The following is a 72,089-nucleotide window of genomic DNA, read 5'->3' as shown; positions in this document are numbered from 1 at the left end:
CAGGCCCTTTCAAAATCTATGGAAACAATTATAGCTTTCTAGAAATGAGTCATATTAGCATTATATCTTTCCTTTCTTCTTCCTTCTCTCTTTTGTGTTTGTTTTTGAGACTGGGTCTCACTATATAGCCCAGGCTGGCTTTGAACTTGAGACATTACTACGTTAGCCTCCTGAGTGCTAGGATTACAGGTGAGCACTGCATGTTTGACTCCTATAGTCAGTCCCCTTCTACACTGCTTTTAAAATGTAAAGAGCCATACATGTGTGTCTCTGACCTCATGGTACCATAGATTGCCTTGTGCCCTTAATAATTTGTACCTTCCTTATCAGTCTTTATACTTGAACTTATCATCCTTTGTAGTACAAAATTCTTTTCGGCTAAACTGCCAAGGGCATGTGGGAACCTTGGCTGTTGCCTACATCTTCAGGAAAAACTATCACCCCATTACTTGAAGACCCCTTAATATATTCTTTTTCCCCTAATATATTCTTAACTGTTGCATAAAAAGGTTGAATAATAAAGAAAATATTTTTGTTCACTTGTTCTTCACCAATTTACAGAATCCTGTCTCATTTCAGGGGACTCTCATGTCTCATACCTCATACATACTCAGCTGAAGGGCTGGAAATGTAGTTCAGTGGTACAGCGCTCGCCGAGTTTGTGCAAAGCCCTTGATTCAAGCTTCAAAATTCAATTGCATCACAAATGAACATAATCATATATCTCCAGTCTGTCAGATGTACTGAACCAGAAGGCTGAAGATGATGCTCCAATGTTAAAGAGAGTTTTGGGTGACTGTTCAGGCAGCAAACTGTCTCTATCATTTTCTCATTTGGGAAGCTGCTACCCTGCACTTCCTGTATACTCAGATAATTAATTTTATTCCTTCTCAAGTCTCTGATGGGGTTAAAGAGCAGATAGTTTAGTTTTACTAGTAAGCTTACTTGTTTAGGGGTTAAGATGTTTTTAGGTCTAGATAGATGTTTTAAGTTGATAATGACAAGATATGATAGATATTGATTTACACTCAGAATTTTAGATGCACCAAGATAGGAAAAGATGTTCTCTTCAAGGCTGCCAAATACAAATAGCCAACATACTATGAATATAACATTTATATAATTCTTAATTGTTTCATGGTACTTCTTGCTGTAGGTAGCTTATTGTATTTACATATAATGAGATAAATGTATATGTAAAAAAGAAAAGAAATAATAAAAAAAATCTTAACAGCAGGGGTATGGTGGCTCATACCTCTAATCCTAGCACTTGGGAGGCTGATACAGGTGAAGCATTGAGTTTAAGGCCATCCTGAACAACACAGTGAGGTATCACAAATAACAATGAACAAACAAAAACAACAGCACAATTATTTCCTCATGGCTACAATCAGATTTCCCCATTAATGTTTAGGTAGTGGTCTATCTCACTGACTGAGGCAATTTAAACAAATTCTCAGTCTCATTTCATGATGGTACATTTCTATTGTTCAAAATGCTAATATTATCATCAAGTATTTAATTAATTCATACATATTACATCTCAATTGTTATCCCATCCCTTGTATCCTCCCATTCCTCTCTCCCTCCCATTTTCCCCTTACTCCCCTCCCCTATGACTGTGCCTGAGGGGGTCCTCCTCCCCCTGTATATGCTCATAGGGTATCAAGTCTCTTCTTGGTAGCCTGCTATCCTTCCCCTGAGTGCCACTGGGCCTCCCCATGAAGAGGACGTGGTCAAATATGGGGCACCAGGGTTCATGTGAAAGTCAGTCCCCACTCTCTACTCAACTGTGGAGAATAAATTTTTAAACGTAATTTTTTTTCCTATTTTAAAATCCTTAAGATTTTTTTAAAAAGAAAATAATTGGGGTTTAAAAAATACAAAACCTACAGGGTGTGGTGGTGCATGCCTTAAACCCCAGTACTCAGGAGGCAGAAGCAGGCAGATCTCTGGGAGATCAAGGCCTGCCTGCTCTACAAAACGAGTCCAGGACATCCAAGGCTACACAGAGAAACCCTGTCAAGAAGCCCTGTCTCAAAAAAACCAACCAACCAAACAAACAAACAAACAAAAACAAAAACAGCTAGGGCAGGAGGTATGGCTCCTCGGTTAAAAAATACAAAATCCTTAGTGAACACATGTAAATATTAATTTTCTAATATAGTAAACCTCTTTTTAATCAAGTCAGGCAATAGTCATGAAGAGGAGCAAAAGAAAATTAATAATAATGTAATTTGTTATTTGTTGACATTTTCTTTTTCCTTACACTTAATTAGAATATAAAGTTGATCAGGGCTAATCAATTGAACATGAATTCAGGAAGGCCTCAATTACTTATTTTCTTTCTATTCAATTAGTTTTATTCTTCTTGCTGTTTCTTTATTTACACCTTCCCAACAAATTAAACACGCAAGGATTTCTGTGCAAAATAAACAATCCTTGAATCTGTGGTAAAACTAATTGCATTGATTTTCAAAATTGCTTTGATAGATGACATTTCCTTCCTAAGTGGAAACTAGCAATTACTGAAAGTGTTATTTAAAACTGGTATGGCCATTAAGAACCTCTTTTTTTCTTTTCTTTCTTTTTTTCTTTTTTACAGTACTGGAGATCAAACACAGGTCCACAGGCATGCTAGGCAAGTGCTTTACCACTGAGCTCACTTCCAGATCACTTTCTTGGTGGCTAACTAAATAATTAAACTTCATTAAAATCTATAATTTTGGGGGGGGTTCGAGACAGAGTTTCTCTGTGTAACAGCCCTGGCTCTCCTGGACTCACTGTGTAGACTAGGCTGGCCTCGAACTCAGTGATCCACCTGCCTCTGCCTCCTGAGTGCTGGGATTAAAGGCATGTGCCACCACCGCCCAGCCTAAAATCTATATTTTTATATGTTGAATAGTTTTATTTGTTTGTTCCTATAAGTGAATCCAGATCTCAGTTCTTAAGCAAAATGAAGGAACTAGGAAAGTCACTCATTAGCAAAGTTAGTGCCTAGCATGTGCAAAAACATTGAATCTGTTTTCACGCACACAAAATCAAATAAAGCAAGCAAAATCACAGGGTAGCATGAATGTGTTGGAATGTACTTGTAATCACAGCAACTGAGAGGTGGAGGCAGGAGGATCATGAAGGCCAGCCTGGGCTACATGATACCTTGCCTCAAACAAACAAAAAATTAAAGGGAAACATTTTCTAGGTATTAGCACCTTAGAGCTGTATGGCTGGATCTTCAATATGGTTTATATTAGGAAAAACATAAAGTATTACGGGAATGAATTTAAGGGCACAAATAGGAATCAAACACATGAATTCTATAGATAAACAGAATTTTAAGAAATTGAGAGAAACAGGGTAAATAGGAAATAGCTTGAATTCTACTAAACAATCCATCATTGATCTAACTTGCTCTATCCCTCCCCTACCATGTGTGAGAAAATCTTGGATTATATGAATCACTTAGTAGCAATCTACTAGAATAAAGTAGACAGCCAGTACCAGAAAGTGACAACATTGGTGAGTGCTTCTTTTAACAGGTGAATTAGAAGACCCAGCCCTACAGCTCTTTCCATCAAGTGTGTCTGGAGATAGATGAGGGGGAGTAAATACTCCTTATCCATTACAGCATTCAAGAGATACTCTATTGTCGACACAGGAACACAAAATCCATGACACAAACACTCAGCATTTAGTCCCAAGAATACTTTCAAAGAGCAGCACAGGAAAGCAACACATCCTTCTTCTACTCCTCTTTACCCAAGTAAAGCATGCTCTGTGAGGCATGTTCTTGAGTCATACTCTCTATCAACTTTAGTTTTTGTTTTAGTTCTTTGGAGTCAGAGTTTCATGTATTCCAGGCTGGCCTTGAACTTGCTGTGTATTTGGGGGTTATCTTGAAGTGCTGGGATCACAGGTGTGCCCCCACACAGCTGTTTTATGTGGTGCTGGGGATTGACCACAGGGGCTTATGAATGCTAGGCAAGAACTGTTCCAGCTGAGCTACATTCCCAACCTAACTTTTTTTTTTCTGTTGTGGTACCAGGCATTGAACCTGAGGCCTCAAGTAAACTCACCATGCTGCCAGCCACTGAATTGAGCTAGATATGTATGCCTACATACCCTGGGACTTGAATCTACTCAGCCATAGTCTCATATCCAAGTATTCATTCTCATGTGTTTCTCTATGGAATACTACTCAGCTATTAAAAACAAGGAAATCCTGAAATTTGCAGGCAAATGGATGGAACTAGAAATGATCATCCTGAGTGAGTTAACCCAGACCCAGAAAGATACACATGGTATATACTCACTTATAATTAGACACTAACCCAAAAGGGATGTCATGAAAGTCTTTACTTAGCAGGAGATTGAGACAGATTCAGCGACTTCCTATTGGCACTTTGGGTAGGAGACGTATGGGAGAATGGGGAAATAGAAGGATCCAGAGGGTCCTAGAAATCTACAAGAAGAACATCGTGGTGGGTGGATCTGGGCCCAGGGGAGTCTGCTCAAACTATTGAACAAACCAAGGACAATACATGCAGTAAACATTGAATCCCTACTCAGATCTAGCCAATGGACAAGACATTCTCCACAGTTGTGTGGAGAGCGGGGACTGACTCAGACATGAACTCTGTTTCCCCATATTAGACCACTTCCCCTTGGTAGGGAGGCCTGGTGGCACTCAGAGAAAGGATAAGCAGGCTACCAGAATGAGACTTGATAGGCTGTGACCATATGGTGGGGGAGGAGGTCCCCTTCTGTCACAGACCTAGGAGAGGGGAAAAGGGTGAAAGAGGGAGGGAGGGGGAGTGGCAAGATATAAGTGAGGGGATAACAATTGAGATGTAATCTGAATAAATTAATTAAATAATAAAAAAGGAAAAACTTCTTAACCAAATGCCGAAGTATGACTTCTAAAAGCATATCCAATGAACACTAATAACACACATGCTAAAGTAGTGAGTGAACATTGATAGCACACATTTGGAATGTACTTTGTAACTTTCAAATATAATAATGTACCATACTTATGAATATATAGTGGTCATAGTATACTTTAAAACAAAGTGAAAAGTGAGCAAAAGTGAAAAGTGAACAAAGGTGAAAAGTGAACAAAAAATAGTTTGTCACAACTCCCATTGTTAATACTCACCAAGCATTTTGTTGACACTTGAGAAGAATAACAAAGTTGTAAGATGATACTTGCAAATTTGAGCTGGCTGATTCAAGCTTCAATTTACCTATGACAAAACAGCAGGTCAGGGTAGACATGTGTTATTTAATAGAAGTTTAATTGTTAGAGTAATGCTTGCTTATTGCTATCGATTTTTAAAACAAAAGCATGTTAATAGAAAGGGAAATGTGAGGCCAGGTATGGTGGCTCACACAAGAGGCCGCAGCAGGAGCACTGCTGTGAGTTTCAGGTCACAACGGGCTTCAGAATGAGATATTTAATGTACTTTTTAAAATGACTACAATTTTAATAAAGAATGAAAAGGTAGTACATGTGTGTGCTGTGTACTATTCAGCTGTAAGCAAAAGTGTAAGCCTGGCATCAGCATGGTGACCCATGCCCTTGGAAAGCCTAGTAAGGGACGTGAGCCAAACTGCAACAGGAACAGATAAAACAACCTTATGTGTGACCCCGTGCTTGTAATGTAGCGATGCATAAAGTTACACAGGTGTAAGTGTGGGTGTAATATACAGTTTAGAAAGAAGACCAAGAGAGGATAGATAGTATTGGTGGCAAAGAAGGGTGTAGAACATGCAAAATCTGTGTGCATGAACTATGAAAGCAGGTATAAAGCTAGCTTTGTGCTGGTTTTGTTTTGTTTTTGTTTCTTAAGACAGGGTTTCTCTGTGTAGCCCTGGCTGTCCTGGACTCGCTTTGTACAACAGGCTGGCCTCAAACTCAAAGAGATCCACCTGCCTCTGCCTCCCGAGTGCTGGGACTAAAGGCATGTGCCACCACCACCTAGCTAATTTTTTTTTCTGGTAGATACTGAATAAAAATTTACTTGATAGTGAAAATGTAAATCCTAAAGCACAACTCCATTGTTTCAAAATAGCCATTTTAACTGTATGTGTAGAGTTTGGGACTGGGCAAGTGTTTGAGCGGCTGCCTTAAACTAGCCATATGGTTTCTATTTGTGAGTTAATTAGAATAAAATGATTTATTTTTAAGAAACTAACATTTTTAGTATTAACCAAGTTCTATAGCATGGAATTTTATTTATTTACCTATCTGTCTGTCTGTCTGTTTGTTTTGAGGCTGGGTCTCACTCTGTAGCCCAGTCTAGCCTGAACTCACTCTATAAACCAGGCAGTTTTCTGGCCTCACCCTCTTGAGTGATGGAATTATAAAAATGTGTCACTATACTTAGCTTTATTTTTCTATACATATATTATAACTAAATAGATATATTCTCTTATGCAAACAATGAACTGTGTTGATACATTTTTAAATACTAGACAGAAAGATTTGTGAAAAAACAGCTAGGCTTGGGGTCTAACTCTGTGGCAGAACTCTTGCCTAGTATAGCTGAGGCCTTGGGTTTAATCCTAGGGGTGTGTGTGTGTGTGTGTGTGTGTGTGTGTGCGTGTGTGCATGTATGTAAATGCACACAATATAGATATGTAAATGCAGAATTGCTGCAGTCATTACCTTGATCTAAGTGTTAAAGTTTTCAGTTTACATTCTTTTTTTAAAGATTTATTTATTTATTATTATGTATACAACCCTCTGCCTGTAGGCACACCTACAGGCCAGAAGATCCCATTATAGATGGTTGTGAGCCACCATGTGGTTGCTGGGAATTGAACTCAGAACCTTTGGAAGAACAGCCAGTGCTCTTAACCTCTGAGCCACCTCTCCAGCCCTCAGTTTACATCCTTGTAATAGTATCTGTCCATGAGAAAAACAATCTAAAGTAGAACATATGTGAATGGATAATCGTTAAGTCTACCATTTAAAAATGACCCAAGAATGGCTGGAGGTGTAGTTTTGTGATATAAAAATATGTGCCTAGCATGTGAAAGGCCCTGGGTTCAATTCTCAGCAACACAACAACAAAAGTGCCCAAGAGATAGTGATTCAACAGCCCTTCTCAGGGTAAGGGCCAGCTCCTCCCGTGCATCCTATTCCTTGCCAGATCAGGCTTAGACCGCTATAGGAAAACAACTCATTGTCCCCTTTTCACTTAAATTTGAAACATGGAAAACAAAACTGCATTCCACATAAAAGAAAAACTGAAATATCCTAGTATTAAATTAAAGGCAGTCTTACAGCTGTCTAATGTCTTCAAATTTCTTGGACTTGCCAATTGAAGCCCTATCAGCTCTTGATTACCCTAAGGGATGAAGTGCTGCTTCTCACACACACTTGAGAGACTAATCTTTCTCTCAGATTCCTGTACTTCCCACAGTCCTCAATCTTTTTAACAGTTTCCCCAGCGAGAGCCTTCTTTTTTACTTTTCTACCATTGCTCCCCACATTTGTGCTAATAGGCTCCAAAAAGGAGAGAGGTTGTTTCCCAGGTGAATGCTAATACTCCAAAATACTTAAAGGAGATCAGATTTCAACTTTCCTGCTATTGAATTTGATCACTAATGACCAAATGTATTTTTTTTTATTGAATTTGTATAGAATATGCCCAGGAGGGTCTGACAACATACAGGTTATGTGGCATGAAAAAGACACGTTTGGGAATTGCCTTAGGGATACACAAACAAATAAGGCAGTTAGTTGTCTTCTAGAGCAGCTGAAACCCAAATACAAGGTGTGTGTGTGTGTGTGTGTGTGTGTGTGTGTGTGTGTGTGTGTGATGACACATTACTAGGAAAAGACCAAGTTCTTTGGGCCAAAACTGAATAATAAAAACTTTTATGCAGAGCCAAGGATTGAACCCAGGGCCTCATGCATACTGAGCCAGGGTTCTACAACTTACCCAGACCACTAAACCCAAAGAAAAAAAATTGAATTAATAAATTTTAAGAAAATATCACCATATAGTAAAAGATATTTTTGTATAACTGTAGCAAAAGTAAAACAACTCCAATGTGCTAAATCATTTCTAATTTAGGCATACTACTGCTTTATTGGTTTCTTTAGGTACTGGTGATGGAAACCAGAGCTTCATGCAGTAGCCAAAGCAGGAGGCATCAAAATTGCTATTTGGCTGAGGATTCCCTTGAAATCCTGATCCTCCTCCTTCTACCTCCCTATGGCTGGTATTATAGGTGTGCTGAACCATGCACAGCCAGACTGCACCTTGTTCTTAGAATATAAAAAGCACAGCTGAGTAAGGTACATTGTCAGGAAGAATTTCATTAAGTAATCTAAAACACACAAGTCATTGAGATATATACCAATATTTTTCTATACTTTTCTTCTTCTTTCCTACCCTAATTTTGTTTTCACAAACACAATTTTAATTTTCTTCCTATTTACCCTTTCTCCCCTTAACAGTACTTGAACTTTGTACTAAATGCATAGTGCAGTAGTTGTATTTACAAAGGAAGAAGAACACAGCTTAGTGATGTAATACTTGAAAGTGTGATGTGTGCTCAAATAAATACTAAAATTCCAAATTCATAATTATATAGAATTCTCTAGTTGTCAAAATGTCTTTAAATATAGTTCTATTGGGATAGAATGAAAGACCTCTTATATATATATATATTCTAGACAGGGTTTCTCTGTGTAGCCTTGGCTGTCCTGGACTCTTTGTAGACCAGGCTGGCCTTGAACTCAACAGTGATCTGCATGCCTGCCTTTGCCTCCTGAGTGTTGGGATTAAAGGCATGTGCCACCACTGCCGGGCATCAAATATATTTTTAAAATAAATGCTTTTAAAACAATTTTTGGAAGGCTAGAGAGATGCTTGTCCTTTGAGAACATACCCTGCTTTGTAAAGTACCAGAGTTCAGTTCCAGCACCCATACCAGGCAGCTCACAACTACCTGTAACTCAAGCTCCAAGAGATCTGACATTGTCTTCTTGCCTCTGAGGTCAGCTGCAGTCACGTGCATATACCCACAAACAGATACAAGCACATAATGACAGGGAAGTATGGAAAGTATGCAAATATAGAATTCATGTATGAATGTCCAAAATTAAACACTTAAAAGTTTAAAAATGAAGCTGGGCATGGTGGCGCACACCTTTAATCCCAGCACTGCGGAGGCAGAAGCAGGCAGATCGCTGCGAGTTCGAGGCCAGCCTGGTCTACAAAGAGAGTCCAGGACAGCCAGAGCTACACAGAGAGACCCTGTCTCGAAAAACCAAAAAAAAAAAAAAAAATTTTTAATTAAAGAAAAAACAGTTTTTAGACAGGAGTGGTGACAAATACTTTTAATCCAGCATTTGGGAGTGAAAGGCAAGTGTATCTGCATCTGAAGCCAGCCTAGCCTACATAGCAAGTTCCAGGCAAGCCAGATTCTCAAAGAACAAACACAATAACCAAATCAAAACAAAAAATCTGAATAACATCTAATATTACCTAATTTTACAACATAATTTAAAGTTATATTTATTTCTGCTGTAATGTAAAAGTACCTTTTTTTTTTTTTTCTGTTTCCTGGATACTTGTCTACAAGGTCTAATGGTTCTGTGAATTATAAAATAAAACCATCATGGTTATTACAAGCGAACTTTTAAACAAAATCGACCAATTCATTATAAACAAGTAAGTCTACGCACTAATGAGTACTATGTAGACCATATATTATCACACCGTTGTGTTGTCTTTCTCACATTAATATGCAAAAAGAATAAAAAACAAAGATGAGCCAGGCGTGGCGCATGCCTTTAATCCCAGCACTCAGGGAGGAAGAGGCAGGCAGATCGCTGTGAGTTCGAGGCCAGCCTGGTCTACAAAGCAAGTCCAAGACAGCTAAGAGGAAACCCTGTCTCAAAAACATAAATAAATAAATAAATAAATCCCCACAATGAAAAAGTTCTTACAGTGCTGGGGGATTGAACCCATGACCTCATGCATGCTAGGATTAGCACTGCAGAGTGCTACCACTAAGCTAAAGATCCCCAGAGATTAGAAAGCTGGGGGTGTAGGTCAGTTGGTAGAGTGTTTAACCTGTCTCTTAGATGCTCTGGGTTTGACCCCTAGCACTGTATACACTAGATATGGTGGAGCATGCCTGTAATTCCAGTATTTAGGAGGTAAAAGCTGGAGGATCCGAAATTAAAGGTTAGCCCTTGCTACATATTATATTTGAGCATAGCCTGGATTGCATGAGATCCTGTCTTAAAAGTAAATAAACAAAGTGCTATCGGTAGGTAATGCTTATGAACAAATTTAAACTTGGTCAGAGAAAGATTATGGTCAAGCCAGGGTTAATGCGTTGCGGAATCCACCACATGTTGTTGGCCAGCCGCTTGATGTTTCTTTCCAATATACAAAGATGATAAGTTGAAGCAAATGGTATTTTAATTTCACTAAAAGAAAATGCTTCTTTATTTTTACAGAATGTTGTGCTCTGCTTTGTTTAAAGCTACTGAAATACTTAGGGGCCAGAGATGAGTTCAGGGATGCACGAGAGCCTGAGTTTTAGCTCCAGCATTGCAAAAAGAAACTTATTTTACAAGCTATTTAGTATTTTCAGACAACATAAACTTAAATTGAATTTTTTCAGTTAGCCTAATAGGCCTACACTCCTAGCTATTCAGGCAGGAGGCAAGGCAAGAGGGTGACAAATTGAAGGCCAGTTTGACATGCGCATTGAGTTCAAAGCCACCCTGAGCAACTTATCAACACGCTGTCTCATGATAAAAAGTAAAACGAGGGCCAAGGATGTAGCTTAGTAGTAGATTGCTAGACTACTATTCACAAGGCCCAGAGTTCTATCTCTAGGAAAGAAAGGAAGAAAAGAAAAAAGAAAAACATTTCAAAAGAGAAAGAAAATGGTCACATATGAGTCAGCCATGATGGTTTACACCTGAAATCCCACCGCTTGGAAGGCCAAGGCAGGAGGATCACAAGTTCAAATTCTGCCTGAGCTAAAGAGAAAGACCTTGTGTCAACAAACAAAACAAACAACTCACACTCTCTACCCATCCTCCTGACATCCTATCACTCTCTCTGTTTTTTCCCTATGTTCACTCCCTGTCAACCGGTTGCTTGCTCCACCTCTTGACCTAGGGTTAACCTTATTAAATCCAGCGTACAGAAAGCTCTTGGATTAAAGGTGTGTGCTAGGGCTGAGCCCCACCACAACTAGAAACAGGTTTTGCCAGTACATAATCTCCGGGTTCACAGTGTGATCAAATATCCTGCAACAGTTAAACTATTTCACCAGTCATTTTATGTTCCTATAACATAACTATATAACCCAAGCTGGCCTCACACTTGAGATCCTCCTGCTTCAGCTTTCCGAGTTTACAGGCAGGTTTCTGAGATCCTTGGCAGTTGTCACCACAAAAACAACCACACAGAATCAGATATATAATAGTCAAATATATTCTCCTAGAGACCTGAGTGGGTAACTATTAATATCCATCAATATCTCAAGAGACATAGACTTTTAGGCACTACCTTCTTACCTTCCCAGGTTTCTCGGTGACAGAAGCCATTTGGGAGACTGGAAGTAGTTTGATGTTTTTCACAGTGAATGGCTCCGTGGTGTTGTTGTCATTCTGTGTAATGAGAAAGAACTGTACAGTTGCAGCACCAGCTGCAAACTAATCAAACACAGGAGAAATGGCAGTTGATGAGCAGGGCAGTACTTAGTACAGGATCACAGTACTCCAATGAGAATGTCGTGCCATGAAGCAGAGGGAAACCCAGGACTCATGTTTTCCTTATGGTTGGACCTATTGCTACACGATTGAAAACTGTGGTGGCACACACCTTTAAACCCAGCACTGGGGAGGCAGAGGCAGGTGGATCTCTGCAAGTTCGAGGTCATCCTGGTCTACAAAGTGAGTCCAGGGCTACACAGAGAAACCTTGTCTCAAAAAAAAAAAGAAAAGAAAAAGAAAACTATATGCTAACAGACATATTTGTGCCTGATTTTTCCATTTGTATCTTAGTTCTAGCTAAATTGTCTTTGATCCTTTTCTGCATAGTATTCCTCCCGTAACTCAGGATTTTAAGATGCATTCTTTTCCAAAACTAGAGTCCAGCTATACTTGTATCATAGGTGCTGTTTTTCACACCCCACGCCCAACATTCAGGTTCTTTTATTCCATCATGCCAACACCTAAAGTAATTCGAACTTGCTCAGTTAAGGAACTCCAACAGAATCTACAGATTGAATAACTGTGAAGTCCGAAAAAAGCCAAGATTCCAGGGCGGGAGTTGTTTTGTTTTGATATTTTGGTTTTCTGGGTTTTTTTGTTGTTGTTGTTTGGTTGGTTGGTTTGGGTTTTTTTGGGGGGGTGCTTTTGTTTTGGGTTTTTTGTTGTTGTTGTTGTTTTGGTTTTGGGTTTTTTGTTGTTGTTGTTGTTTTGTTTGATTTTTTTTTTTTTTTACTTTCGATTCCCACGAGAGTTCAGTTAGATAAAGTCAAGGTACAGAAGAACAGGCTGTCTTCTCCATTTAGATGTACCCTGAGATGGCGCTGATGGCCAAGATTCACAGTCATCCATGTTATTACGTCTTGTCCTTGGCTTAGCCAACCCAGTTACACATCGGTCTTATTTTCAGCTTAATGAAAACGTTGTTTTCTATTTTCATTATCATTTCTCTCTTAGAGTAGCTACTTTTTCCCCTAAAACGTCTAGCTAAACTATATTACCTCGCTCTAAACAGCACACAACTCACTGTCTTCAAAAGCTACTCACAAATAAGGGCCAAGTGCCTATATGAGGCATCTTTGAAAGGAAAGGAAGATGTCATCTGCCAACAGCACATTTCCACAGCTACTCACTCCTAAGTCTGGAAGTTGACATTAGCCAGAATCTCTCCTATTCAAATCTCAGCTTAACTCTTGCTTTTGGGGGGGGGGGGTTGGTTGGTTTTTTGTTTGTTTGTTTGTTTTGTTTTGTTTTGTTGGTTTTTCAAGACAGGGTTTCTCTGTGTAATAGCCCTGGCTGTCCTGGACTCACTTTGTAGACCAGGCTGGCCTCGAACTCACAGCGATCCACCCGCCTCTGCCTCCCGAGTGCTGGGATTAAAAGCGTGCACCACCATGCCTGGCCCAACTCTTGTTTTGTTATAGATGTTCACAGAAAAGAATAGAAGTCATGGTCATGTAATGATCACAACTAAATAATTATAATATTTACAGACATTTAACAACATAAAGTAGGGATATACCTATAGCTTAAATATTTCCATATGTAAAAATATTAGTGGAAATATTCTAAATCATTAAAATAATGTGTGCATACACATGCACATGGAGACAGAGGTCAAGTAAGATGTTTTCCTCAATTACTCTCTACTTTATTTTTTTGAGACCCAGGCTCTCATAAATCCGGAGTTCTCAAATTCTTTTAGACTGGCTGGCTATCAATCTCTAAGGGATCGCCTGTCTCCTTTCCCAACCCTGCCAGTGCTGAGATTGTAGGTACACACCACATACCTGAGTTTTTTGTTTGTTTTAACATGGGCACTGGAGATCAAACTCTGGCCCTTATGCTTGTGTGACAAGCACTTATCAATTAAGCCATCTCCTTAGTCCTCAACCCTTTGTTCTTTAACAAAACAGGGTCTCATGTAGCCAGTCTGGCTTCAAACATATAATCAAGAATGACCTTGAACTCCGGATCCTCCTGTGTCTACCTACCCAGTGCTAGCAAGAAATAAACTTGTCTTAGGTTAACCATGGCAGATAGCAAGTCGGTCCACTGATCCACAACAGAATCAACCTTAATCAATATCCTTCTGTCTCTCTGTGTGTCTTTCTGTTTCTCAATGTTTCTCTTCTGTGTGTCTCTGGGTCTGTGTCTCTGTCTCTACTCCTCTTCCTCCTCCTCCTTCCTCTCTCCCTCTCCATCCCCCCTCTCTCTACTCCTCTTACTCCTCTTCCTCATCCTCCTTCCCCTCTCTCCCTCTCTCTCTCTCTCTCTCACTCTCTCTCTCTCCTCCTCTTCCTCCTCCTCTTCCTCCTACTCCTTCCTCTCCCCTTCTCTCTCCCTCCCTCCATCTCTCTCTCTCTCTCTGTCTCCTCCTCTCCCCCTCCTTCTCCTCCTCTCCTGCTCATCCCCCTCCCTCTCCCTCTCTCTCCCCTACTATATTGCCCAGGCTGTCCTGGTATTTCTAAGCTCAAAGAATCCTCCTGTCCCTGCTTTTGCAGTATTGCATCTGTAGAGGCACTTTACAACTCCCAGCTACATCTATAGTTTAGGGTCAGAAAACTATGTTATTTCAACCCTTCTTTCAAAGAATGACATTTAGTTTTATGGGTAAAACCATAAACTGTTTCTTTTTAAAGATCTTTTAAAAATTGCTATGTATATGTGTGGGCCTGAGTGAGTTTCTTTGCATCACATGTATACAGGAACCCACAGAGGTCAGCAGATGGTGGCAGAGCCACTGAAAGTGGACTTATAGGAGGTTGTGTGCTGCCATGTGGGGGCTGTTACAACACTGTATTAGTGAAAACGGACATCTCTACAAAAGGAAAATGTGACTACTGTACCAGATTGAAATTTTCTTCCCAGTTCTGACTTATCTGCATTATAGTATGCATTTCCCTGAAAAAGAAATGAATACTGTACTCAGCTCATCTGAAGGGAAACATGCTGACCATACAAATGATCAAAATAGTGACTCAAGTACAGCACTCACCGTTCGTGCATTGCTTCCCTGCTCGCTATATCCGTTCCTTCTTCCTAGAAGGTGGGGAAATAAGGGTAAACCGAGTGCCCGATTCCTACCGTCCTACTAAATTTCATTTGGGTTGGGAGTTTCAAATTTTCCTGAAGATGAACTTTGTTATTCACCAGGCTATGGACGAGCTACATTGTTTCATTATAAACAAATCTTTCACAAGTGTCTGGTGCTCTACTCTTTGTTACCCTACAAACTACCACAGCAATAGTCTATTACTTATGCACTACAGCATATCAAATACACAGGAACTGGCTGGATGAGAAATGCTGTACCTTTCAGCAGTCAAGGGAGAGAACAAGAAGATTCACAATTTCATGGGTTTTTTTTTTTTTTTACTAGCAGTACTATGATAATCTTAGTCTGTAGCCTACTAAATGCCTAGCAGTATGGGTTTGTTTAAGGAAATGATGGGATTTAAAGATGATTTAAATCAAACTATTGAAGTTCAAAATACATATTAGAGGACTGGTGATATGGCTCAGTGGACAAAGCCACTTGCCATCAAGCCTAGTGACCTGGTTTTATCCCTAGGACCCACATGGTGAAAGGGAAGAACCAGCTCCCCAAAGTTGTCCTCTGACCTCCACACTCACACTCTGGAATGCTCCATCATATAACTACACAACAAACAAACAAACAAACAAATAAAATGCCAAAACATGCATCATCTAAGTGAGAAAATGTGTTTATATAAAACTGTAAGAGAGGCACTTAGACTATTTAACAAAGAAGTAACAAGTATTAATGAAAATCTGGAGAAACTATAACATTTGGATACTGCTGGTGGTAATGAAAATGGTACAGATTCTGTAGAAAAATCCCAAAAGGGATGGAAATAAGGGCTAAATAAATATCTTTATTTATTGTATCCTTTAGTATTTCTCTTTTTTCAGGGAGGGGGGCAGACATATTGAGACAAAGTCTCCTGTAGATCAATATGTATCTTAAGATGGCCTTGAACTCCTGATTTTCTAGCTTCCAGCTTCTGAGCATTGGGATTTAAAGGCATGCCTGACCATGGCCATTGTAGTTTGTATTTCTATTTTGCATAGAGTCAATGATTCATACAATGTACTACCACAGTGGTTTGTATTCAAAATATATAAATAGACATGGTTTATATCTACTTTATAAGCCTGTAAACTTAGTTTTTATTGATGTTGTGTGTGATTAAAAGAATTAAAAGGCTCAGACATATAGCTCTGTGGTGTGCTTAGCAGTCACAAAACCTGGGGTTCAAACCCAAACAGAAAATAAATAAACAAATTTAAATCTTATGGTGTATAATATGGACACTAAATGTCTCAAGGGGGCTCAGAACTCATGATGTAACTGACAATGACCTTGAACTCCTAATCTTCCTTCTTTCATCTTACAAGCACTGGATTCTTGGCAGGTGTTACTACACCTGGCAGTTTATCTGTTTTGTTTTAGAAAACCACTCCTTAAATTAGAAATGTAATTGCCTGTGACCTTTTTTTTTAGAATTGTAGAAACATAAGTAATAATAATATAATAGAGACTGGTGAGGTGGTGCAGTGAGAGAAGATGCTTGCCTCCAAGCCTCCTGATGATGACCTGCTCCACTGTCAGGAAGCACACAGGGGAAGGGGAGAATCAGGTTCTACACATTGTCCTCTGACAGCCACATATATGTCATCACACACACACACACACACACACACACACACACACACACACACACACACACGATAAATCCAAGAAATAATTTAACTTAAAATGAACAGGCATTAATTCTGAAAAATTTCTAACCTGTTTGATTTGAAAAATCCGGTTGCCTGATGTACGAGTACGGAAAGGTAAAAACAGCTGAAAATTAAAATATTAGCGTCAAACTTGCTTTAAGTTTTTGACTATTCATTGAAAATATGAAGTTTATGTTATATTGTCTAAAGTACTAATTGAATTTATAGCACCAATGGCATCTGTTAACTTCAAAGCTTATAAAAGAGCGGGGCGTGGTGGCGTATGCCTCCAAGCCCAGCACTCAGGGAGGCAGAAGTAGGTGAATCTCTGTGAGTTCAAGGCCAGCCTGGTTGATACAGATAAACCCTGTCTTGAAAACCAAAACAAAAAATAAATACATGAATAAATAAGTAAAATTGGATCTTGACTAAAGCATTGTGTTATTCAGAAGTCTATATATGTCAAAAATTACAATTGCTAACAGAGAGAAACCCTGTCTCAAAAAGACCATAAACAAAAAACAAAAGGAAAGTTGGGGCTCAGCGGTTAAGAACATTGGTTCTTCTTCCAGAAGACCTGAGTTCAACTCCCAGTGCCTACATGGCAGCTCACAACTGTTTGTAACTCCAGTTCCATGGGATCCAATCTCTCACAAATGCAAGCAAAATGCAATGTACATAAAAGAAAATTAAATACACAAATTGAAAAAAAAAAGAAGGAAATTTGACTATGGGGCTGGATGTGTTAGTGTACCTGAAATCCTAGCACTCAGAAGTGTAGGGGCTCAGCTTTATAAGGAATTTGAGGTCAACCTGGACTACATGAGACTCTGTCTCAAAAACAGATTAATTTCAGAGGTAAAGAAAAAAATTTCGCCAGGCGTGGTGGCGCACGTCTTTAATCCCAGCACTTGGGAGGCAGAGGCAGGCGGATCCAGGATGGCCAAGGCTACACAGAGAAACCCTGTCTTGAAAAAACAAAAAAAAGAAAGAAAAAATTTCATGTTTAGTCCGATGTTTGTTCTGTTAGCAATTGCAATTTTCTTTATTTCTTACTTACTTGTTTTACTTACTTACTTTTTTGCTTTTGTTCTTGTTTTTTGAGGCAGGGTTTCTCTGTGTAGCCTTGGCTGTACCGGGTTCACTTTGTAGACCAGGCTGGCCTCGAACTCACAGAGATCCGCCTGCTTCTATCTCCTAAATGACCAACTTTCCTTACTTTTTTTAATTAAATATTTTTTACATATACATTTATATTTTTACACATATATACAATAAACTACCCACAGCAAGAAGAACCATGAAACCATCAGGAATTATATATAATGTATATAATATATTTATTAGTTACATTCATAGTATTTTGGCTATTTGTATTTGGCAGCCTTGAAGAAAACATTTTTCCTTAAGACTCAATGTCACATCAGTTTTCTTGCTGGTTTTAGCCAAACACTAAAGCTCAGTGAGAGATGTTACCAGAACAAAAAGCTCAATCTTTAAATCAGCAGCTTAGCTGCCACACATACAAAGGAAACATGAACAGAATAATGTTGTTACATATTTTAGAATCTTGCTGGTGAAAACAAATTTTCATAATAAGAGCTGACTTTAGGCAAACACTTGCAACATTTTATTCTTCCTTGCTAAAATGCTTGTTGTTGCCTAGGTCCTTTCTCTTTTTCAGAACTACTTTCCTCCTCCTCCTCCTCTTCCTCCTCCTCCTCCTCTTCCTCCTCCTCCTCCTCCTCTTCTTCCTCCTCCTCCTGGTCTTCTCTCAAAGCTTATGAAAGCCCATGCAAGTAGAGGAGAATGAAACAAGGGGATTTAAACCTAAGTATGGACACAAAGCTTAAATTACCCTCAGAATTTATCTATCCTGTCTGTACCTTGGTTGTTGCCTGAAATGCTTGGTAGTGAATTTATCCCATGCAGCTTTCACATTCTGATTTTACTTGTGGTGCTGGGAATCAAACCTAAGATCGTGTTTATGATAGGTAAGTGTCCTACTACTGAGCTACATGCCCAGCCTTATTATATATTAAGAACACACCGAATGGGACATTTTTGCTAGGACTTGAGGATCCAGAAGTAAATATGCAATCTTCAAGAGGGGGGGAACAAAACCAAAACAGAGAAGTGCCAGAGCAAAGTTCTAGCTGTGGGAATTTGAAGGAGAAGACTTGTACCTGAGGTCCTATAGAAGGCCTCACAGAGGAGACAGCCACATGTCTGTCAGGTGCCTTCAAAGGTCAGAAGAGAGCCTCGGATCCCCTGAGACTGGACTTACAGATGGCTGTAAACCCCTGTGTAGGTGCTGGGACTAAAACCTGGGTCCTCTGCCACAGAAACAATTGCTCTTAACCACTGAGCCATCTCTCCAGTCTGAGGTTGTAATTATTAATATGTGCAGAAGGCATTCCAATGAGTGGGGAAACAACTCAGGTAGAGGAGCATGTTCCAGGCACAGAGAAGCTCGAAGCCCAAAAACTTACCGAGAGGAAGGAGCAGAAAACACATTTGATGAAAAGTGACTGCAACTCAATTGTAAGTGTTGGAATTTAGCCTTGCTCTCAATAGAAAGCAAAGTACAGGTCTTCTGCATTCCTAAATCTTAAAGGTCTTTTAAATAAACTAGTTCTGTCTGCTTTGAAAGGCTAAAAAGAAAGTAGCAGCAATCTGTGGGGAAAGTTTCAAGTGAAGGAAGAGGGTGTGTGAAAAATAGTCCATGGTCTAAATAAAAAGGGGAGCTTGAAATGAAGGAGCTTGAGATGATTAGAAAGTGGAAAAAGAGCTAAGTCTAAGGCTCAAAGATGGAAATAATAGACATACAGTGGCCAAGTCAAAGAGTGGAGATGAATATGTGTCAAATAAACATGTGCTTTCATTAAAGAGATGACCTTATGTTTTACTAGGTTTTAAAATGTTCACTTCTGAAGGAGCAGATTGCTTCACTAATGATACTTTGTTCAAAGTATAACAATCATCTTTTCCATAATCTTTTGCTAGGTGGTGGAAGAACAGTGAAGATCATAAAAATAGCAACAGAATATTCATACATGAATTGAAAAATCAAGACATAGAAGTTACACTTGGCATCAAATGCAGTGGCACACACCTGTATTCCCAGCACTCAGGAGGCAGAGGCAGGTGGATCTCTGAGTTCAAGGCCAGCCTGGTCTACACAGAAAGTTCCAGAACAGCCAAGGCTACACAGTAAAATCCTTTCTCAAGCCAGGTGTGGTGGTACACACCTGTAATCCCAGCACTCGGGAGGCAGAGGCAGGTGGATCACTGTGAGTTCAAGGCCTGCCTGGTCTACAAAGGGAGTCCAGGACAGTCAAGGCTACACAGAGAAAACTGTCTCGAAAAAACAAACAACAAACAAACAAACGAACAAACAAAAAAAAATCCTTTCTCAAGGACAATACAGGCGGTAAACTTTAAACCCCTACCCAGATCTAGCCAATGGTCAGAATATTCTCCACAGTTGAGTGGAGAGTGTGAAATGACTTTCTCATGTACTATGGTGCCTCACATTTGACCATGTCCCCTGGAGGGGGAGACCTGGTGGCACTCAGAGGAAGGACAGCAAGTAGCCAAGAAGAGACTTGATATCCTATGAGAATATATAGGGGGACGTAATCCCCCTCAGGAACAGTCATAGGGGAGGGGAATAATGGGAAAATGGGGGGAGGGGAGGAATGGGAGGATACAAGGGGTGGGATAACCATTGAGATGTAACAAGAATAAATTAATTAAAATTTTTTTTAAAAAGAACATTTTCTTCTAAGGGGCAGTCCTTTAGAAGTTACATGTGGAGATTAGTATCGTTGCTTCATTACAGTTCTGGTACGAGTATGAGTAATTCCATATATTTTAGTATTTATCATGTCTTTATTATATTTAAGGAGCTGTGTTTCTTATCAGAAAGAAAGAGAAGAGATTAGGACAACAGCTAATAAGCTATAGATCTTTCCCTCAGTGGCCTTATGGTTCCTTTAGGAAACAAATGACAGAAGCATATATTATCTGAAAACAAGAACTACTGGGTATGACGGTGCACACCTGTAATTCCAGAACTCAGAAAGCTGAAGGAGGAGGACTGGAGGTCCAGCCTAACCTGGAACACATAGTAGAACCCTGTAGAAACACATAGAACCCCATCTGAAACTAATTTTGCCCCTATTGCGCTGTTTTATTTTGGAGTGGAAAGAATAAAGTCTTACTTAGTGCAAATATTTGCTTCAAATAAAATTATTTGGAGTGTGTTGTGGTGGCATGCACTTTAATCCCAGTACTCGGGAGGCAGAGGCAGGTGGATCTCTGAGTGAGTTCAAGGCTAGCCTGATCTACAAAGTGAGTCCAGGACAGCCAGGACTACACCGAGAAACCCCGTCTTGAAAAAACCAAAAACCAAAATCATTTAGGCAGAAGCTGGATAGAAGACTCAGCAGTTATGAGTGTGTACTGCCCTTCCAGTGAACCTGAGTTCAATTCCCAACACCCAGGATGGGCAGCTCACAACTGCCTGCAACTCCAGACCCAGGGGATTCAGCAGTCTGTTCTGGACTCCAAGGGTATTCGCGTGCGCGCGCACACACATGCGCACACACACACACACACTTAAAAAGTAAAGTAAATGTTTAAAACACACATCAGAAAACATTTAGAAAGCGGATCTCCGTGATTTCTAGACCAGCCTGGTCTACAAAGAGAGTTCCAGGACACCCAAGGCTAACACTGAGAAAACTTATCTCAAAAAAATAAAAAGGAAAAAGAAAAAAGAAAAGAAAACATTTAGACAAAAAAAAAAAAAAAAGAACAACAACAACAAAAAGAGACAAGAAGAAGTGAATGTCAGCCTGGCAGTGGTGGCGCATGCCTTTAATCTGAGCACTTGGGAGGCAGAGGCAGGCGGATCGCTGTAAGTTCAAGTATAGCCTGGTCTACAGAGTTAGTCCAGGACAGCCAAAGCTACACAGAGAAACCTTGTCTCAAAAAACCAAAAGAAGAAGAAGAAGAAGAAGAAGAAGAAGAAGAAGAAGAAGAAGAAGAAGAAGAGGAAGAGGAAGAGGAAGAGGAAGAAGAAGAAGAAGAAGAAGAGGAAGAAGAAGAGGAAGAAGAAGAAGACTGGAAATTAAAACAAACAAAAGGCTAAGCAGGCATGCAGAGGAACAGGAGACAGGAGAAGACTTAAGATAGCATTTGATTTGAGTTTGGCCTTACAGAGTGGGGAGTTTGGTTGCATATGCCACAGAAAAGTGAAAATGATGTATTTTAGGCAAGGATATTAACCTTGTGTGCAGCCAGGAAGGGAGAAAAAGAAGAGAAGGCTCTGATGTCAAAAGAGTTGAAGATGATGGAGAGTTTTAGAAGCGATGTTCAAGTTTTTAATTACAGAAAAATGATTGACTCCAGTAAATATAGCAGAAGAACAAGCGGGAGGTTCTGTGCAGCAGCACTCTATATTAGATTTGGAATGGACATATGCAGACATTCAGCTCTGAGCGTGATTTAGTTTCTACGCAGGGGAGGTATATGACAACTGGGAGCTACTAACTCAAACCAGCTGTTTTCCAGCCATTTTCTTGGCCTGATGTTTAAATACACTGTGTGTGTGTGTGTGTGTGTGTGTGTGTGTGTGTGTGTGAGAGAGAGAGAGAGAGAGAGAGAGAGAGAGAGAGAGAGAGAGAGAGAGAGAGAGAGAGAGAGAGAGAGAGAGAGAGAGAGAGAGAGAGAGAGACAGAGACAGAGACAGAGAGACAGAGACAGACAGAGACAGAGACAGAGACACGGAGAGACGGAGAGACAGAGAGACAGAGACAGACAGAGACAGAGAGACAGGGGGGAGGGAGAGAAGGGGGGAGGGGTGACAAATTGTTCCAAACTCATACACGATTTCTTAAACGATGTTTCTAATTGATACTTAATAGATGGTGAAGAGCCAGTTTAGTTTGAGGCAAAAGTCTGAAATTTCCTATTGGAAACCATTGTCCAGGAAATCAGGAAAGGACAGTGTGACTGAAATGAGTCCCATTGTGTTGAGTAGGACTGAAGTGAACTCCTAAACACATAAGCCACAGGAAGGAAGACTTTTAAATTGGATACATGTAGATCAAATGTTTGGTTTGCTGGTTCTCTTAGTAGACCATGTGGAAAATCAACCAGAGAAAGCAAGAATTCTGGAAGCAAGTTTCCCCCCAAAGTAAAGTCCTGCAGGTGGTGCTTGCAAGGGAATTGCTTTGTGTTTTTCCTTATATGAAAGAAGATACTGAAGTATATAAGGTACTGTAATGGAACTGGGTTGTAAAGCTCCGTGGTAAGAGGGCTTGCTCAGCATGCCTAGGTTCAATCCTCAGTAATGAAGTCATTTTCTGAGATCTCGCTATACTTCATGGGTGTCTTTTCTGTAAATTCTCACTGTGCCTTTTTCTCCCAGCCTAGGAGGATGAAATAGCTTGGGAAAGAAGCAAGAGTACCAGTGCCAAGAAACGATGTCATGAGGGTGGAGTACGTATATTGTTTCTGGATGTTTAAGGGATGTAGAGATGGAAGGGGCTGCAGGGTGCACTAGCTAAAATTCATTACAAAGAAGCCTGGTTAATGGAAGAAAATTTAAAAGTCTGGAGGGTTTTTTTTTTCCCCAAAAAGCACAGCTGGGTGTGGTGATCTCTGAATCCCAGCACTCTAGAGGGTGGGGGAGGATGTTGAGTTTCAGTGCAGCCTACACAACATAGATATGAGAAGTAGATAGAGAGCAAAACTAATGCGTATAGCTATTAAAATGGTCTGGTTTTCCTATTTTTAACCCGGTTCCTACTGCAGTTGCTACAGAGAAAATGTTTAGACAATCCTGAAGGAAGGATGATCGGCCATGTTTAGAGATCCATCTGCCTGCTTCCAGAAATGACTCAAGGCACCTTACATTAGTACTTAGCAGGAATTAAGGTGGGCAGGTTAGATGGAGCACAGAATGGTCCTCAGAATGAGATGGTGGACTTGCTACCAGGGGACCATTAGCTGATTTGAAGCTTGTGGCGGCCAATGTGCAAAGTTAACGTCCTATCAGATAGATGTTAGGAACCATGTAGTTAAAATGTCTGGGCCCTCTGGGGTAGCACATGCCTGCAGCTCCAGCACTTAACAACCTTGGCCACGCAATTATATATTGTCTTTAAAAAGAAAAAGAAAAAAAGATAACAAAGAAAAGAAAATGGGTGGGTTGATTAGGGAATTATACTCTTTAAGTCATTTCACAAAGGGCTAGTTACACTGTGAAACTAGGAACCCTTAAGTCTGTAACTAAAGTTTGAAGGCCTCTACAAAATGCCTAGTCACTCAGTAGAGCTATTTTTTTTTTTGAAGACATATCAAATTAGTGAGGCAGAAGGATTGCAAGTTGGAAGTCAGCTTAGGCGACATAGGGAGACAAAAAGACTGAAAGAAGAAATAGTGGCTATGAGGGGCTGCAAACAGGGGGGCAACAAAAGCTATTTTTCGTGCTTTGTTGAAAATATTTAAATACTACGGAAATGTAGAAAGTAGCCAGGTGTGATGCCCCATGCCTTTAATCCCAGCACTTGGGGGGCAGAGGCAGGCAGATCTCTGTGAGTTCGAGGCCAGCCTGGTCTTAAAAAGAGTGCCAGGACAGCCAAGGCTATTACAGAAAGAAACCCTGTCTTGAAAAAAAAAGTAGACATTAAGTTTGTCCTATAATGGCATGTTCCAGAGAAAACTACTAACAGCAGATTGATAAACACATGTATGATCATGTTATGTACATCTTGAACCTAGATACACGTATACTTCCACCCTTGAAACATTCTCTCTCCTCTCTCTCTCTCTCTCTCTCTCTCTCTCTCTCTCTCTCTCTCTCTCATATTTATTGACCATTCAGAATGTGCAAGTGCTAAGTGCTTTATTATGATAGATGTAATTATTAAAAAGAAGCAAATAATGTCATTGTTATCACATTCTCATTTTACAGATGATGTAATTATGGCATAGAAAAGGTAATTTGACCTCAAACAACTGATCTGGGCTTATATTGTACAGTGTTATTTCTTTTTTTTTTTTTTTCTTTGTTTTGATTTTTCTTTTTTGTTTCTTGAGGCAGGGTTTCTCTGTGTAACCCTGGCCATCTTAAGCTTGCTTTCTAAACCAGGCTGGCCTTGAACTCACAGAGATCCACCTGCCCCTACCTCCCAAGTGCTGAGATTAAAGGCATGTGCCACCACCACCCAGCACTTCTTTTTAATTAATTTTTTATTTTTAATAATTTATTCACATTACATCCAGGTTGTTACCCCCTCACTTGTATCCTCTGGTTCCCACCCACCCTCCCTCTCTCTTTCCCCCTATTCCCATGCCCTAGTCCTCAGAAAGCGGGAGCCCTCCTCCTCTACCATCTGACCCCAGTCTATCAGGTCTCATTAGGACTGCCTGCATCCTCTTCCTCTGTGGCCTGGCAAGGTGCCCCGCCAGAGGGAAGTGATCATTAGTGTCCTTTCTTTCCATCCTTCTTCAACAGAAACCAGTCTGGCTTCATTGCATCTCACTCTTTTCTCCAATGAAATTGCTTTTACAACTGAAGCCAGCTCCTCCGAAGGCAGCAAGTGCTCTTAACCACTGACCATCTCTCTAGCCCCATCATCAGCCTTTTGCGTGGCTGTTGAACACACTTGCATCTACCCTTGCCTTCTTCTAATCTACCTTTGGCTCTAAAGGCCAGGTAATCTAAAAAGTGTTTTATTTATGCTACTTATTTCTGAAACACAACCTCGTGTGATCCAGATTGATTGAGGTAGCTAAAGATGACTAAGGACTTCTGAAATTTCTGCTTCCACCTCCTAAGCTTTGGGATTCGAGGTGTGAACCGTCACCCCCCTGTTTATGTGCTGCTGAGGATGAAACTCAGGGCTGTGTACATGCTGGCAAGCTCTCTATGAACTGAGCTGCGTCTCCTGCCCATGAAGCCAGTGTAATTTTTTTTTTTTTTTTTTTTTTGCACACGATTTCTCTGTGTAGTTTTGACTGACCTGGGCTTGCTTTGTAGACTAGATTGGCCTCAAACTCACAGTGATCTGCCTCCCTGAGTGCTGGGATTAAAGGCTCACAACCATCACTACCAGGGAAATTTTCAAAGATTTTAGTTTTTGTTTTAGTTATGTGTATACGCATGGTTGTGCAAATAAGCACATCCCCTTTTGGGGCCTTGGAGGCCAGAAGATGTTAGACCTCCCAGGAACAGGAGTTGTATTGGGAACCAAGTATGGGTACTAGGGAAGTGAAGTCCTCTGGAAGAGCAGAAGTGCTCTTAACCGCTGAGCTACCTCTCCAGGTCCCAGGGTGCTTGATTGTTTATTTGTTTGTTTTGAGACAGAGTTTTGTCTTTGTAGCCCTGGCTGTCCTGGAGCTTGCTCAAAACTCAAAGATCAGCCTGCTTCTGCCTCCTGAGTTCTGGGATTAAAGGCGTGCACCACCACCTGGGCCCCAGGGTGATTGTATTTCTAATTGCAACTTGTTCACAGCAACCACTGCCTTAGAACTCTTTAAACTCTTTAATGGCTTCTTGCTGAACATAAAATAACATACAGAATCTTTAGCATGACTAGAGCCCTGTATTGTTGGTTGGTTGCTTAGGGAGTGTGTGTGTGTGTGTGTGTGTGTGTGTGTGTGTGTGTGCGCGCGCGTGTGTGCTATAAGTGCCCAGTCTGCCCTTAAACTCCCAGTCTTCCTACCTTAGCTTCCTGGGAACTGGAATTATAGGCATGTGCTACCACACCTCAATCTATAAGATTTTATACCAGCCTACTCCTTCAACCACACCTTTACACTTCCATCCATCCTAGCTACAATATCTTCCTTCTAAATCTTTACATACTCTCTCCACATTCTATTTACTTTCTTTCTTTCTTTCTTTTTGATTTTTTTCAAGACAGGGTTTCTCTGTGTAGCCTTGGCTATCCTAGACTCACTTTGTAGACCAGGCTGGCCTTGAACTCACAGAGATCCACCTGCCTCTGCCTCCCGAGTGCTCAGATAAAAGGTTTGCACCACCACCGCCTGGCTTCTTCTTATTATTTTTTACTTCCAGCTCATCAAATATGCTATTTTCTTTTTTTCTAGATTTTTTTTAGTTTTTTTTTCACCAGAAGGTTTCTCTGTGTAACTACCCTAGCTGTCCTAGACTGGCTTTGGAGACCAGTCCGGCCTCCAACTCACAGAGATCCATCTGCCTTTGCCTCTGGAGTGTTGGGATTAAAGGCATACCCTACCACGCTCAGCTGTTTTCTAGATTTTTAAATATCATTTTATTTTTTATTTAAATATAATTACATTGCTTTTCTCTTCACCTTCCTCCCTCCAACCCTTCTGATGTATTCCTGTGCTCTTTTCTAAACCCATAGCCTCTTAAATTTTTTTCTTTTTTTCTTTTTGTTTGTTTGTTGTTGTTTTTCAAGATAGGGTTTCTCTATGTCACAGCTCTGCCTGTCCTGGACAAACCTTTTTAGACCAGTCTGGTCTCGAACTCATGAAGATCCACTTGGCTCTGCCTCCTGAGTGCTAAGATTAAAGGTGTGCACCACCACAACTGACTCCTTAAGTGTTTTCTTTAATGGTTGTTTATTTGTTAATTTATTATTTGTGTGTATATGTGGGTATATGTATGCCATTACATAAGAACGTTAAGGTCAAAGAAAAACTTTCAGAAATCAGTTCTGTCCTTCCGCCATACAGATTCTAGGGACTGAACTCAGGATGTCAGACTCTGGAGTTAAGAAGAATAGAGGAGGCGAGGAGGAAGGGAGGGAAAGAAAGAGGATGAAGGGAGGTAGGAGGGCAGAGGGAGGGGAGTGGAGAGAAGGGAGTGGGAGGAGGAGAGTAGGGAAGAAGGAGAGGAGGAGGGGAGAGGAAGGAGAAGAGAAAGGGAGTAAGATGGGGAACGGGGAAAGGGAGAGGACTTAAGGAGTAAAAGAGGTGCTGTGAGGGAAGAGAAGCTAGGGAGGTTAGGGAAAGGAGAGAGGAAGAGGTATGGGGTGGGGAGGAGACAGGAATAGGGAGAGGGGTGAGGGGAAATGTGAAGAGGGGGAAGAAACAGAGTGGAAGGAGTGCGGAGGAGCAGGGGGAGAGGAAGAGGAGAAGGAAGAGACGGGAGTGGGAGGAGGAGTGAAGATGGGAGAGAGGAGGGGAGAAGTGGGAGAGGGAGGAAAGGAGAGAGGGTGGGAAAGAGAATAGGAAAAAGGAAGATCGTGAAAAGAAGGAAGAAAAGGAGGGACAGGGCACAGGGAAGGGGGAGAGGTGGAGGAAAAAGAAGAGAAAGGAAGGAGATAGGGCAGGAAGCAAGGAGAAGGGAAGGAGAAAGGAGAAGGGTGGGAGAGGAAAGACAGAAGGGAGACAAGGCAGAAAAAGGAAAAGGGAGCAGGAGGCGTGGAGGTGGAATAAATAGAGAATGGGAAAGCAGCGAGAGGGAGGGGGAGGGAGAAAAGAGAATGAAGGAGGAGGAAAAGGGGGAGGATGTAGAAGAGCAGGGGAGGGCAGAAGAGCTGAGGAAAAGGAAGCAGAGGGGGATAGGGGAGAGGAGGCTGAGCTGGGGAGGATGGAGAAGAGGGGGAAGGAAGCGAGAGGGGAGAGCGAGCAGAAGGTGTAGGTAGGAGAAGGAGAGGAGGGGAAGAAAAAGCTGTAGGAAGTGGGAGAGGAGGAGGAAAGGAGGGGTGAAAAGGGGAGAAGAGGGGTAGGAGAGAGGAGGGGAGATCACAAGAGCAAGGGAGAGAAGATAGGGATGGAAGGGTATGTGGAGGGAGGGAAAGGGGAGGCGAGAGGGAAGGAAGGTGAGTTAGGAGTCTAGCATTACCCAGATACCCAAGCCAGTAAAACTATCACAAGAAAACTGTAGGTTAATGCCAAAAGATTTACCCCGGGAATCTAAAGGTGAATCAACATAAGAAAATCTGCATAATGTACACTATTAATAGAACAAAGGGGAAGGACACACAATTATTTCAAATGATACAGAAAAAAGTACAATTCAAACAGGTAGGAGTAGATGGGAACTTCCTTAGCATGACAAAGGCCCTTCATAGATTAGTCAATGGTGGAATACTAAGAGGCCGCCTACCATTCCAACAGAAAGACAAAGATATGCACTTGTTGAAACTAGAGAGGTGGTGATTCAAACGCAGCCTGAATGCACTGAATGCTGCTCATTGCATCCCCAAAATAGCTCATTGAATCAACATTGAACAACAATTTACATCATCCAAAAATTTTATATGATGAATCATTTATTCTTTTGACTTACTGACCTATAAGAATTTTTCTATTTTCCTAGCTTTCATGAGCAGAAAGGGAGTTTTAATTTAGAGATTGCACAGCATGAATTGGAAATTTTAACTACAAGTCCAGACGAATGTGAGATAAAAGTTTAACTAACCAGGACTGAAAATTGTTTTTAAGAATGCCTGAGAATGGAAACTCGATGGCTTTCCATATGAAAACATATCAGTGTTAAATTCATAAGGGACCTGAAAATATATTTCTGTGTCAAATTCATAAGGGAGTTAAAAACTAATTCGGTTGCAGCTGCAGCCAAACAACTGTATGTATTGGATGTGTTTGTTTTCCCTTAGCAACGTTTAGAGAAGTTGTTTCTCAAAGCCAAACCTTCCTAGAAATGAACATCCTCAGGCTACATCTGACTCACCTTGTGAGTCAGGAACTCTAAATGATGAGACCTAGCTGTGTTTTAACAAGCTCTCCATAGTCCACACTCAGATCTGAGAACCAACACTGAAGAGCAAGAAGTGTGCCTTGCACAGGGACACCATAAGAAATACGTTCTTACCAAAGCATGGCGATTCAGAAATGGTGAGCTGTTCCTTCTCATTCTTATGGTGTCAACTTGGGATCCCTGTGAATTATCACTAAGACAAAAGAAAACATTTAACAGATAAAATCCATTAACAAATTATTTTGTTTTTTTGGTTTTTTGGAGGGGAGGGGGCAGTGGTTTTTCAAGACAGAGTTTCTCTGTGTAGCCTTGCCTGTCCTAGATTCACTTTGTAGACCAGGCTGGCCTAGAACTCACAGCGATTCCCCCTGCCTCTGCCTCCCAAGTGCCAGAATTAAAGGCGTGCGTCACCACACCTGGCCCTCTATTACCAAATTTTTAAACAAATATAACTTATAATTAAAGAGGAACGCTATGTATGTAAATGACTTCTTGGTAGAGAAAGCTGTGCAGATTTTTTACACACACAAACACGGGCTGGGGGGCTTTCTCAGCTAAATTTAAACAAGTTTCCTTGTAAGGTAAGACATTCTCAGATACACCATTTTACCTCTAATTGTTCTACTGAGAATAAACATAATTTACTGCAAACTTGGAAATACGCCATTTTGTGTGTGTAGCTGATTTAATCTTATGATCAGAGCTACAATGTCCAAGCACAAATTCTCTTACTGTCTGAACTGTTACATAAATAATCATAACCAAGAGCAGGGCTCAACCAATCTGAGATTGTCTGCGAGTAAGCTTTGCTTTACAGTATTAAAGAAGTTTTGAATTCATTGTGTACTCCAAGAAATTTCACATTAAAAAAAAACCCAGACTCAATCTTTTTGGCTTCAACTGAAAGTTTGCAAGTTTTTGCAACACTGGGTCACATTCCCACACTGCAAACAAGAGCAGAGAATCTGAGCAGCCAACCACGGCCCATTGAAAATGGAGTCTATGTTCCCAGTGTGACTGCTGCCTACATAGGTGGCCTCAATCCTATTTGACCTTATCACCCAGAAGAAGTCATCTTTTACCTTTTATGCTTCTTTTTATCAGAGATTTTCAGTTTAACTCCAAGGAAGTCACAAAAGAATATAGATGCTTTCCTTGTACTGCTTATCCAGGTTTCTCCACTGACTATAACAAATTATCATTAGCCAGGAAGTACATGGCCATAATCCCAGCCCTTGAGAGGTAAAGGTAGGAGAATCAGGAATTCAATGTCAGTCTCAGCTACTATGGTGAGTTTGAAGCCAAACTGGGTGATTTAAAACTCTGTCTCTTCTCTCTCCTAGCTCCTCTCTCCCCTCTCCCATTCTCCTCCCTCGTTCCCTCCCCTTCCTCTCCCTCTCAAAACAAAACCCTAACACTTTCTTCTTGCTGCTTACATCCAATCAAGTGCCAATCTCTTAGGTTGTACCCCTAACTCTATTTTCTGTCCATCTTGTTCTTTTTTAGGATGGTTGCCAAAAACACTTCAAAGCATTTTTCCTTACACACAAACTGCACAATAGTCTCTTTGGCCTCCTCACCTCTGTTCTTTCCCTATTCCAAGCTACTTAGCAGACTGCCAGGGTCACCTTCCTAAAGAACAGCTTGCTCTCCAGCTCACAATTTTCAGAGGCTATTATCTGCCGCATTCAGTTCTTTATTATGACAGTCAAAGCCCTCCCCAGTCTGGCTACAGACTTTTGGGTTTTAGGGACTAGGAAAATTTCAGAACAAAATCTAGACACAAACATAGTGTTTCTAGTTTTTCTTTTGCCAAATATAGCGCAATAAAATGGGCAGAGCTCACAGAAACCTAGTCTGTAGTTTAGAACTAACTACAAGAGAGAAACTTAGAGGCAACAGACACAAAGTAGCTAAGAGTGGGGATTGTTACTCTTATTTGGTCAGTGCACATTATTTACATATATTGAAATACACAGAGTCTGAAGCTGTAATTATTTGTGTTAATCTCAACTAAAAAATTTTTAAGGAATAGCAACCCCCTTGATTTGATTATTATATCTCATACACATGTATTGAATAATCTTGCTATAACCCACAAATATGTACAATTAATAGTAATTGATTTTTTTAAATACTATTGACCACCATTATTGGTATTTTATTTATTATTTTACTTTGATAGTGGGGATTGAACACCGTACCAAGGACTCTACTTTTGAGCTATATTCTTCTCAGCACTGAGTTGCATAGGCTGGTTTGAACTCACTTTGCAACTCAGGCAGGGTTGTGTTTGCCTGTGTGCGATGCTGGAGATAAATCCCAGGGTCTCACATATACTAGGCAAGCAATCTACCAGAGCGTCACACCCTATCCCAACTTCTAATCTTTTAAATAAGGATAAGAGAAAAGTTTTTTTTTTTAAACTTAGTTTTACTACAAACTGATTCCAGGACAGCTACGACTACACAAAGAAACCCTGTCTTGAAAAAGCAAAACAAACAACAAACAATAACAACAACAACCTTAGTTTTATGTATAGTATTGACAAACTACCTTAAATGTAGTATCTTATATATAGTATTGAAGCCAGGCATAGTGATCTCTAATCTCAACACTTAGCAAGTGGAGGCAAGAGATCATCAGTTTGAACGCAGCCTGTTCCATAAGACTCTTAATTAGCAGTTAAGTTAACCAAGTAGAGGTTGAGAGCGTGAAAAAGTCATGATGATTCTTCTGCCCCAGCCTTCCCAGTGCTGGGATTACAAGTATGAGACACCAAACTCGGCTATCAAAACATTTGACATAGCATGGGAATCCTGTCTTCCGTGCCTGCAGTTAGAGACTTGCCTACCTGAGGACTTATTTTTTTTTTTATAGCATATTTACAAGTTAGTATGTGATCAGAGACTTACTCTGAAGGAAGAATTGGTCTAAAGTAGGATTGTGCTGAGCCTTAGTCCCTTACTCATGCCTCAAAGTCTTAGTGTCGTACCACTTTCCAGACTACACCTATATCTACAATTATATCTGCAGTTTGCTAAACACTGTTACATGCTTTACAAGTGATTTTCTAATTACATGTCAAATTCCACATGTAGAAAAGTCTGTCTTCCCTGCAGCATTATTCACAGAGGTGAAATTCCTAACTGTAAACTCTGGTAAACAGGACTACTGTTTATAAGGAGTTCCTGGGCTGAGGCTATCATTCAGTGTACTGAGCTTACCTAGTGTGCTCGGGGCTCTAGGTTCAATTCCTGGGACTCTCAAAACAAACACAGAGAAATCAAATATCCTGCTATGCTTTATGCACGCCATTTATTAGCAAAGCACCAATGTCAAAAGCCTTGACAAGGTGAAAGGGCAAGCTCCTGGTTCCGTGAGAGGCCGTTTCAAAGAGTAAGGAGGAGAGCAACAGAGGAAGATGCCTAACACTGACACACAGTGAGAATGACAGAGAAATGATATTCTTCCACAGTCCTCTTTGTTGTGCATAGAATTGGAGGATTTTTATTAATATTTATGTGCAATTAGAGATAAATTCAATAGCTTAAGGCCTTATTGCACGAAGTAACATTTGTACAGAAGACTGAGTTAATAGAAATTTCTCTGGTTGGTATTAAAGATACAAAAGCTCATTTAAGCTAGTCTGTCTGTTTGGCTAACAAGTCCCTGAGATCTACCTGTCTATGGACCCCAAGTGTTAGCTTTGCAGGTCCTCACTTGCCATGCGTGGCTTTTACTGTAGGCTCTGGGGATCTGAACTCAGATCTTCATACTGTGTATCAAGCAATTTATCCATGGAACTATCTTTCCAGCCTCTACAGCAAAATTTAATGCCACTCTGGTGACTTCAATGAGAATAGCCCCATAGGGTCATATGTTTGGACACTTAGTACCCAGATGGTGGAATTGCTTGGGGGAGTATTAAGAGGTGCAGTTTTGTTAAAGGAGGTGTGTTACTGGGGGACAGTTTTGAGGTTTCAAGACTGAAGCCGTTCCCAAAGTCTTTCATTCGTCCTTGTGATTGTGTCTCAAGATGTGAGCTCTCAGCTCTACTCCCATGCCATGCTTACCTGCCTGCTGCAGTGATCCCTGGCAAAATGGTCATGGGCCCTCTGAAACCACCATCCTCAAATTAAATAAGAAATAACTAGAACAACCACATATGCATTACTTATCTGATCACATATCATGTGTATACTTGTGCTTTGCACAGGAAAAAAAAAATAAAATACACTTGTGAAACAATATTTTTTTTCTTTTTGTGGCCGGGGCATATTACCCACTGTGAGTGCATAATTCAAGAGATCAACTTTCTGCAGTGCCTAAATTTTCAATTAAAAAAAAACTAGGTATTTTTTTTAAAAGGTCCAAGATTATTAAGATTATTCTCTTGGCAATTATTTCCATCTTCAATGTGCAAGAGGTGAAAGTCAAAGGTGACAAATCAGCTGAGAAAATGAAAAAGCAATAGTCATAACAAGTCTGGAGGCATGAATGGAAGGTGCTTAGCTTCTTCAATGGAGTGGCTAGGAGATAAACTAAAATGACAAAAATGTCACGGTCCATGCCAACTGGTGGCTAGAACTGAGTCCATGAAGATCCATCAGAGGAGGATGTTCAGGTTCAGCTATGTGCTGACCTGAGGGTGGGGTAAATGCTGTCCTTCAGTTTGGCCCATCTACTTCATCTCCTCTACTAGGCTGAGGTGGGATCTTTAGAAACCAGGGATAGAGGGATGCTTGTAAGAACTTAATACAAGCAAGGAAATTCTATCAGAGGGCATTTTGTCCAACACTCCCCACCCCACCCCACTTTGCCCTCAGGTACATCCACCCTGCTCACCCAAATCCATTGATCAAAGGGATGCTGCTGGATCTTCTAAGGAGACTGGCATTTATAGTGGCCTGAGCTGGTGGTAGACCTAAATCCACTTCCATTTTCTCCTGTGACACTTCTGTGTTGAGGACAAACCCGCTGCTCAGTTGGAAATTTTGAAGAGTTTCTGGCTCTTCTTCATTTATGGACATATTGTCTTGGAGGGAAAATGCTGTAAAGATAAATGAAAATGGGGAGAGGGATGAAAGCGTGGCAGAAGCCCCCAGATGAGTAGGGGTACTCACCTTTGCAGCCCTAACATCTCTAATACCTGTGGGCATAAACCTGGGCAGAACTAGCTTAAAATCTCCTAGTTCTCGCCTGGACCCCTAATTGCCAAAAAGCTCTAAGTCACTAATACAAATGACTAAGTGAATTCTTCTCCCTTTTCTAATCCATGGCAACAAGTAACTGTCAAAGCAAAAACTAGAGATTAACTGTCCCAAGGAAACAAGGGCAGTTATGCCTCTGCCAGTGTCTTTTGTCCAGTCAGACTATGCAAGCAATTAGCATCCTTTATGGCTCCAGACAGACTCCCGAGCAGCAAAGTAGCGCATGTGCAGTCTAGAAACAGCCTCTCCATGGCCCCTTTCCCCTGTGGTCTTCCTAGTGCTGTGCTAAAGATCATTTTCTGCTCCCATGCTGTCTATGGCATTCAGGAAAGAGTTGAATGGAGTCAGTTATATAAGAATACTCTACTTTCTGCCCTATATTTCAGTTTTCCCAGGCCTAGTCTGTCATCTTTCATGCCAGAAACCAACAAGTGTGCTTAATGGTATGTATGTTTCCTATAACAGCAGACAAAGTACAGCTCTGTAATTTAAAAAAAAAAAAAACACACACACACAACTAAAATCCAAAAAGAAAAAAGAGCAAAATGCTAAGTGTTTATGGTTTTGATAAATCACATTCCCAACTGAACCAAATGTGCAGATAAATCATGGCTTTTAACTATGTTTTATGATAATCTGATATGAATATTTACAGTGCATTAAATTTGGCCGTTAGCCCAAGTCTTCAGCTGATTTCCAGATGAACACAGTGAAACTTACTTTCTTAAAACAAATATCTCAGAATACATCCAAAGCAGTGTTTTCATTTTAGGTAGTATTGATACTGTACTCATTTCAACAGTTCTGCAGCTCACAACACTTAACTTCTCATTTAGAATTTCTCAGCACCTTTTAATGAGCCCTACTCAGTGCTAAGATCTGAACTTCATGCTAATAATATTGGGGAGTTTTGTTTGTTTGGTTAGTATTGGGTTTTTTTGAGACATGGTCTCATTCTGTAGCACAAGCTTACCTGGAACTTACCCTATAGCACAGGCTGGCCCTGAATTTGTAGCAATCCTTCTACCACCCTCCTGAGTGTTTAGCAGCATAAGCCACCATACCCATCTTGTGTTTGAGTATGTGTGTGTGTGTGTGTGTGTGTGTGTGTGTGTGTGTGTGTGTAGATGGGGAGGGAGACCTGGGGATTTAAACCTAGAGTGTGATGCAAGGAAAAGGCTTCACTGCTGAGCTGTAATGTCACAATTGACAGAAAAAAAGTAAATGAACCTAGTGAAATGGGCTTAAGAAAATAAAATGGCCATCATAGTCGATTATCGCTTTGTAGTTTACAAAATGTTTTCACATGTCCCAATTGGTTCCGTCATCAGCCTTTTTCAGCTAATCAGTGGTGAGCTTAAACTAATGGAATTGTCTTGAGATAGTTTGTGAAAAGTTATGACATGTAAGATCATAATCACTTATTTTTCATTCATTCTGGGAATAGAAGAAGAAAAACTTGATTATGTTAGGTAGAATTAAATTATCTAAATCCCAGACACGAGGATGATTTGGAGTCTCCATTCCTGATGTAAGACAGGTTAATAATAGCTACCATTTATTGGGCACTTATGTGCCTGGTGCTATCCTAATCGCTTTAAATATGTGATCACATTCAAAGCTTACAATAATTCTATGAGGTAGGCACCATCACATTGCCCATATTTCAAAGGAAGAAGCCAAAGCCTAGAGAGGTTATTCAAATTCCAAGTACTAAGTGGAAAAGACACGATGCCTCTGCCTTTCTAGTCAGATAAAAACATAGATAAGCACCTATGAATGTTTGTTTGAACACTATTTCTATACATATATGCATTCTATATGTTCTATTTCTATAATAAACATGCAATACATTTATTAAATTACTATATAAATACATGCAAATTTAAATAATCTATATTTCATAGTTATCTTGTAAAATATATACATTATATACTATTTTAAGTTTATATAGTTCCTAAAAGATTAATGATACATAAGTTTGTACCAGTAAAATCCAGTTTACCACTCATGATCTGAAAGGCATTGTTAAAATTCCCTTGGTATTTGGAAAGTTTGTGTAAAAGGGTTATTACAGCTTAGTAGTGAGAGAGTGAATGAAAGGGGTGGTGCTTAAAGACAAAGGAAAGGGTCAATATAAAACTGCATAACAAAAACTGTGGCATACACACATGGACAAAAGCTCTTGCCTCCATCTAAATTTTCATGTAGTATATTAATATTCTTGGAGGTAATGTGGTGTTTTGTTTTATTTGGTTTGGTTTTTTGAGACAGGACTTCTCTGTGTAGACTTGGCTGTCCTGGACTCACTTTGTAGACCAGGTTGGCCTTGAACTCACAGAAATCCACCTGCCTCTGCCTCCTGAGTGCTGGGATTAAAGGCATGCGCCATCACCACCTGGCCACATTAACATTTTTTAAAACTATCTGAAATGCTTAGGTTTATGAAACATTGTCTATTTGTCCAAAATACAGTCATTAAAATATATTACCTCAAGCCGGGTGGTGGTGGTGCATGCCTTTAATCCCAGCACTTGGGAGGCAGAGGCAGGCGAATCACTGTGAGTTCGAGACCAGCCTGGTCTACAAAGCGAGTCCAGGACAGACAGGGCTACACAAAGAGATCCTGTCACAGGAAAAAAAAATGTTAACGCAGTAACACTAAGATATAAGGAAAATATAATGACAAGGAAACAGGATCAGGGACTATGTTTTTAGAAAAAGGGTGGCACACATTGCTTCTGGTTTCCTACCAGAACTTGTTGATAAGACCCTATTGATGAAGACACCCCACCCTTTGGTCACAGTACATGGAGGAATCAGGCTTATCCTGCCTGGAAAGCTTCCTTCCTGCTGGGTCGGTTTCATAGCACTGAAAAGTGCTATATAGGCTGCTAAGGTCATGAACACTTTCAGATAACTGTCAAGATATGACCATGGGTGCAATAGTAGTGTGAATGTTATGGCATAGCCAAGTACTTTCTGGTTGGATTTAAGGCCCATCCCACAAGAGGAAATGCATGTGTATCTAGTATTACAGTTCTGACCAAGAACCTATGGCTGTGGAGCTCATAGACCCAGGGGTGAGCTTACTGTTATTAAATGAACACAGTACCAAGCTAACCTCTAAACACATCTCAGTACATAGTCACTGCAGCTGTCTCCATTCTCATTAGAGAATCTTCTTTGTACAGTGAACAGTGACTAATGAAAGAAACTCATAATTTGTCAAAGTACAGAGATTTAAGTGGTTGGGGTGTGCTCAGACATAAATGGGACATCTATATCACACCCCTTAATGCAAGTCTCAGAGGACATTGTAAAAGAGGTATGGAGAAGGTTATGAGAGCCAAAGACTGTGGAGGGCTTGAGTGAAAGTGTTTCCTAGACATGACAGGATTGACACACACGTGAACTCCCAGCAGCTGTGGTTGCCTGCATAAGATCCAGCTAGCCAGAATTCCAGCATGGAGGGAGGTCTCCCAACCCCCCAACCCTAACTGAAAAGCTACTGACAGTTGATAGCTGCTGATTGAGGCACAGTCCATTTTTCTTTAATAGTTGGATCCCTGATCCCTGGCAGACTGCCCCAAACCCATATGAATAAGGGTAGTACCAACTGGACTCAGTGTGTTATAAAAATGAGAAGCTGTGAAGTTGGGAGGGGTTGAAGGGATGTGGCAGACCTGGGAAGAGTTAGAGGGAGGAGTAGGCTGATGAGTACAACCAAAATACATTGTACGTACATGTAAAAGACTCAAATAATTAGAAACATTGTACTTAAAAATAGAAAAAGGGGTGGCACAGAAATATGAGGAATTCTGTACCCTACAATATTGAACATGCGTTTAAGGAGCTTATTCTTACTTCTTTATGTCTCTACCTACACATTAGTATACTCACCATCAGTGTTTTCTCTTCCACAATAGGCCATGGGATCAGATCAATGGATCACTTGGACCTTCAACTTAAAACTTATACTAGGTTTTGTGTTGTACGTCCCAGTCTGCTGCCCATCTGCCAGAGGCTTCATCTGATAAAGCTGTCCCACAGACGTGTCATAATCAGCTCTTTATTTGACATGTAGTCACAACAACCTTAAAGTTACATTCAACCTTTAGCTCCCACAGGAGTAAGTCAAAGAGAAGTTAAATCCTTGGCCACAAAGCACAAATAACCCGAACCTCTACAAGACTCACATAAAAGGAGCAAAAACTAGGCAGACAACATGATACGACTAAAACTGGATGTGGGGTTCAGAGAGAAGTGATAGTAGTTAAAAGTGTGTACTTCTCCAAGTCCAGTTCCCAATACTTACACCAGGCAGTTTACAACTATCTGTAACTCTAGCTGTGAGGAAAAATGTATCTATAGTCTGCTCAGGCACATGAAAACACACACACACACACACACACACACACACACACACACACACACACACAAAATAAATAAATAAAATGAAATAAATCTCGAACATTACAAGCAATTACCATTGATGCTGGTTACCCTCCAGAACTTAATGGTAGATCTTATAGCTGAAAACACCACATACTGGAATCATAGAACATGGGGATAGCAAGCTGGTACTGACTTAATCTTTACTGGCTAGCTTTCATAATGGTGGAAGGTACTATGCTTATTACCAGGGGAGAAATGTGACTACCATTGCTACCCAGCAGGGAACCCTGTGAACTATAGTAATGATCAGCCTGGCAAGATATGCCCACTGGTACAATAGAAGCAAAAATGTTGCAGGAGTAACTATGGTGGTTTGAATAAGAATGGCCTCCTGAGCCGGGTGGTGGTAGTGCAAGTCTTTAATCCCAGTGCTTGGGAAGCAGAGGCAGGTGGATCTCTGTGAGTTCACGACCAGTCTGGTCTACAAAGTGAGTCCTGAACAGCCAAGGCTACACAGAGAAACCCTGTCTGGAAAAATGAAAAAAAAAAAAAAAAAAAAAAAGGGAAGGCGGCTGGAGAAATGGCTCAGAGGTTAAAAGCACTGTCTGCTCTTCCAGAGGTCCTGTGTTCAATTCCCAGCAACCACATGGTGGCTCACAACCATCAACAATGTGATGATCCCCCTTCTGGCCTGCAGATGTGTACACAGGCAGAACACTGTATAATAAATAAATAAATAAATAAATAAATAAATAAATAAATAAATAAATACATCTTAACAAAAGAAAGAAAAAGAAACTCCCCCCGCCAAGCAGATCACATACTTTCTACATACAATGGCACAGAACATACATTACCATCCCAAAAGGAAGGAATCAGGGGCATAGTGAGGAAATACTGGACCAAAACATGATTAAAGTCAGCAGCGCAAACTTATAAATCCTTAGATGGTTCTACCCTTCTGGGTTTGCTGACTGCAGTATTTTTTTTTTTTTTCTTGAACTGGTTCAATTCCTTGTGTGGAGCTCTCTTATGGCTCTGGCATGTACAACATCTTGGGATCTCCGACAGAATCCATGCTGCACTTTATAGCCTCATGCCTCCATGCAAAGACTTCCTTCCCACATGCCTGGCCTCAGAAGCTCTCCTTAACCGTGGAGGATGATTCCAAAACCCCTTTACTCATGCATCCTACAGGACTCTAAGGTTACAGCCATGTGGCCAACATTGCCAAGGTGAACCTTGAATCCCTTGCACCTCATTTGCAACAGCTTTGATTTGTTGTTGCTTTTTAGAAACAGAACATTTTTAGCCCTTCTCTTCTCACAAATTTTGTGATCGGCTGGGTAGGATCTTGCCCCGAGGTCATTTCTCACCTTGATCTCCTTATCTCTTTTAGCCCAAGTCTTGGATCCAACACCAAATTTTCCAGTACTCTTTTTCTCTTCAAGCTGTACATTTTGTACCTTCTGTCCCTGACTTGCTCTCCTTTTCATTGTAGACCTGCAAATGCATGATTACTAATAGCCATGTGACAGAGCCAATATTGGGCTGTCTTGAAATTGCCACCGTGCCTCTGTTCCACCATCATGGACTCTCTTTGGGACTGTTATCACAATTAAACACATTCTTTTATAAGTTGGCTTGGTCACAGTGTTTTTTCACAGCAATAGAAAACTAAGACAGTAACCAACAACTTTCTGATCCTATTTAAAGCCTGCTCCCAAAGACAGAAGTCATGCCTGGCAGCATTAACAGAAGAGCATAGAGGCTATGTAGGTCATAGGCCATAATGGTGAACCTCCTGCTATTATTCTGCTAAGCGGACATAGTATTAAACAATCTTCTTAAGAGTTTATACCCATAGAGCTAAATGCATCTCTCAATCCTCATCAGAGAAGCTTTTTCTTGCAGTAGATGATGCAGTTGAGAACAGAGACCCACAAGTGGACAAAATTTAAAAAAATAGAGATTTCCATAATGTTCAACCCTAAATGGGATATTTTTCACATTTCTGTCTCCCAAAGCTCAGGGATCATCTCAGAAGAAGAAGTGCAAATGTAAAAGACAAGGCTGTGGATGACTACAGCAAAAATATTTGCTGGACACAACAGGGTAGTTCCCATGTGAACTGACATTGACAGTGATTTCATAAACAAGACCTGCACAGGATCAAGGCAGACAAAATCCTAGGGGTAAGAGGTCAGGAAGTCCCACCCTTAACTGAGGCAACTGATGCCTGTTGGGAGAATGAGAGTCGGTTTTCTTCAGGGGTGTGGCCTTTGAGAGGCTACCCATGCAGGTATGAAATTCTCAACCAATAATAAATAAAACCCGGAAACGGGGTGGTACGATGGCTCAGTGGGTAAAGGCACTGCCAAACTTGACAGCCTGAGTTCAATCCCTAGAACACAGCTGGTAAAAGAAGAGTGCCAACTCCCACAAGGTGTTTTTTGACCTCCACATCTATACCATGAGCATGACCACAGAAAGACAACACAAAATAAATGATTGTAAAACAAACAAGCAAAAATTCAAAAGCAAGTAAGCCTGGAAATGATGTGCAAAATAGTGCTCTTTTTTCACACATACTTAAACTTTTCCTAAATTGTTAAACTCTTAAAAGTGAGAGAATTGTCGGGCATGGTGGTATATGCCTATAATTCCAGCACTCAGGGAAGTAGAGGCAAGCAGATCTCTGTAAGTTCAAAGCCCAGTCTTGTCTACAGAAAGAGTCCAGAACAGCCAAGGCTACACAGAGAAACCCTGTCTCAAAAACCAAGAGAGAGAGCCGGGCGTGGTGGCACATGCCTTTAATCCCAGCACTCGGGAGGCAGAGGCAGGCGGATCGCTATGAGTTCGAGGCCAGCCTGGTCTACAAAGTGAGTCCAGGACAGCCAAGGGTACACAGAGAGACCCTGTCTAGAAAAAAAAAAAAAAAAAAAAACCAAGAGACAGACAGACAGACAGACAGACAGACAGAGACAGAGATTAAATTAAGACTATCCTTAGCCGGGCATGGTGGCACACACCTGTAACCCCAGCAACCAGGAGGCAGAGGTAGGCAGATCTCTGTGAGTTCGAGGCCAGCCTTGTCTACAGGTCTACAAAGTGAGTCCAGGACAGCCAAGGCTACAGAGAGAAACCATATCAAAACCAAACCAAACCAAGAGACTATCTTTTCAGAGACCATTTTAATTGTGTGTGTGTGTGTGTGTGCCTGTGGATGCTGTGTGAGACCAGAAAAATGTTGTGTAGTGCTCTGTAGTTGGAGTTACAGGAGGTTGTAAAGCTGCTTGATATGGGTACTGAGAACTCAACTCAGATCTTCTGGAAGAGCAGCAAGTGCCCTTAACCACTCAGCCATCTTTCTAGCCCCATTTCACTATATTTTCATAACTATTATAGTTCCCATACTTTGTAGCTTTGGATGATTGAAAGGATGTAGTGTCTTGGAAAGGAGATTTGGGTGGTGAAGATGACATGACTTAATATTTTTGCAGTTATTATAGTACTGGCTCACATGTGTAATACATGTATAATACTGCCTGTGCCATGAATGCGGTTTTTAAAAGACAATTGCAGCTCTTAATGCATATTATGATTGCTAGAATCTCCATAAGCCTTGAGAAGAAGTTGAATCTTTTATTTTTGTCTAGTGCAGCTAAAACAGATGATCTGAAAAAGAAATCAGACCTTGGTAGACAGAAAACCAACACAGCGGAGGAATTGAATAAATGAGTAAGGGAGGCTTAAGAGATGGCTCAGAGGTTAAAGATGCTGGAGGCAGTTGCATGGGACCTGAATTCCAATCCCAGCAGCTCATGACCGCTTTCAACAGCAGCTCCAGGGGATCCAAGGACCTCTCTGACCTCAACAGGAGTGCACGCACGCACGCATGCACGCACGCATGCACGAATGCACACGCACATACCCACCCCCCACACAAATGCACATAAAATGTATTTATAAAGAAAATGATTGGGGATCATAGAGGTAAGAGTACAAATTTGGAGTGAAACAACGTAAAAATCCCTTTTACTTGAATAGTACTCCAAACTTCTAAAAACTGATCCTTCAGTCTCCAAACTATTGGCTGTTTTTGAAATAGGGCGCCAGGGTTCCCGGACCAATGCCACGCAGGAAGATTTTGGGCCTCCCTGGAAACGCCCCTCCCCTTTGAAGGCGGGTTGCGGAGCGAGGCTCTTACGCATGCGCCGAGCCCGCAGGCCCATTGGTGCAGCTGCCGAGCGCATGCGCAGTGCCCAATGGGCTACAAGATGCGGAAGAGCCGGCCCCGCGGAGGCTCCCATTTCTGAAGCGTGGGAGGCGAAAGAGGCGGCAGGTTATAGGATTCAGTTTGAGCTCCAGCGGGTCCCTCAGGTCGTTAGAGCCAATAAGAAAAAGAAGCAGCGCCGCGGTAGCAGAGAGGGCTGATCCCTTTTCCTAGTCCTGCAGGCGGGCGGGGACCAGGGAGCGAAAAGCGCCATCCCTGCTCTGAGGGGCCCGGGGGCCGGGTCCCGGAGCATGGCGGACCGGACCGAGACCCTGAGCATGTGGAGGTGGAGCTGCCGAGGCCGCCTGGCCAGCTGTCAAGTCCTTATAGCTAGCGCTGCAAAGGCAGCCACTGTAACTATAGCCGAGCCGCGCTTGCGGTCCTAGGCGGGAAAAAAATGACAGCATGAGTTCTGCCGCTGTCTAGTTTTCTCCCTTTTCTTCTTCTGTGCGTTCCTCTTCCACATACTCCGTTGTCCTCCTTTCCTGTCCCGGGGCTCCTCTTTCCCCTGACCTTTACCCTCCATTCTCACTTCTGTCCTTTTCCATTTATCCTATGCCCTGCATTTCCATCTATCCTTTATCAACCTCTGTGCCTCATTTTCCTTCTCCCGCCTTTGTCTTTCCTCCATCCTCTTTTTCATCCTGTCACCCTCCCAACACAAACTCTCCGTCCTCCTCCGCCCACCAACCCCCTCCCCCCACATCCTTCCTCATCTGCATCCTCCTCTCCTACTTTTCTCCGCCCTCTCGCCCAAGCCTCCGCCCATTAGCCCCCGCCCCCAGCTGCCAGTCCTCAGCAGCTCAGTCCTGCTGTGAGTCCATAGCAAAGGACCAGGAGCTGACTGAGCACTGCTGGCTGTGCAGGCTAGCAAGTCTCCGAATGGCTCAGGAGAAAATGGAGCTGGATTTTGAGGCTGACACATCTGATGGGGGCACCCTGAGACGGTCCAACAGTGCTCCCCTGATCCATGTGCTCAGGTGAGCTGGATTGGGGAGGACGGAGTGTGGGGGTTCAGAGGTTTGTCCCTGGGCAAGAAGTCTTCCTTCCCGAAAGTGCCAGTCCGAGTTCATTGGGACTCCAAACTGAGGGGGCTGAGGTCTTATTTTCTTCACAGTGACTTGGTTCCCTAGATGGAGGGAAAGTTTGACCTCACACTCTGGCCATGTCTGAGAAAGGGGCCCTCCCTCTACCTGGGGACCATGTTGTCCAGCTAAGAAAGAGAATATAGAAACCTTCTGGCTCTGCTGACAGGTTTCTTGCCTGAGCTAATTTCCATCAGGGCAAGTCAAGCTGAACCCCTTGAATTAAGCTTGTAACTTGACACCTGTCTCTACGAGCTGCTGTTTCTAAGCTGAGTTTTGGAGCCCGGGCATTAACAGAGGTTTGTTTTCAGAAATCACAGTTTATCTAATAACTTGGGATTACGTGGTGTGGTCATATCCTATTAAGTGATTTGGATTTGTTATAGTGTTTTCAGTTTTTAAAGCTGCAGTAGGGAGAGAGAGAGAGAGAGAGAGAGAGAGAGAGAGAGAGAGAGAGAGAGAGAGAGAGAGAGAGATGGTTTGTAGCTTAGGTCAGTAAACCACAGGTTTGAGAAACTAATGGGAAAAAAATCACTCCTTTAATTTTAGTGACAGGATGTTGTCTTTTCATGTGAACAAGACACCAAGGAGTTTAAAGTAAAAGCTTGTGATCATGCAGGCTGGCTGGCTTTCCTAATGAAACGGTCACATTTCACTTTTGTAAGTAGACAATTCATCTGAGGTTGATTTTGAGACCCACAGAGAGGACATTAGGACTGAACAGAGGATGGGAGGAATATTAGCGCCAAACATTTTTGAAGGCTTGAAAATGTTTTGCCACCCAATTGGACTCATTAGAACATCTGTATTTTACAGATGGGCAAGTACTTTTATTTCTAGATTGAAATAGGATTTTGAAATTGAGGCAAGGATGAAGTGACAGTTGCATTTCTGGTGCTGCCCTTGGCATCACCAAGTAATTTTTTGATATTTAAGAGGAAACTGTCTTTTGTCTCATCACTACCCCACCTTCTTTTTCCTTGTCTTCTGAAAGTCCTGTGAGCAAGCAGTTGCTATGGCCTCGGGCTGTCCCACTGACCTGCATTTAGACAACTAAGGAACACCCCCCCCCCTACACACACACACGCGCACACACACACACACACACACACACACACACACACACACACACAGTTTTGTGAACCACAATTTAAGCAATTACTTGAAAGATAGCATGATTTGACAGGAATTGGGAGATGAGACCAGGCACAGTCCCAATTGTCACCAACCAGCTCTGCTCACGAGTGAGTTATTTAACCTTTTCTAGTCTGTTTTCTCTTTTGAAAATGAGGATAGCTGAACTAGGTATTGTCAGTGGTCTCCGAGCCCAGTATGGTTTGGTTTTGAAAAATCCTTGAATTGTTTGTTTGTTTGTTTGTTTGTTGAGGGGTTTCTCTGTGTAAACACGCTGGCCCCAAATTCACAGAGTAGCCTGCCTCTGCCTCCCTGAGTGCTGGGATTAAAAGCATGCGCCACCACACCCAGCTTCCTTGAATTCTTATCGTGGGCTGAATAGCCTGCTAGGCGCTTTAGGGACATTATACAAAGATGAATAAAGCACCTTTCCAGGGAGATTTAATACACATTTACACTTATTTTCTATTTCTTTCCTTTTTCCCTTTCCTACTTTTATTGTGATGCTGGGGAGCCCTTTTCTTTACTAGAAGGCAAGCTCAGTATGTAGCTGTTTGGTAGTGCTTGTCTGCTCAGTGTGGGTAAAGCCATGGCTTCCTCCACAGGAACATACAGACATATGTACCATACAGGTATGGTGGTGTAGCTCAGGGGAGAGCTTTGGATGGGGATATGCAAGGTTCTTGATTCTATTTCCAGCCCTGCAAACAAAAATAAAAAGAATATTTACTCAACTGTGGTGGTGTACACTTTAGCAGGAGTTCAAAACCAGCCTGGACGACGTACGTCTTTAACAAGCAAGGCGCTGTCTCAAGAAGCTTGCTCTCTCCCAGTTTCTTTGAGTTGAAAGTAGGGCATGGTTGTATTATGTTTGTAGAATGAGGAGAGGTTTGTGCTGTCTATGCCTTCATGGACCCATGGCACTTGTGGTGGGTGTGGAAGAAGAGGAAGGGTTTTGACCAATGACTATAAGAGGGAGGGAGGACATGTGAGGTCAAAGGGGAAACATGAAAAGAAAGAAAAAAATCACAAGCCTCTTCAGCTATATCTATTCACTTGGGCATCGGGATTCAGAGGTTGGTAAGACCACAGTCTTAAGAATGGGGTTCCCAGGCCTTCTCAGGCGGGGCCACAGGCAGAGCAGTAACTCTCATGTCCTCTAGGGTAGAGCTAAGCTGCTCACAGCCGACAGGAACTGGTTTGGGGGTGTAGTTCTGACCTGAGGCGGCTGGAATGAACCAGTCTGAAGCTCCGCCCTATAGCTGTCAGAGCTGGCCCCCCCCAACCACTGAGGAGATAAGTATCTAGCCAAAGCACAATCTGCGACACCCCAGCCTGGCCCTGCAAGAGGACGGTAAGGGCTTCCTCGTCAGTAGGAAATGAGGGGCCAGTGAAGATTCCTTTGTTAGCTGCAGACTGGAGAGGGTTGAGTTCAGTTGAAGGACAGCTTCCTTTAGAAGATGCTAATTCTTTTTATTTTATTTTGTTTTACTTTTCAGTGACCTTTCACAGGTTTTTGAGCCATATCCACTTAGAACTCGGAGGAACAGTGAGACAATTATGAGCCATCATAGCTTGGTAAGTATCAAAGTAAGTGTCTGGAGTGATTTAGATTGGAGAAAACACTTTCAAATATAGCTCTTTCTGGGAAATTATGTGCTGTGCACAATTGTTTTTGAAAAAGACTTAGTTTACTCATCTTGCTTACTAGTTTTGCCAGGGCCATTCAGCTTTTAGGAGAGAAAGAGCTCAAAAATTCCTTTCATTGCTATAGGACTTTATTATTTATTTGTACTTGTATCACAGTTGTGAGGTAAATCGGGAGTAACTTCCAAATATAGCCGAGAACAGTGGTCTTTATTTGTTCTAGGATGTTAAAAAAAAAAAAAAAAAATCAAATAGTGGCAGAGTGTTTCTGTCAGCTATCACTGGCTGTCTAAAATGAAGACCTCTGTAAATTATGTGTTTATATTCCCAGAGGAGTGGCTGAGTGTATGTTCTCTGTAGCCAGAGCTGTTGGGAATCACCAGATTAGATAGCTGCACTGGGGAAAATTATGAAGAGGTTTTTATATAGCAGCACTTCACACGCAGAGCTCACTCACCCGGCAGCTTTAGACAGCTGAGATGTAAGCACACAGGCCTCTGAATGGCTGAGCTAGATTTCCATAGTCTGTGCACAAAGGTTCATCCATTTATTTATAGGACAGTCTCTCTGACCTCTGAATCATCTAAAATTTAAACACAATTATAATAAGCTTCCAACTCAGTGGTGGGTTAGAGGCAGCAAATCAGAAGGGGTACATCTGGGTTAAAGGTCTGCTAAGACTTGCTAGCAAGAGAGGAGAGGGAGAAGCAGAAAAGCGCACAGGGTTTCCCTCCTCCCAAGAAGTTTGTGGCTTGCCACAAGGGCTGAGAGCCTGTTGATTGTCCCGAGGATGTCGCTAGTGTAGAAGCATAGGGTAATGTTCTTAAGGGTCCCTGGTCATTAGCCTTTTCTTAATTTTCACTAACATCTGCGCTTTGATGGTATTTTACATGTTACAAAGTACTTTCAGTCATTTAATTCAGGTAACAGTCTCCATGGAGCCGAAAAGAGAGAAGGCAGAAGGTATTTTTTTCCCCAATTAGAAGCAGCAGCAGCCAACTCAGATGACATAAGTGACTTACTTAGGATCACACAGTAGTAAGTGGCAGAGCTGGCACTAGAGTAGAGATCTTCCAGTGCCATTCTATTTGGTATAACCTGTTTGAGAAAGGGGACACTATAACACATTTTAGAAAGATTTCCACTGACCTGGCTAAAAATACTTAAAGAGGGGATGTTAGCTATCTAGAGGCTTGATTCGCTTCACCTACTTCCCTGACGATACTTGAAAATATAAGTACTTATTTTTGTTGGGTATATGAAAAATGTTCTTACGTGTTATACAGCTGTGCTTCTGATAAGAGCAGCATAGCAAAGACGGGAAAAACGAATTTGCCTCTCTACACTTCACTTCCCTCTTTTATAAGAGGTGAAGATTCTTATCCACTCTGGTCTAGGCTCATCTGTCATTCCTCACCATCCTTTGCTCTGGCTGCCTCATTTTCTAAAGGGCCTTGGTAATTCACTGATCCTTATGCTGCCCATCAACCCCGTCCTCCTCCTTTCTAGCTTTTTTTTTTTTTTTTGCTTCGTTGAGACCTAGTTTAATCCTTATATCTCCTTTGTACACGTTCCCTCACCATCATGATATTAATGACACTCTCTACTAATATTACAGCCTACTGTATAAATCTTAATGTGCTCATCCGTGTCCCATAGTAACAAGCGAAGAGTAAAATGTTGGCAGATGAAATGGAAAGGATGAGACGGTAAAAAGACAAGCAGAAGTAGGTCCTCCGTAATTTGCCAACTGATTAGATATATGTGAATCGTCTAGAATTTATACACAATTAGAGTAAGCTTGCAACTCAGTGTTGTGTTAGAGGCAGCAAATCAGAAGGGGTACTTTTGGGTTAAAGGTTTGCTAATACTTGCTAGCAGTTGATTTGGAGGCCAATTTACATTCCTTCAAAATAATCACAGTCCTGTCACAAGGTGTAAGATATAATTCAAACCAATGGATTTTACAGGATTGTAACAGTCATAATGTAAATAATTACTATTTTCCATAAGAAATACAAATGAATGTGTAATGGTATAAAGCCAAACATGACAATTATTCTGCTTAAGCAGCCTTACGGTATTACAACTCTTTAAAATAACAATTCTGGGAGAAGGAGGACTCCAACTGACTGAGATTGTGTTTCATTGTGACCAGGGGAGTGCTGTTGCCCTGAGTACAAGGAGAGAAGTTTAAAAGGCGGGGTAGTTTGAAAGGGAAGATTAATTCTCCCCGGGGCTAAGGCCCCACTGACTCCATGCTGTTCTCCAAAGCTATATTCTAAATCTTTTGTCATTGTTGTTTAGTCGCTGCCAGCTTCCTGTTTTAGCACCGTTCACTTACAGACATTTCCCAGATGATGTGCGTTTGAGCCTGCATGAATGTATGTGCACGCTGTGCATTCAGGAGCTCATGGGGGCCAGAAGAGGGTGTCGGATACCCTGGACTTGGAATTACAGGTAGTCCTGAGCTGCCCTGGAAGTTCTGGCCATTGAAAACAGGTCCTCTGGAAGAAGCTGTAGCTCTTCACTGCTGAGCCAGCTCTCCAGCCCTGACACCTGTCTTTTATAATCCCAGCTTTCTTCTCCTTAAAATGCCTTTGTCTTCACCTCTGGTGCCTCTCCCGGGTGGTTACTCCGTTTTGCTGATACCCCTGGCACTTTGTGTAGCTATTGTCTCCTATCTTAAACCTTCCGTCTTTTCCTCTGTAAATCTTTGGCTCCCACCTTCTTCTCACATAGATTGTATGGGACAGTGGCCTTGTCATATAGGTCTGCCCATGCTTTCCCTTCCCTGCTCTTTTACAAAGAATAAGCTAGCCTTGACCGTATCTAGCTCCTAAATTCCAGCTAGTTGGTAATCTTGCTGCTTCTACCACAACTCCATTAAAAGCCGTCCTTGAAAATGTCACTAATGCCCACTTAATTGTCAGTGTCAGGGGGCTCGTTTCTTATCCCACTTGAGCTCTTTGCTTTCCTTAGCACTGTTAGCCAGTATTTCCCTGAAGCTCTTAGAAGATTCTTTTTTTTTTTTTTAGCTGATAAATTATTCTTGTTTCTGGGCCTAGACATCATTCTCTTCCCATCTCTCCCTGTTTCTGAGCCATTTTGTTGTCTTGTCTAAGACTGAGAAGTTGTCTATTTTATCAATGTTGCATTGAAATTCCCGACTCCTCGGGGCTGGAGAGTTGGCTCAGCGGTTAAGAGCACTGACTGCTCTTCCAGAGGTCATAAGTTCAATTCACAGCAACCACATGGTGGCTAACAACCAACTATGATGTGATCTGATGTGCATTGTATACATAATAAATAAATAAATCTTAAAAAAAAAAAGAAAGAAATTCCTGACTCCTTCCTCACTTTGGCTCTGCTGATAATTTCACTACCTTTGGGCATTCTTTAGGTCTCTGGCAGACACACGTGTGTGCTTTCCCACTTCAGCCTGTCATCGCCTGCTAGAGCAACCCTGACTTATTTCCTTACCTGGTAGTTTATAATTTTTCAATGAACCCATTAAAAGTTTAGTGGTAAGCATATGTTGCTTTCATAATGCAAAAAAAAGGACTTTACAAAAGATTTTACTAAACGGGGTGGATAATAGGAGTGTGTCTTTTAAGGTAAAACCATGTCTCAGTGGATAATTTTACTTGAATTAGCTTTTGCCTAAAAAGCCCATTGTTCTACAGCTCACTACATTATAATTGTTTTGTTTTGTTTATGTTGTAATAGCATAAGGCTTCTTAAGCAGAATAATTGTTTTGTTTGATTTTATACTCTTCCAAGTTCATTTGTATTTCTTAGGAGAAAATAGTAATTATTTACATTACAACCGCTACAATCATTTAAGATTCACTGGTTTGAAATTATATCTTACATTCTGTGACAGGATTGTGATTATTTTGAAGGAACATAATTTGGCCTCCAAATTGTTTTAGTTTTGTGATGTTTAAAACAAGGGCTCGAGACCGTTGTTAGTAGAGTCCTTGCTTAGCGTACACAACGTCCCAGCACTCCATATACCAGATATTCAAGAGGTGGAGACTGGAGGATCAGAAATGCATCCTCAGCTAAACAGTGAGTTCAGAGCCAGCCTGTGCTACATGAAACCCTGTCTGAAAGAGAGGAAAAATGATACAAGAGAAAACAGCAATATTCTGAAGTTTAGCCTTGCCTTCTTTCATTGATCCTAGGACACTGTGCATGTGAGGCAAACATTCTTCCCCTAAGGCTGATTCCTTTAACTATTATGGTCTGTGGTGATAGCATTAGAAATCAAACCTTAGAGATGATTTACAGCATGGAAACAAAATGTCCTTCTTGCTATTTTAAAGTATTTTTGAGAACATTAATCATATACAAAACGTTACATTGGATTTGTTAGCCTATCTTTACTCATTAGTGCATCAGTAATAAAAATTGATAGCATTGGCATTTTTTCTTTCCCATTTCACATAGCTTCTTATTTTAGATTAGTGGAATAATGAACATTTCCAAGGCCCAGTCTTTTTTGTCCTCTTAAATTTACACAGCTTTCGGTTCATTTGGGAAAAGTGCTAAAGTCAGTGCCTGTCTAGTGACAGATGGTGCCTTGAGGTTGGACACCTGGTGTACTTTCTAAAGACCGCATGCATTGCCTCTAGTGTATTAATGTTTAGGGGTTTGCAGAGCCAAGTTTCTAAGAATATGAAGAATTCTGTAGGAAGAGGTTGTGCACTAATACTGCCAGCGACTGATGCTTTGTGTTGCACAAAGTAGTGAATGTTTATATTTCCTTCCCAGGTGCTGCCCCCTTCACTTAGTCCTATTTCTAGTAGCAGGCCGCATCCAACCTAAAGGGTCAGAACTTTAGGACTCAAACCTTCCACATTATGGAGGGTGCAGCTCCAGTTAGCTGGAAGCATTACTCGTGTATTCTGAGGATACTTTAAAGTACTGGCATGGCTGATGATCTGAGGATGATAGCGCTGAGCTCCTGGGATTCTTCCAGTTTTATTTGAAATTGACACATGAAAAAACAAAAAAAGAAATTGACACATGGATGAAAAGTATTATTTAGCACCTATGCTTATCCTTATAGGAAGAAGGCCTGGATATGATGAACAGAGAAACTTCAAATGAAAGGTTAGTGGTTAGCAAGGGTGGGGCCTGGCCTCTAATGCGCCTTGTTTGTAAGCCCTGATGATCTTTTCTCTTTTCTTTAGGGAGGAACAAGCTGGGATGCAGATGAGCCAATCTTGGGATGAAAGCTTGAGCCTGGTAAAGTATTCTACAGTGGGCTTGTTTTGTGTCTTTGCAGAAATCTTTGTATTGTTCAACTGACTTGGTTGATTCTTTCACAGGCCGATCAATATCCTTTCTACTTCCACAGTGATTCTTAGGGTTTTTTTTTTTGCTTTTTGCTTTTTGGCTTGTTTTTGTTTTTGGAGACAGGGTTTCTCTGTGTAGCCTTAGCTGCCCTGAACTCACTCTGTAGACCAGGCTGGCCTGGAACTCACAGCGATCTGCCTGCCTCTGCCTCCTGAGTGCTGGGATTAAAGGTTTTGATCTCTGCTTTGTGAGCACAATGTGTGAATGTGTCCATTTGCACGCTTCCACTTCCGAATGTAGGTAGGTTATTATAGTTGTACATGAGAGCTGTGATGACTGAATGAGGGGAATATTTTATGTTTACAGAGTGACAGTGATTTTGACAAGCCAGAGAAACTATATTCTCCAAAGAGAATTGACTTCACTCCAGTTTCTCCAGCGCCTTCCCCAACCAGAGGATTTGGGAAGGTAGGATTGTTGACAAAATATTAACTGTCTTTTTTCGCAGCTAGCTGTTTATTCTAATATATATACACACTTCAACTCACTCTCCAAGTCTCCATGGACTTAAAGAAGCAATGAAAACCTATGGTAGTAAATTGGGAAAATGTCATATGTTTGAGGCACTTGCATAGATAGCTATGCTGTTTCTGTAATATTTCAAAAGAACCCTTTGAAAAACAGCAGAACAAAAGAAAAGCACCTTTGGAAAACTGGAATGCTGTAACTGTTTTAATAGTACATGTACTTTCTCTAGCAGTGCTTTTCGCCTTCCTTGCAAATGTTTGTGAGTAGCAGTGGTATGCCACCAAGTCCTGTTCCGAATCCAAGGCATTTTTCAAGGTAGGTGGATTTCAGTGTCAAATGTGGGGACCAGGAAGATGGCCGAGTGGGTAGAAGCATTTGCTCTGAAAACATGAGGATGTGAAATTCGATCCCAGAGCCCACATGGAAAGCTCACTGTGGCCACTCACACCTGTAGCCCTATCCAACACTTGGTGAGCTGGAGCCAGGAGGATAGCTCAGGCTTGTTGGCTGCTCAGCACAGCTCCAGATTTAGTGAGAGACCTTATCTCACAGGAATAAAGTGGAGAGTGACAAGCCATCCTTCTCTGGCCTCCCAGAGCCTTCCCACTCAAGCACATGAACTTACACATGCACACGCATGTGTAACACAGGTAGAGACAGACAGGATAGAGAGAGAGTTAAATGTGGCTGGAATAGCACTCTACTTTTGTCCTCAAATTAATTTTATTATGGAAATTTTCAGACATATATCAAAATTGTTAGAACTTGATAATGAACAACCATATGCTCACCACTTACATGGAAGCATTAACATTTTCCAAGCTTCTGTGTTTGAGACTTAATGCTGATTGATGGATTAAGTGTGTTACGGAGGCTTGAACCAAGAGCCTCCTGAGTGCTAGGCAAACACTCTACCACTAGCTATATCCGCAGCACTTAGCATTGATTTATATTCAGAGAGAATGCACACACATACACTCTCTCTCTCTCTCTCTCTCTCTCTCTCTCTCTCTCTCTCTCTCTCTCTCTCTCTCTCTCCCTCCCTCCCTCCCTCCCTCTCTTGCACACACTAACATACTGTTAGTAATCAGGCAACAATGCAGCCACCCCTGAAAGTCCTAATGACGGCAGGAAAACAGGCTACACATTACCCCTCCACCCCTCCCACCCCACCCCTGCTGGCAGGACTCAAACCACCTAAGTCACCTGTGCACCTCCAGCGCATGCGTATGTACCTCCTGTGCATGCGCTAGGTAGTTTATAAAGGGAATTCCTCCCATTCTCTTTCTCTCTCTCTTCACGTGTGTCTCCGGAGATGGTCTCTGTATTCCCCTATTAAACCTCTTAAGTGGATTTGTAGTGTGTCGTGATTTTATCCCGAGGTACAGCTTTTAACATTTGGCACCCATTTTAAAGATAAAAAATAATTATAGATCAAAATGCAAATAACTTTTTACTAAGACATTTTTCTTTGAGCAATTGTGGGTATCTTGTCCTAGAGAATATTTTTTTAAATGGCTTAAAATGCCATGTTTCTTCCATATCACCATATGCTGACTCAAAGCACTTTGTATCTCTGTCTATATGGCTGTCCACAGTACTGATTTGGTGGGCTGTAATGCTGTTAGTCTTTCTTCTTGGAGGCACTTCAGATCATTCTGTTTATTTCTTAAAGCAGGAGGAGTCAGAGTCCAGTCAAGTGCATTAGGCCCAGTGTTCTTGGTCCTCTTAAGAGAAAAGGTATGTGGCAAGTATGGCTGATGGCATTGTGTTACATATACTTTAAGCCTAGTATCGCAGTAGATCTTAAATGTTCTTATCACACACCAGGAAAAGCGGGAAGTAGGTATGGTAACAGATGTGTTTATATATATACCAGGTTGTGACATTGTACACCTTACTATGTGTACACTCATTTTAGTAATATTGGGGGTAAGTATTCATTACACTTCTGGTAATTTAGCCAAACTTGAATTCGAAACTAGAATTCTCCTTCCGCATTCCCCCCGCCCCCACTCTCTCTCTCTTTTGAGACAGGGTTTCTCTGTGTGGCCCTGGCTGTCCTGGATTGGCTTTGTAAACCAAGCTGGCCTGGAACTCACAGAGATCTGTCTGTCTCTGCCTTCCAAAGTGCTAGGATTAAAGGCGTGCACCACCAAGCCCAGCTGAAACTAGAATTCTTATCTGAAGTGAATTCACAGGATTACTTTTTTTTTTTTAAAGAAATGTTAAATATCTTCAACATGCTCTATGGGTTCTAAGTTATATAAATTAACCGTTTTATGTTGTCTATATTTTTATAATTGATATATGAATCATATTCTTATATTCATAATATATATTCTGAAAAATAACTGTCTTCTTACAAAACAGAGATGCACAACTTGTCTTATATGCAGAAATCTAAATTGGCATAGAAAACAGACCTGTAAGTGTAGAGTTCGCCCAGGTGGGAGTCACTTCCCCATCAACAGATTAAGCCTCAGCAAAGTAAAGTTGCCAAATAGGCAAGTGTGGAAAGTTTTTGGTGTATATTGGCACTCTCGCAGTAGTTTCTTTTGAAGCACAAAGTACTGACGTTTTCTCAGTCAGTAGTTGTTTTAGATGTTTATATAAGGCCCTTGATATCATGTTTCTTTAAACATGGCCGAGATATTTGATACTGGTTTAGTCATTATTCCTTGCAACTTGACTGTGTGACTGGAAGTGTCAGGTGCCATTTTATTTTGCTTTGTATTATTAGTGTTTTGTTTCATTTTGGATGCAGAGTCTTATGTCACAGGCTGGCAAAAAGCTGACTACATATCCAAGACTGGCCTTGAACTCTTGGTCGTTTTGCTTCGGCCTCCCAAGTGTTGTGATTAGACGTAGGTGCGCCCGCCTACCTATAACCACACCGTCTAGTTTTCTCTTTCCTTTTTAGATCACCATAGAAAGTAATGGGTCTCTTTATGGCATTTTATACATGCTTAGTCTGTGTTCACCCTCCCTACTATCCTACCTCATCCTTTCTTCTATTGCCCTCCCTCAATGCTTTTGTTATTTGTATTTTTTTACCTCCTCCCTTTCCCTCTCTACTTAAGACCTCTTTTTTCCTTCTTATACCTTTTCTAGTTTTATGTTCTGTACTCACACCCACAACCACACTCACACCCACGTAAATGCACATATATAAAAATTTAATCTGACCAGGCGGTGGTGGCACACACCTTTAATCCCAGACTTGGGAGGCAGAGGCAGGTAGATCGCTGTGAGTTCGAGGCCAGCCTGGTCTACCAGGTGAGTCCAGGACAGCCAGAGCTACACAGAGAAACCCTGTCTCGAAAAATAAATTTAATCTGGGATCTCTGCATTTTATAGACCCATGTAATTACTTATTAACTTTTAAAAGATTTCTTTGAAATTTTGTGTGTGAGTGTGTTCTGCCTGCGTATGTGTGCATCACATGCGTCCAGTACCTGTGGAGAGCAGAAGAGAGTGTCGGATCGCAGGGACTGGGATTTGAACAGATGGCTGTGAGCCACCATGGGGTGCTGAAAACTGAACCTGGTCCTTTGCTAGTGCTGCAAATGCTCTTAACCACAGAGCTTCTCTCTGGCCCCCATCTACCTAATATTTTAAAGGTGTCGAAAAATAACAGCCTCTTTAGCAGGTAGTACTAGAAAAACTGGATGTCTACATTTAGAGGAATGAAACAAGATCCATATCTTTCAGCCTGCACAAAAAAAGCAATTCAAAATTGATCAAAGACCTTAATATAAAACCTGAAATAGGGGGCCGGAGAGATGGCTCAGTGGTTAAGAGCACTGCCTGCTCTTCCAAAGGACCCTGGTTCAATTCCCAGCACCCACATGGCAGCTCACAACTGTCTGTAACTCCAGGATCTGACACCCTCACACCAATGTACATAAATTAAAATTAAAAATAAAATATTAAAAAAAAAACCTGAAATACTGGAATTGCTAAAGGAAAACACTTTAAGCTACAGGCATAAGCAAATACCGTTTTAAAGAAGAGTTTTAGTAGTTGCCATAAGAAAAATACAATTCAGGGTCCGGCCAGATGGTTCAGTAGTTAAGGGAGCATACTGCTCTTGTAAAGGACCCGAGTTCTGTATCCAGCACCCACATTAGTCACCTGTAACTCCAGGTCCAGGGGGAATCTGATACCTCTGTCCTTCAAAGGCTCCTCCGCACATGCGCATGCCAACACACAATGCGGGCACACGTACATAATTAAAAATATTAAAAATAAATCTTTAAACATTAAAAAAAGTAGTTCAGCTGGGTGGTGGTGGTGACGCCTTTACTCCCAGCACTTGGAAGGCAGAGGCAGGCTGATCTCTGAGTTCCAGGCTAGCCTGGTCTACAGAGCGAGTTCCAGGACAGCTAGAGCTGTTACACAGAGAAACCCTATCTCAAAAAACCAAAACCAAACAAACAAACAAAAAAAGTCGTTTGCTTCATGAGGTTCAGTCTCAAAAAAATCAAATAGGGCTGATCAGGAGGTCAGGGAAGTTCAAAAGCAGCCTAGGATGGATACATGAAACCTTGTTTATAAAAGAAAGAAGGGGGCGGGGAGACTGGGACATACTCAACGTGCTGTTCCACATGGTTGGAAGTCAGAGGCAGGAGGATCACTATAGGTTTGAAGCCAGGCTGCATTGCGCAGTGAGCTCTAGAGTACCCAGGGCTGGGCACGGTTGGAGCTACTGGTAGGTTGTCCATACTCCAATGGGCCTCAGACTCCTACACATATGAACAGCACTAATTAGACTTAGTAGGTTATAAAAAGCAATAAGGAGGATATGAAATTGGGATGGGGATATGGAGAGAGGACCCAGGGATAGTAGGAGAGGGGAATTGGGGTGAATATGATCATATTTAATTGTATACATATACGAAATTCTCAAAAATATTAAAAGATGATATGCTTTGGAGAATAGATCCTGATAGTAACAGTATTTGTATTTAGTGAATCAAGTCCCTTTATTTAATCTCGCAAGGAATTATTTATAACCTTAGGATGTTCTCAGGAGCATTAGGTGAAAGTACACTTTAAATTAAAGGTATTCTAGTTGTTGTTATTAAAGTAAAATCCGTTCAAAAAGTTAATGGAGCTAGTGTTTGCCTAGTAGCTATTCCAATTTCTACCAGTAGGTGGGGGGATTCTTTGCTAGAATTTAAAACCCTGTACTTTCAAAGCTACATATATTAAAGCTCCCGACAAAGTAAACAGAAGCACATTTTTTTAATGAATTTCAATCATTTTCACAATAGCTCCAGAAGAAAAATAATATGATTTAATTCATAATAGGGGGATGAAGTTTTACATGTGTTCGTGTTTGCTCTTTTTCTGTCAGAAGTGGTTCCTACAATTCTTAAGTTCCACGGTCCTATTGAAGTAGAGACAGACTCCCAACTCCAAAAGGTTTAGTTTTTGCTTGCTTCTTTGCTCAAGCTGAGACAGGAACTTTCTCTTACAGGCTGCTGTAGCACTCTGGGTGGCCCAGTCACTCTCAAATTTGGTTATGTCCCTGCTTCTACCTCACAAATGCTGGGATTACAGACATATTCCTCACATTTATCTAAAATCGTCTCTTCGTTTGTTTGTTTGTTTGTTTGTTTGTTTTTCGAGACAGGGTTTCTCTGTGTAGCCTTGGGCTGTCCTAGACTCACTTTGTAGACCAGGCAGGCCTCGAACTCACAGTGATCCGCCTGCCTCTTTCTCTTTGAGCTTTGGGATTAAAGGCGTGCACCACTACGCCCAGCTTCCATTCTATTTTTCTATTTTTAAGCCCAGGTAAAGATGATCAAATGCTAAGAATATGCACATTTGAAATAAAAACAGCTTGGGGCAAGGAGAAGAGGCCAACAACCCTCATTAGTTAGAGCAAAAGGTTAAGCTCTATTCCTGTTAATGCCATGTTCTATGATTACAAGTTCTGTGAAAATCCATAGGGCTGAGTAAAGCAGTTTGCTTCCAAATGTGTGAGTTGAATTACTATTACTGCTTGCACACAGGTGTACTCTCAACTATATTTTTATTTTGAGTACATTGTCTAACTCAACCTCTATTTCCCCACTATCAGAAAATACATTTTGTTGCTGTCTCAAGAAATGTTAAGATATTAAAAGATATCAAATAAGTACTCTTTGCCACCCACAGACTATTGACTGTGAGGTTTTTTTTTTTTTTTTTTTCGAGACAGGGTTTCTCTGTGTAGCCTTGGCTGTCCTGGACTCACTTTGTAGACCAGGCTGGCCTCGAACTCACAGCGATCCACCTGCCTCTGCCTCCCGAGTGCTGGGATTAAAGGCGTGCGCCACCACGCCCGGCTTGACTGTGAGTTTTAACTGCTTGGGAATACCTACTTTATTTCTACCATTGGTTAGCTTTGATTCAAGGTAAAGAGTGTGTGGGTGTGTGGGTGGGTGGGTGTGTGGGTGTGTGGGTGTGTGGGTGTGATGTAACATGATATGCATAATTCATGAAAAATGAAAGCTGTTACTTTTTGGCTAAGGTATATAGAAACATATTGATTTTATGTTAAAGCACATGGGAAAGTCACTGTTTTGATGAGAAAGTGGTTTGAGAAAAAAATCTTACCTAGTGTAGGCTGACCTAGAAGTAGCTACGTAGCGCACGCTTGAACTCTTGATCTTCTTGCCTTAGGCTCTGGAAATCTGGACTCCTGGCACATGTAGGAGCCTTTACATAATAGCTTACCCCACGCTGAGCTTTGGTTAAACAAATATCACCCTCATTTTTGCATCAGACCTGCATTTGTAAATTTGTTTTATGATAGCTATATTTCTTTTGTTATAGGGGAAATGGAGACAGAAAGCCAGCCCAAGAGACTCTTCCAAGGCACCACTAACGTGCTGTCTACAGATGCTGCGCAATTGTCTGATCTCAGTTCATGGTAAAAATGAGATTAAAAAAAAAACTATTAGGGTATGACTCACATTGAAAAAGAACCATGCCGGGCAGTGGTGGCGCACGCCTGTAATCCCAGCACTCGGGAGGCAGAGGCAGGCAGATCGCTGTGAGTTCGAGGCCAGCCTGGTCTACAAAGTGAGTCCAGGACAGCCAGGGCTACACAGAGAGACCCTGTCTTGGGAAAAAAAGAACCACATTGAAAGAGCATCGAGATAATGTAAAATACAATCCACGCTCACAAAGGGGCCTCTCCCCAGAGGTGTAAGTGATTTGGAACGGCCAGGTCCTCTGAAAGTCCCTAGTAACGCTCTGGAAGTTTGTGTATCCTTTTAGCACCATTCCATTCCTTTTGTTCCTAGCCTCTGGTAGGTCAGCCTTTCTCAGTGGATGGGATGGTGTCGTGTCATTACCTAGTGTGAGAAAGAGCCCCTGGGTTGCTGTGGAGAAAATGGAATTTGATTATCAGCACTTTGCTTGCATTTCATGTTCCATGCTTCTGACTTAGTACGAGATGGCTGCGTTCTCTAAACCATGTGTATCAGTCCAACTTTTGGTCACTGTGACAAAGTCCTTGACATAAACGATGTTAGTCGGATTTCTTTCAGCTCATGGTTTCAGAGGTTTCTGTCCAGTCCTCAGGCTCTCTTGATTCTGGGCCTGTGGTGATACAGATCCTCATGACAGTGGGGACATCTGGCAGGGGCTGTTGCCCTCGGGGAAGCCACAAAGCAGAGAGAAGAGAAGGGACTAGGGACAAGGTATGACCTTCATGCTCATGCACCCAGTAGCTTCCTTGCTACAGATAGATGTCTCCTCTGAAAGTTTCTGCCACCCAAAATAATGCCACTACCCAGGCAAGCATGTATTCAATGAGCTAGTGGGGGCATTTCATATTGAAAACATTATGCCCATGGTATTTATGAAGTCATCTGATTGATCTGTTGTGATAGAGTCTTGTTAGAAAATCAATAGACCACAATGCTAATTAAGATGGCAGTTTCTCTTTCTACTTTGAAACAGTCTTTCTGTATAGTCCAGGCTCACCTCAAGCTCACTGTGCAATCAAGGCTGGCCCAGAACTCACACCCCTCCTGCTTTAGGCTCCTGAGTACTGGGACCTATGGGCATGCACCATCGACCCCAGCTTAAATGTGTAGTTTTAAAGTAACAGTAACTAATTGTTATGGTCCAGGTCACATGACTGCTAGTTTTATTCTAGATTAGGTCAGTGATGCAAGGGTTTTCAGTGTTTTCTTATTCTTAAAGTTGAGCATTTGCATGCCTACAGATATCTGAGAGGATATTCCAGCCACCTTGCTGAGTACCATATTCTCTATACAATTGTGTAACACCTTTTAGAACTTTTTGTTCCCTGGGTTTTTATAGCACTCACTTTAAAAATAGAATGTTACTCTCTAAATGGAAGAAGTATAAAAGACACTCAGTGGTGTAAGGGTTGACAATTCCTTCCTCCACAGTTGCATGTGTATTATTTAAGATAACTTGCACTTCTAGGTAAGCAAGTCCTAGCTTATTGTCATTCATGAGGTTTGCTGACTGGCACTGTTGGATTGCCTTTTAGATTGCTCCTATTTGTATCTTCCACTGTCTCTCTGTGTCCTTGGTAGCTCAATATGCTAATTTTGGAACAGCATGTCTTCCCAGGTATGTAGAGATTGCTAAGAGCAATTCCTGAAGCTTGTCAAGAGGATGAGTGGATGAAACTATATACCTGGTGCAGACTGCATATGACTTTTATGGTAAAGTGTGAGTATAGGCACGTAACTATAAATAGATCTGCTTATCCAGCTATTTATCAAGTGAGCCAGTGAGGAAAAAGTTCACAACATTTTGCCAAGCAGAAGACAAGGATAGTGAGGAGCTGGGTGGGTAACTCAGTGGTAGAGTGTATGTTCAGCTTGTACAAGGTTCGGCATTCTATCTCCAGCATGGCGATATATATAATATAATGTAATAAATATATCGCCATGCTGGAGATTAAATGTCGAGCCTTGTACAAGGCTTTGTAGACCAGCCTGGCTTCAAGCTCACAGAGATCTGCTTGCTTCTGCCTCCCAAGTGCTGGGATTAAAGGCGTGTACTACCACCACTCAGCCATATATTTATATTTTATGTCTTTTTTTAAAACATGGCCATAAAAAGAAGTTCATGCAAACTAGAAAGCAAAGATAGGGAGCTGGCTGTGGTAGCACATGCCTATAATCCTAGCACAATGCAGGCTTAGACAGATTGCCATGTTGGAGATCAGCCTAGGCTACATAGTGAAACAGGATAGCCTAAATATATAGTAAGACTATATCTTTTTTTAAATTTATTTTTGTCTTTTGAGAGTTCCTGGACTCCCTTTGTAGACCAGGCTGGCCTTGAACTCACAGAGATCCTCCTGCTTCTGCTTCCCCAAGTGCTGGGCTTACAGCTATGGGCCACTGCACCCAGCTTTAATAAAGGTATATCAAATGTAATAAGACTGGATCAAACAAAAGAAAAACAGAAAGGAAGGCAAAGAAAACATTGCCCAGGGGTAGAGCACTTCACTAGCATGCTTGTAGCCCAGGGTTTGATGTGCAGCAATACCAAAACTGAAACCAAAATGAAACAACAAAGAAAAAGTCATATATTTATTTGTAGCCCTCATTCCTAGTGTGGGCATTCATGTTTTGTTTTTGGTTTTTTTGAGACAGAGTCTCTCTGTGTAGCCCTGGCTGTCCTGGACTCACTTTGTAGACCAGGCTGGCCTCGAACTCAGAGAGATCTGCCTGCCTCTGCCTCCCGAGTGCTGGGATTAAAGGCGTGTGCCACCATGCCCAGCTTGCAGGCATTCATGTTTTAAGCAGCACAGCGTTAGCTGGCTATGGCAGTGCTATTATAGAATTTCAGTTGCTGTGGCAAACCCTGAGTAAACCTGTAGTAGTTGTGAGAGTCCTGAAGACATGGACATTAATGCTAAACGAACTGTAAACTGAGTGAGTTAGAAACCAGCTGTGGTTACATGAGAACTTGTTTCAAAAACAAAACAAAAGCATGCACACACACACACACACACACACACACACACACGCACGCACACACACACAAAAGATATGTGCCTAACTCATGAGCATTTGTAGACTGTGAAAGTATGGTTCAAGTAGTGACTAACAAAGAAACTTATTCCTCAAAATTCACAAAAAGCAAGTTGTCAAGACCTAAGTGCTAGCCGTGTCTAGTGGCACGTGTCTATAGCCCTGGGCAGCTGAGTTGAAAAGATCACAGGGCCTAGGAGTTTCAGGGGAGCCTGGATTACATAGTGAGACCCCTCCCCTCCCCCAAACAAAACAAAACTAATGACTAGAAAGATAGCTCAGTGGGTCAGAACACTTGCTGTGCAAGGATGACACCCAGTATTCTCTGACCTCCTCAGAGCTCTGCATGAGCAATGATGGACATGACACACATGCATGCACTATACATATGAATACATAGACAAGCCTAGCAAAAGGCAGTTCAAAACTTTCAAGTAATGCTTTTACTTGAATTTGTGTCATCTCAAAGGACCTTAAAGCTTAAAATTGTGTTGAGATCTGTGGGGCACCTTATGTCTAAGTGAAGAAATTTTGTGAGTTAGTCTTTTCTCTCCCCCACCCCACACCCTGAGACAGGGTCTCTCTGTGTAGCCTTGGCTGTCCTGAACTCGCTTTGTAGACCAGGCTGGCCTTGAACTCACATTAATCCGCCTGCCTCTGCCTTCCGAGTGCTGGGATTAAAGGTGTGTGCCACCACACCTGGCATGTGAGTTACTCTTAATATTGAATCTAGAGTCTGCCTTTACGGAAATTTCTGTCTCTTAGTGCAGTTCAGACATCCATATTCTTAAAAATGGGGACAGAAAAAGAAACAACCTGTTTGCTTATTTTTGTTGCTAAATATCGAAGTATACTTGATAAGAAAAGTAAAGACTCTTTCTTCTGCTATCTTTTAGTTTGGAGAGTAGCTCAAAGATCTGATAAATAGCAGATATGATCTCATCTTTTTAAACTTTTCTTTATTCTCTGTCCCATACCACAAAGAGAAGGAAGAGATATATTTTATACTCTTTAAAGTTTATGTGCTACTTAATAATCTTTAAAATCTGACCTCTTTGAAGTATAAATTAAATTAGAACTTTGAATATGAACCCATTTAGGCTTTGTGCCCATTTGGGCATACTTTTTATCCCTCTCCCACCCCCACCCCCCAAAATATCCTGAAGTCTCTGTCAACAGAATGTTGGAGAACATTGCCAACTACAAAGCTGGAATTAGGTCATTTTGCATTTAGTGTTTGTGAACGTCAAGAATTTGAGCATAATTCAGAAGTATGCCTTGTATAGTACTTTGATTGCCTTTTTTTTTTTCCTAGTAAGAATCTCCCTCTGTTCCTCATTGAGCTGGAAACAAGACAGAATGTATCTGTAGCACTGCAGAGCAAACAAAGGGATTTTCAGGGTCCCTAGGCCTGTGGTGAAGATTAAGTGGTACCTGTTTAGCCTGGAAGAGAGAAGATTCTTGTGTTTTCTGGCCTAGTACATCAGTGGTTAGTGTGGTGGTTGATTTTAACATTTTGGGTTAGATTTCTGGTTTGAGTCTCATTCTATAGTCCAGACTGGCCTGAAACTCAGTACATAGCCCAGTCTAGTCTTGAACTTCCTCATGAGTTCTGGGTCTACAGACATGTGCTACCATACTTTAGCTATCATTATTTTTTTTAAGATTTATTTATTATTTATACCATATTCTACCTGCATGTGCACCTGCCTGCCACAAGAAGGCGCCAGATCTCATTACAGATGGTCCTGAGCCACCATGAGCTGGCTAGGAATTGAACTCAGGACCTTTGGAAGAGCAGTCAGTGCTCTTAACCTCTGAGCCAGCTCTCCAGCCCCTATCATTGTTATTTTTAATGTTTTGTTTGTTTGTTTTTGGTTTTGTTTTGTTTTGTTTTTTTGAGACAGGATTCGTACTCTTTATCCAAAGCTAGCCTCAAGCCAAGGATGACGACTTTGAACTCCTGATGCTCCTACTTATGCCTCTGAAATGCTGGGCTTATGGGTATATGTCACTATGCGTTGATGATTTTTCTACACTTACCTATTTATTTATTTGTGTCGAGGGCACACACATGTGGAGATCAGAGGACAATATTCAGGAGTTGGTTCCATCTTCTGAACTCAGTTCATCAGGCTTGGCAGCCAAGTGCCCTTACCACTGAAGCACATCACCACTCCAGCCTCGGCTGGGATCAATTAGTTCATTTTCAATTCAGATAGTCCTATGTCTAATCTGAATATCCTCTGCTTTCCTATGACCTTCTGGCTTTGGCTACTAGTGGAAGTAAGGCTCATTATCATTAGCACTCTCATCAGATGCTAGGAAAGAAAATAAGAAGCTCAAGTTGGACCAGGCTCTGTTGCTTTTAGAAGCTCCAGTATAAGACGTAATGGTGATCAATAAAAGTACCCTTTGCACAGTGATCTCTGGGGATTACATGATTACACAGTCCTGCTCTACATGGATCTGGTTGATTAATGATGGAGTGACATGGCCTGTGGCCTCTGCTTCTGTGACCATGTTATAGGCCTCCAGGCTAACTAGAACAGAAACCAGATCTTAGTTCAGTGGCAGTGTCCACTTTGAGCTTTACTAAGTTTTGAAGTTAAATTGTGAATGAGACTAAATGTAGTTATGCCATTTTTCCAATAGTGAGGAAAATTAGAGACGTCTATGTGTAATGGTGGAGAAGACATTTTGAAATGGTTTATTTTTTTCTAATTGGTAATGTCTCTGCCAACTTTTTTTCTAGTAAGTAATCAACAATGTTAAGAGAAACATTTTGGGGGCTAGAGAGATGGCTCAGTGGTCAAGAGCACTGATTGCTCTTCCAAAAGTCCTGAGTTCAGTTCCCAGCAACCACATGGTGGCTCCCAACCATCTATAATGTGATCTGATGCCCTCTTCCGGCCTGCAGGTATACATGCAGACAGAGCACTGTATACATAATAATAAATAAATAAATAAATCTTTAAAAAAATAAAAAAGAAAGAAAAATATTTCACCGCAAATCTTATTTTGGAACGAATACAGGAGTCACCTAAGCAAGCATGTCTTGTTACAAATGAAATCTTTTAATCCTGGGCTCACTGTCATTCTGCTGTTGGCAATAAAGAATCCCTTCTTTATCTTCAGATTATCTACATGGTGGCCAAATTTTAATCGAAGTCTTTTTCTTCCTGCCAAATGGACTAGAGCATGCCCTTGTGCTGCTCAGCCAATATGTGCTTTAGGAAAGTCAGCTCATTTTAATATTAGTCTAGGCAAAAAGCTGCAGAGGAAAATTCACATATTTTCCAAAGGCAAAAGAAAGGTCCTTTTGATTTCCCAGTATCTTGGATTATCTGTGTAACTCTTTTTTCAGTTGTTGAATAATTCATATTTTAGACCATTTTGCCATGTGGTTGAGGAAGTATCAGGGCCAACTAAGTTTTCCAGACCTCTTCCTTGAAAGTAGTAGTATTAATGATGCATTTGACAGCAATGTGCATATTAGTAGGAGCAATGTGAAGTATACTAGCCCCGTTTTTTATTTTTACTATTCCAAAACCCATTTGTAATCTGTCTCCACCTAAAAATAACCTGCAGGCAATAGAAAGAGATAGCAGAGGGGGCCTGTGGTGTATCTCCCGTGGTAATGTGCCTGCCCAGCAGGTATGAGGGCCTGGGTCCCTATCCCTAGCACTGCAGATAAAATCATGAAAGAAAGATGTGACATTAAAGAAAGGCAGGAGAGGAAAAGTTGCTTTTCAGGAGGATGGTGTAGGCCTGAGACTTAAAAATGTACTATGAGGCCAGACAGTGGTGGCGCACGCCTTTAATCCCAGCACTCGGGGACAGAGGCAGGTGGATTGCTGTCAGTTAGAGGCCAGCCAGGCCTACAAAGTGAGCCCAGTTCAGCCAAGGCTGAACAAAACAATGTACTGTGAGCTTCTTTACAGTGGAAATACATCAGCTTGGAAGCTTACAAAAATAACATAAAGGTGTAACATTTCAATTCCACATATTAGAACAGAATGGGGGTTTGCCAAGGAGCTAGTGGCAGATTCTCTATTTTCTGTTCTTCTTCCATTTCAAAAAGTTTTTAAAAAGTATTTATGTAAACTTAAACTGCTGGATTACTCTTCCAGTTTGGTTCTCACTGTGTTCTCTTGACTCTATAATGCCTCTGTACTAGCCTTCTTTTTTTTGTTTTGTTTTGTTTTTTGAGACAAGGTTTCTCTGTGTAGCCTCGGCTGTCCTGGACTCGCTTTTGTAGACCAGGCTGGCCTTGAACTCACAGTGATCCACCTGCCTCTGCCTCCCGAGTGCTGGGATTAAAGGCGTGAGCCACCATGCCCGGCTCTGTAGCCTTCTTTTAATTCCCAGAACTATCCTTGCTTCTTCCTGCACCTTCTCGAGTTAGCACCTACTCATCTTTTCCACCAGAGCACAAGTCGCACCTCTGAGAATCTGTTCACGGTTCTTCCAGCTTAGCTGAGGGTTCCCATATGGCCAGCTCTACGGGCCCCGGACCCTTCCTCCCTTATTACTCATGTCACAAAGTGTAATTATTTCCCATGAGTGTCTCCTCCACTCTCCTGTCAATTCAGAAAGGCTGGGGACCTTGTCTGTCCTTCAGGCCATTGTCCTTCAAGTATCTACATATCTTCTACACTTGCCAGGCCCTTAGTAAATATTAAAGTGAATGAGTAAAGTCAAGGCAAACACACAGCATAGATGTAGGATCCCCAAGAATCGAAGCAAGAAAGGCAGCTTGATGTCAAGCAGAGCATCTTGGTTCCATGTAAAGTGTGAAGAAGCCATGTTTTCGAGGCAGGCCAAGGTCAATTTCTGGGAACACTGAGCATCTGGTATGGATGGCAAGCATATTCCTGGGATGGCTTATGGAGGTACTTGGTGTCCAGATCAAGGGAAGATGAGAATAGAGACCAGTTGTTTGGATTAAAGAGACGTGATGGGAACCATGAGGAGAGAGCATTCTAGGAGCTTAACTGGAGAGTAACTGAGAGGGGTAAGGAAAGGAGTCTCTTACAGATAGCAGGGGGCTCTTTGCATCTGAAAGGAAACAATACAACAAAATCATAAAATGAGAATAGGAAACTTTAGAGGTGGGAATCATTTAAAAAATATTTACACTGAAGCCTTTTGGGAATGGGCAAACAAAATGGTCAATTTTAGGGCAGTTGAAAGACTTTCCTCAAGAATAGAAGTAATATGTCTGAAGGCACACTTCACCTAACTTGGGAACGGGTACCTTAGTAAACATCAGTTATTCTTGTGTTAAGGCTCTGGAAAGAAAGGTAAGAAGAGAAATATGAAAGTGGAAGGTCAGGAAACCCCCGTCTCCCCAATAAACATGGCGTGTCAGGAGGAACACTTATCATATGCTAGATAGTCAGGCACCTCCAGGGGCATGTCACAGGTCTTCCTGTGGGTTCCTGTGGTTTTTGAGTGTCACAGGTCTCTGAGCATAGTACATTATGCATTTCATTGCTGTGGCCTTTATGCTTCTTATTATTTACCAATGCTGTGTTGACGTGTGCGTCCTTGAAATCATGTCATTGCATGTTATGTGGACCCTAATACATGCCTTCGCTTATAATTCTTTTTGCTTTGTCCTCAGTTCAGATATTTTGGATGGCAGTAGTATCAGCAGTGGCTTGTCCTCAGACTCAATGGCTACAGGCAGCGCTCCCGCAGAGTCTCCAGTAGCATGCTCCAATTCATGCTCCTCGTTCATCTTGATGGATGATCTCTCACCCAAGTGACTTAACCATTTCTGATTCAGTGTTTTAACTATGTGGAGAACTTTGATCCACAATGGGGATTAGAGTTTGGCCGATTGCAACCATTCCGATGCTCATTCCTGGGCATCTCCTCTCTAAAGTTCAATTTTGCAAACAGAGTCACCTTACTAACATCCATTTGGGCTGACCTCATTTTGCGTTTGATAACTAAATCTCAAATACACATTTTTGATTGCCTGGAGGGGTTTTTTTCCCTAGTGCCTCAAAGAGCACCTACTTTCACTCACTGAAGGGGAACACTAAAGCATATTTTCTATGATTGTTTTTTTTTCCCCTAGCAGTGACGTATCAGAGTTGATCAGAAATTCTCTTGCTTGAGAGATTTATAAAAATTCTGTGTTGACTACATGCTTTCCCATCTCTTTCTTTATTTCATGGTAATATTAAAATTGCTTTTGATTATATCAAATTTTCATTTTTTTTTTCTGCATCAGCTTTAAAGAACATTATTTCCTTTCCCTTGCCTGTTTGAGCTGCTTCCTTGCCATTTCTCACAGAGGGGAAGAACCCCTAGTTGCTTCCATCACCACCCATATTGCTTCTTGCCATTGGGATATGTGCAGTAAAGACTGGTTTTAGAGTGGAGAATGTCAGTGGACTTACAGGGCGCCTGCATTAGTCACCTCGGGTTCTTAGGCCTTTGCTACCACAGTTGCTCTTTCCCTCCCTGAACCTGGTGTCCTAAGGAATATATAAAATATTGTTGATATTTCTAGGTGGTGTTATCAAGGAGAAGAAATTCCTGCCTTGACCAGATGTGTGGAGCATCTACAAATGAACGAATAGTTATTTACACAAACCACTGTACAAAAGCAAGCGCCCATGAAGCTGTCAGTGTCTCGGGTAGTATTATGAGGCCTTAGGTGCCTTGGGGTACGTTGCCGTCCTGTAGGGGACATATATCATAGGGTCTTGTGGAAATGGAAGCTTTCTGTATGTGAGTGCTATTTTGTTTGTTTGTCTTTTCTGGTTCCTTTTTGTCATTGATTGTTTTGTCATGTGGTGACCTGGTGTGTTTGGTTATTGTGTTGTGCTAGAATCAGAACCCAGTTCTTGGCCTTGTTGCTTTATAGAGGGCAGTTTAATATCTGTAGGGAAGCTTTGGGGAGCTTAAAAGGTCAATGCTACTGTGCCCTCTGCTTCCAGAAAAAAAATTTAAGCTCTAAGCAGTGTATATGTAGTGTGACGTAACATATGCTCTGTCTTTTTTGCAAGAGGAAACTCCTAAGTAAGATATTTGAGAAACCCAAGTGTACTGTATTGTGACATTATTTATTATTTATTACTCTATGTAGAATGTCTGTATTGTTGGCTTTTAATGTTTAACATGGTGGGTGGACTATTTGTTTAATATTCACATTTACCCACTAGAATCGTGATATCGAGTGAATGTAAGAAACAAACAGAAAATGATTAAACTTAAGTCTTTTGAAATCTAAACTCCGTGGAGGTGGTTTGAAGGCATTTCCAGACAAGAAGCTAGTGTGCTCGGAGCAAAACCTCTCTTGTAATCATTAGAGAATGTCACGTAGCGTGCAGCAGTTCCTTTATAGGCGAGGTCTGCTCTTAGGTTTACATTGTAATCACTGTCATACCACCTATTACTGGCTTTAGGTCCCTTGTTGCTTTAGCCTGGAAAAAGCTCAGAATCCTTCAAACCTAACGTAAAAGTGCTGTTACAAGACTCTCCCGCTTATGTGCTGTTTTCAAGAAGTGTTTCCCAGACAGCACTTAGTATATCCATTCTGTCAGTGAACCGTGTTCAGAGGCTTTCGCCTTCATAATGAGAAGAGATGAGTTTGTCTTTCAGGAAACTTGTCTGCCTTCACTCTTCTGTCTTATTTTGCCTTAAAGGGACACTTTTCAGTTCAAATTTAGAGTCCAAATTTAGGACTGTTAAGAAGTAACATTTGAAACGTGATGGTATTTAGACTTGTGTTAAAAATTCAGTGGCAAGGTAAAACCAGAGCAGCAAATTGAAATGGTGTGATGAGATCAAAGGGGCAGGAAGATCCACTTAACTGTTTAAACCAACTTTCATCAATGAGTTTGATTAAATGTTTTAAATGTGTTCTTTGCTGATGTCATATAACTCCTTCTGAGTACTCTCCCTCCCTGCCTTCTCTCCTCACTCTCTGACGCCTGTCAATCCCTTCTCCCTACGAATTTTCTTTTGCCACATCCTTGTCTTTTCCTTTGTAAACTAAGCTTTTGTTACTGTTGTCCTCTTTATTGTTTAAATGGACTAGAAAGCTGACTTGCACAGGGATTGTTTTGAAATAAACAAAAGATAGGTAATATGCTAATCCACAGAGCAGCTTTGTTGACAGTACCCCTTTATTTTTATATAAAGTCTAATATTTGAAACGCAGTTGTTCTTATAAAGTAAAATTCTTTCTTCCTATTCTCATATCATATATTTTAAGCTTCTCTTTGAAACCTAGTACAAGAAATGAAACCATAATAAAATGCTATAGATCCTGGTTTTGCTTGACCTACTTATAAATCACTGTTTTATGATAACTGCTTTTGGAATAATAGAAAGTTTTGTGAAATGTTGACCTGGTGTATATCTTAAGAATGTGAATTTAATAAAGTATATATACATGTATAAAAAGACAGAATTGTAAGGTCTGCTTCTCTTCTTCCTGTGTATAATTATTTTCTGTCTCCGTATCCCACGAGCTTATTCTATGTTTCTAGGAGGAGGTTAAGTTGTGAGTAAAAAGTTATCCGGCACACAGAACAACTAATAGGTAGCTGCCTTCAAGTTCGAGCTGTCTGTCACAGAGAGAAGAAACTTCTCCACATGATCTGTCAACGTTTCAAGAGTATTTTGTCACATTTAACACTTTAGATAGCTTTTGCCAAGTTCACATATTTCTTGCCTTAAGTTTATCTTTAAAAAACCTTTATAAGCCTCTATAAACAGTAAAAAAAAAATAGAGACTTTAATGCATGCTTCACATTATAAATGCTTGATTTTATTTTCAGTATTTTTTAAAGAAATAGAACTGGGTGTGGTGGTGCACACCTGTAATCCTGACACTTGGGAGGCATAGGCAGGTGGTTCTCTGTGAATTCCAGGCCAACCCGGTCAACAGACTGAGTTCCAGGGCAGCTAGGGTTACCCAGAGAAACCCTGTCCCAAAAATAAAAAAAAAAAGAAATAGACAACTTACTTTTATTTTTTAAAGATTGATTGATTGATTGATTGATTGATTTATTATGCATACAATTCTGCCTGCATGTGTGCCTGCCCGCCAGAAGAGGGCACCAAATATCATTATAGATGGCTAGGAGCCACCATGTGGTTGCTAGTATTGAACTCAGGCCCTCTGGAAGAACAGTCAGTGCTCTTAACCTCTCAGCCATCTCTTCAGCTCGCAACTGACTTGTTTTGTTTTGTTTTGTTTTGTTTTCAAG

The 72,089-nt window shown here is 41.3% G+C and overlaps 1 protein-coding gene across 10 annotated transcripts; it reads left to right on the top strand.

The window, feature by feature from the left end:
- Positions 1–43,129: 43,129 nt before the first annotated feature.
- Pabir2 (PABIR family member 2) lies at positions 43,130–70,693 on the top strand. Of its 10 annotated transcripts, none has more exons than XM_051141532.1 (10): positions 43,130–43,193; positions 43,991–44,104; positions 46,843–46,921; positions 52,068–52,111; positions 52,192–52,246; positions 52,664–52,765; positions 53,055–53,140; positions 54,501–54,565; positions 59,654–59,750; positions 68,480–70,693. In XM_051141532.1, exons 2-10 carry the CDS (start codon positions 44,007–44,009, stop codon positions 68,622–68,624), a joined length of 771 nt encoding a protein of 256 aa, XP_050997489.1. In that variant the 5' UTR covers positions 43,130–43,193; positions 43,991–44,006; the 3' UTR covers positions 68,625–70,693. The 10 variants fall into 10 exon arrangements, with proteins under 10 accessions (XP_050997489.1, XP_050997488.1, XP_050997482.1 ...); XM_051141531.1 differs by having other exon boundaries at positions 43,130–43,231; XM_051141525.1 differs by lacking the exon at positions 43,130–43,193 and having other exon boundaries at positions 43,238–44,104; positions 54,504–54,565.
- The last annotated feature ends 1,396 nt before the right edge of the window (positions 70,694–72,089 follow it).

This window comes from Acomys russatus, chromosome X (genome assembly GCF_903995435.1).
Source record: "Acomys russatus chromosome X, mAcoRus1.1, whole genome shotgun sequence".
In the NCBI taxonomy this organism is placed as follows: Eukaryota; Metazoa; Chordata; class Mammalia; order Rodentia; family Muridae; genus Acomys; species Acomys russatus.
This window is presented reverse-complemented; position numbering and strand designations above follow the sequence as displayed.

What these genes read in the sequence shown, in the direction of transcription:
- Pabir2 (XM_051141523.1), top strand. Translation starts at nt 43,680, where the DNA reads ATGCCCTGCATTTCCATCTATCCTTTATCAACCTCTGTGCCTCATTTT. An exon ending in AATCCAAGGCATTTTTCAAG is followed by an intron (nt 53,141 to 54,500) that starts GTAGGTGGATTT and finishes TATTTCTTAAAG; the next exon opens with CAGGAGGAGTCAGAGTCCAG. An exon ending in TTGTCTGATCTCAGTTCATG is followed by an intron (nt 59,751 to 68,479) that starts GTAAAAATGAGA and finishes CTTTGTCCTCAG; the next exon opens with TTCAGATATTTTGGATGGCA.